The following is a 72089-nucleotide window of genomic DNA, read 5'->3' on the forward strand; positions in this document are numbered from 1 at the left end:
GGGGCAGTTGTGTCACCATTCTGTCTCTGTCTAGAACCGGAGACAATGATGATTGTTTAAGTTGCAGGCCAACCACGACCATCTTCTGGTGATGGATGATGAAACTATCACCAACCACTTGTGCATTGATGTACCACAGCTGTGGTGGGGCAGGCCGCTCCATGGAGCTGCACTGGTGCCAAGAGGGAGAGGGCTGCTAGCCTCTGCTCTCTGGGTGACATTATCTGGCGAACTGCAATCTGCAGGAGTGGGGCAGGGGCACAAACTTGCAGTGCCCCAGGTGCAGAGTTGTCTGTGTTCACCAACCAAGTTGCTCTGGGTGGACGACCGGAGCTGTTACGGCTCACTATAATGACAGCAGTTGGCTGTTTTCCTTTGGCGCGCTACCTGGGGTCCATGAGCTGCACTTGAAGGGGCAGCCAGTTGTGTCGTGGGCCACTAGTGCAGCCAATGTGCTCAGTGGCCACTTAGCCATAGGGTGAGTAGGAGCGCTACTTCTGCAAGGCTGGACAGTTGGATGCCAACACAGCAGATTCCAGGATTCGCAATGGCGCCAGCCCACACATGCACCTTGTGTGGCGCCGTCACTGGGATCAGTGAAAGATCCACTGTTTACCTTCGATACAATGAAGTCGTGACATACTTGCTGGTGTTCCTCTGCACACTTTGGCGTGAGTCACCCCTCTCTCCCAAGCCATACCTCTCAGTCGTGCTGACATACTACAACCCCTGTGCTCGAGATATTATAACAATAGGAAGATACGGCAACTGTGAACAGTTCAGTAACACGAATATTCTCAACATCACCATCTACAGCAAACAAGCACTAATAACAATAGGTCAGGAACACACGCAACTTAACAAGTAGAATATGAAAAGACAGGGAAGGAATATGAGGGCATTGAATGGTAGCCCAGTATTGTAGGGTATCAGTGCAAGGGAGCAGAAATTGAACTGGAATGCACTACATCACTCATTAATACTTTATAAATCAAAATCATAAAAAACTTTTAACTCACAAAATTTAAATCAAGATGTTTTGTTTCACTGAACACTTATTTGTGATGACAAATGATTAATACACTCCTTATCGTTTACTTTGCACTCTGGGTACTTTTCTAATTTCAAATAATCACACATTACACCACTCGTCATACTCTCATCAACAGCAATAAACAACTGAAATAGCTTCAAGGAAACAGTAAGCTTAGTAGCTCTGTCCATCTCTTCCTCCTCCCTCTGTCTCTGCTTATCACCTTCCTTCCGCTATCAGTACATCTCTTATCCCATACTCTCTCTATCCATTTCCTCCTCCCTCACCTCTCTGACAATTTCTCCTTAATGAATGGGTAAATCAGTTGGAATAATTAGTATATGGGGTATGAGTGAGACCCTTCCAGCTGCTGGATCTCTAAGAATAATAGTATATCCCATGACTTTGATCTATGAATGGGTAGGACTATAAAATTGGCTGCAAACACAACTTTGCTCTTTTCTCTTAAAAATGACTACTGAAACGAAAATAAAGCCATACATTTTCACAGCACAGCTTAGCATGATCTTTGGGTTTAATAGAAGGTGTTTATTGTATAATTCTTATTCGATTTTCTCTTTATCAGTCTCATTGACTCAACCACTGTGTTGTTGGTTTGCATTGCTTGTATGCCAACCTCACTGGTGGCCTTTTTTCCAAAGAAATAAACAACGAGCTGAAGTCAGTTGAATGTATACAACACACCAAATTACCATAAACTGACATCAATTCAATTTTTACAACACGTTAAAGATATGATCATATAGCTTTCAATTGTATTTTCTTCGCAAAATTCATATTCAATCCGGAATTTGTTGTTGTTATGAAAACACGTGACAGCAGACCTGTCAAACTGAATGTCACACTATTTTTACGAAAACATGTGACGACAGAACTGTCAAACCGAACGTCACATTTCTTTCATCGAGATTTTCATACAAAAATATCATCGAAATTACCGACTTTTCCGGTAGATTTTCCAAAAATGTTCTTTAATAAAAAACTTTTCCTGAGAACTACGAACAGAACCAAAGAAAAGCAGCCAAATCAGTCGTGCCATTCTCAAGTGATGACCTTTCATACATATGACAACTGATTTTTATTTATATCGATTGTGGAAAACGAAGAGAAAATAAGGAAAATCCTGAAGTTCAGAAAATATAAATCACACAAGTGTGAAACATGAGGTTAATGGAATGAGATTTTCACTCTGCAGCAGAGTGTGCGCTGATATGAAACTTCCTCGCAGATTAAAACTGTGCGCCTGACCGAGACTGAAACTCGGGACCTTTGCCTTTCGCGGGCAAGTGCTCTACCAACTGAGCTACTGAAGCACGACTCAGGGCCGGTCCTCACAGCTTTACTTCTGCCAGTATCTCGTCTTCTACCTTCCAAACTTTACAGAAGCCCTCCTGCGAAGCTTGCAGAACTAGCACTCGTGAAAGAGACATGGCTTAGCCACAGCCTGGGGGAAGGTTCGCAGGAGAGCTTCTGTAAAGTTTGGAAGGTAGGAGACGAGATACTGGCAGAAGTAAAGCTGTGAGGACCGGGCATGAGTCGTGCTTCGGTAGCTCAGTTGGTAGATCACTTGCCCGCGAAAGGCAAAGGTCCTGAGTTCGAGTCTCGGTCAGGCGCACAGTTTTAATCTGCCAGGAAGTTTCATGATGTTAATGACTTACACCCAATTCATACCCCAATATTACAATCAATATCGTTCTGACAACCTTTGATCACTCACATATTGCTATTTATTAGGTAGCACCTTAATATATAGCATCAAGTAAAGAAACATAATACCTGAAGTCAGAGTCCTTTCTTTTATGATGAGTCCATTGTATAAATATTTTATTCACAGTATGAAAGTAGTAAGCTGCTGCAGCTTCATAAACTGATCATATTGAATCTAAGTGATCAATAAGTGCGGTCCCAATGTTTTTTACCTTATAGTTTCATCCCTTTCTCATCTTCTTGAATTCTCGTTTTTCCACAGTATGTATTAACACTGTTACTTTAATACTTTAATAGCCCCCCCCCCCCATGAACCATGGACCTTGCCGTTGGTGGGGAGGACCCCTTTAATCACTGGTCAGTGTAGAATTAGAAGAGAACAACATTCAAATGCCCTAACTGCAAAGGCTATACCTTTGTCATGTGTGAGAAAACAAAAACTGGCTTCTCACATTCCATAGTATCTTGAAACATGCCATCCATCCATTTCTGATAATACCATTAATTCTATCATAACTGCTGTTCACGTGGTGATTAAAACTATGTTTCTATTCATAACAAATGTTAATTCATATGTAAATTTCACACAGTTTTGCACAAGTGCACAAGTTTCACATAGTTTTGCATAAATGCAAAGTTTAAGAAAATTATTTCTTCCCAGACTTAAGAATGCATTATTTTTTTCAAAATATTCCTTAAATCCTCTAACAATTTTTGTATATAAAATTTAAAGGATGGTTACAAGGTACTCATAAACACAGTGTGTGAGTTAACAACTCTTCTTGTTCACTGGATATGGTCAAGCTTAACAAAATACCACCTTTCAAAACTAAAGTCACCAGACATTCAGCAGGAGTTAAAAGATGCAATTATTGATTATTTTTCTTGGATAACATCAGTGGTATGAAATGGAAGATTACTGGACTGTTAAATTTAAAAATTGACTTATTTCAGGCTGTAAAAAAATCGCAAGAATAATTGCCATTGTAGGCTGTCAATTGTGCAAAAATAATCAGTGTTTATTGTGTAAATCGTCTGTTACATCTCAATTAATGTAATATGAAAGCATCGTAGAAATCTCCTAGGTGCTCAGTCCAGAACCGCACGACTGCTACGGTTGCAGGTTCGAATCCTGCCTCGGGCATGGCTGTGTGTGATGTCCTTAGGTTATTTAGGTTTAAGTAGGTCTAAGTTCTAGGGGACTGCTGACCATAAATGTTAAGTCCCATAGTGCTCAGAGCCATTTGAACCATTTTTTTTAAATCTTCTATTTTGCTTGTGTTCCTTATCTCCATTATCCATTTTTTTTCTTCCATTCCATTTAGTTCTATCAGTGTATAGATGTTGCTTTTGTATGTTTCCGTTGTTGCTGTTAATTTGGAGAATTTTAGTTTTTGCACTATCAAGGATTTTTACTATATTTAACTTGGACGGAAGGACAGTGAAGTTAAAACATGATAATGTCTTGCTTGGATTGTGTTTTGCAAACTTTTAATTTTTGATGTATTTGTCTGCTGAATATTTCAGAGGAATACATCAGCTTCAATGGTCAGCAGAATGGAGAAGTGAGGCTTGTGTGCCTCAGCAATACAGATAGCCGTAACAAAGGTGCAACCACAATGGAGGGGTATGTGTTGAGAGGCCAGACAAACATGTCGTTCCTGAAGAGGGGCGGCAGCCTTTTCAGTACTTGCAGGGGCAACAGTCTGGATGATTGACTGATCTGGCCCTGTAACACTAACCAAAACGGCCTTGCTGTGCTGGTACTGCGAACAGCCGAAAGCAAGGGGAAACTGCAGCCGTAACTTTTCCCGAGGGCATGCAGCTTTACTGTATGGTTAAATGATGATGGCGTCCTCTTGGGTAAAATATTCCGGATGTAAAATAGTCCCCCATTCAGATCTCCGGGCGGGGACTACTCAAGAGGATGTCATTATCAGGAGAAAGAAAACTGGCGTTCTACGGATCGGAGCGTGGAATGTCAGATCCCTTAATCCGGCAGGTAGGTTAGAAAATTTAAAAAGGGAAATGGATAGGTTAAAATTAGATATAGTGGGAATTAGTGATGTTCGGTGGCAGGAGGAACAAGACTTTTGGTCAGCCAAATACAGGTTTATAAATACAAAATCAAATAAGGGTAATGCAGGAGTAGGATGAATAATGAATAAAAAAATAGGAGTGGGGGTAAGCTACTACAAACAGCATAGTGAACGCATCACTGTGGCCAAGATAGACACGAAACCCATGCCTACTATGTTAGTACAAGTTGATATGCCGACTAGCTCTACAGATGATGAAGAAATTGAAGAAATGTATGACGAAATAAAATAAATCATTCAGATAGTTAAGGGAGACGAAAATTTAATAGTCATGGGTGACTGGAATTCGGTAGTAGGAAAAGGGAGAGAAGGAAACATAGTAGGTGAATATGGATTGGCGGTAAGAAATGAAAGAGGAAGCCGCCTGGTAGAATTTTGCACAGAGCACAACTTAATCACAGTTAACACTTGGTTCAAGAATCATAAAAGAAGGTTGTATACATGGAAGAAGCCTGTTGACACTGACAGTTTCAGATAGATTATATAATGGTAAGACAGAGATTTAAGAACCAGGTTTTAAATTGTAAGACATTTCCAGGGGCAGATGAGGACCCTGACCACAATCTATTGGTTATGAACTGTAGATTAAAACTGAAGAAACTGCGAAAAGGTGGGAATTTAAGGAAATGGGACCTGGATAAACTGGCTAAACCAGAGGTTGTACAGAGTTTCAGGGAGAGCATAAGGAAACAATTGACAGGAATGGGAGAAAGAAATACAGTAGAAGAAGCATGGGTAGTTTTGAGGGATGAAGTAGTGAAGGCAGCAGAGGATCAAGTAGGTAAAAAGACGAGGGCTAATAGAAATCCTTGGGTAACAGAAGAAATATTGAAGTTAATTGATGAAAGGAGTAAATATAAAAATGCAGTAAATGAAGTAGGCAGAAAGGAATACAAACATCTCAAAAATGAGATCAACAGGAAGTGCAAAATGGCTAAGCAGGGATGGCTAGAGGACAAATGTAAGGATGTAGAGACTTATTTCACGAGGGGTAATATAGATACTGCCTACAGCAAAAATAAAGAGACCTTTGGAGGAAAGAGAACCACTTGCATGAATATCAAGAGCTCAGATGGAAACCCAGTTCTAAGCAAAGAGGGGAAAGCAGAAAGGTGGAAGGAGTATATAGAGGGTCTATACAAGGGCGACGTACTTGAGGACAATATTATGGAAATGGAAGAGGATGTAGATGAAGATGAAATGGGACATACGATACTGCGTGAAGAGTCTGACAGAGCACTGAAAGACCTAAGTCGAAACAAGGCCCTAGGAGTAGACAACATTCCATTAGAACTACTGATGGCCTTGGGAGAGCCAGTCCTGAAAAAACTCTACCATCTGGTGAGCAAGATATATGAGACAGGCGAAATTCCCTCAGACTTCAAGAAGAATATAATAATTCCAATCCCAAAGAAAGCAGGTGTTGACAGATGTGAAAATTACCTATCAGTTTAATAATTCCAGGGTGCAAAATACTAATGCGAATTCTTTACAGACGAATGGAAAAACTAGCAGAATCCGACCTCGGGGAAGATCAGTTTGGATTCCATAGAATTATTGGAACACGTGAGGCAATACTGACCCTACGACTTATCTTAGATGTTAGATTAAGGAAAGGCAAACCTACGTTTCTAGCATTTGTAGACTTAGAGAAAACTTTTGACAATGTTGACTGGAATACTCTCTTTCAAATTGTGAAGGTGGCAGGGGTAAAATACAGGGAGCGAAAGGCTATTTACAAACTGTACAGAAACCAAACGGCAGTTGTAAGAGTCGAGGGATACGAAAGGGAAGCAGTGGTTGGGAAGGGAGTGAGACAGGGTTGTAGCCTCTCCCTGATGTTATTCAATCTGTATATTGAGCAAGCAGTGAAGGAAACAAAAGAAAAATTTGGAGTAGGTATTAAAATCCATGGAGAAGAAATGAAAACTTTGAGGTTCGCCGATGACATTGTAATTCTGTCAGAGACAGCAAAGGACTTCGAAAAGAAGTTGAGCGGAATGGGTAGTGTCTTGAAAGGAGGATATAAGATGAACATCAACAAAAGCAAAACGAGGATAATGGAATGTAGTCGAATTAAATCGGGTGATGCTGAGGGAATTAGATCAGGAAATGAGACACTTAAAGTAGTAAAGGAGTTTTTCTATTTGGCGAGCAAAATAACTGATGATGGTCGAAGTAAGGATATAAAATGTAGACTGGCAATGGCAAGGAAAGCGTTTTTGAAGAAGAGAAATTTGTTAACATCGAGTGTAGATTTAAGTGTCTGGAAGTCAGTTCTGAAAGTATTTATATGGAGTGTAGCCATGTAAGGAAGTGAAACATGGACGATAAATAGTTTGAACAAGAAGAGAATAGAAGCTTTTGAAGTGTGGTGCTACAGAAGAATGCTGAAGATTAGATGGGTAGATCACATAACTAATGAGGAGGTATTGAGTAGGATTGGGGAGAAGAGACGTTTGTTGACTAGAAGAAGGGATCGGTTGGTAGGACATGTTCTGAGGCATCAACGGATCACCAGTTTAGTATTGGAGGGCAGCGTGGAGGGTAAAAATCATAGAGGGAGACCAAGAGATGAATACACTAAGCAGATTCAGAAGGATGTAGGTTGTAGTAGCTACTGGGAGATGAAGAAACTTGCACAGGATAGAGTAGCATGGAGAGCTGCATCAAACCAGTCTCAAGACTGAAGACCACAACAACAACAACTTTAATAGCTGCTGTGACACAAAGAACTTTAAAATTAATGCTAAAACAAACGCTTTAAACCCCACTATCACACACTTATTTGCATGGTGATAAAACCCAAGGTTTCAGATCTGATCCCCAGTCAATCCTAAGACTTTTATCTGTCACTTATCACTTATTTCACATCTGGCAATGTTTTTTAATGTGAAAAATGCCGAGTTACAATGTGGTTCAGAATGCACATTGAACTGTTATGTCCCCTTATAACTGGCTGGGTCAGTCACTTCAAAGGTCAGAGGAAGGCAATGGGTTACTACCTCCAACAGGATCTTGCCTTTTGAAGTACTGTGGTGTCCATAAAAATCTTCATATTGATGCCAGTTGTTCTTCCTTAATGTCCCGTTGTCCACTGTGGTGGAGTGGGTGTACATTTGTGCCCACTCTGCTTGAGGGTGGTGTTTGTTAATCAGTTCATTCTTCAAGAGCGGAGCAGGGTCAGTGTTGCAGCACAGGTCAGTGACTTCAGACCACAGATATGCAGGGTTTTGCCTGGAGGTGCAGCTTAGCCCACCACAAAGTTAGGAGTCAGCAGAACCACCTCGCTTCAGCCCAGGGTTGATATATGACCTGGTGCAACTCATTGTGTTAGAGAAGGAGACAGCTGCACTTCATGCCTACATAGACTGTTGTTCATAGCAGCTTTCTCTGCATTAATTTCCTCACACACAATCCCTTTTCACCTAGCACTGCTGCATTCCTGATATTTTTTCGTTGCAAAAATCAGTTCAATGTTTAATAAACACACTTAGACCTATAAACCTTTTTATCAAACGTGACTATGTCCTTGTTGTCACTATTGCGTCATGAGACTTGCAACTGGTTCTTCTAACTTCCATTTCATTTCACAACAAAAAATATGTTATGACTTCTTTTCTTCGGTGCACATTTGATGTTCTTCAGATGGTCACAAGTCGTTTGTTTTGTCATACTTGTTTATCATGATCTAGCATTTCTCTTTATTTATCACTGTGAGTTCCATCTACTTACGTTTTCTCTCTGGCTCATGTTATGTGTGGCTTTATATTAGTACGTTTTTCTTCCAGCCAGTATTCTCACTGAAATGCTACCTCAAAATCTGCATAGCTTTTTACTGTTATTCCTGTGTACTTGCACCATTGAACTGCATCGTCCATTAGCTTCCTTGATACCCAACTTATATTTCTTCTGTCTGACCTGTAGGGCAGCATCTTTTGCGGATTGCAGAAAAGACGTCACTTAATCAAATGTCCTGACATCTTTTGACTATAATTCCATTATGTATAAAACGCAACTCTGCCTTTAATTCCTTCCTGATGCAGTTCTGTACAGCTTCTTTCATCTTGTTATTGTTCTTGGCAATTTGCTTCCTCTCTGTTTCCATTTGGTTATAGAGTTGAAGCGAGCAACGTGTAGATCTTTGCCGCTTTCAAACCTGTCTCACGTTGGGCCGACTTACTGCTGTGCCCACACACTAAGTCCAATCTGTAGGTACGGGTGAAGGTAATTCAATATACGTGGTTATGCACAACACATATATTCACAGTAATATACATACACCAAAGAGTGACAATAACTACACTGGAAATGTCCGTGTGGGCGATCGTGTTGAACGGTTCGATCACTGATCCCGCACGGTATATACTCCTCACTGATCGAGCGCTCAATACAGGCCACGTGGCCTCGGAAGATTGAGGACGCGTGTCCGGCTGAGCGCGCGAATGTTCTCTCGTCTCGCGGATACCGTTTAAACGTAGCGAACGAGTGGCGGCTGTCCAAATTGCGTTCGCGATGGTGGGGAGAGCGCGTTGTGCTCGGACCATGTGGATCGCAGCTGGCGAGGTCACAGGAAGATGCAGACGTCCATTGAGTAACGACGGTTATAGAGATGGTAAAAAATAACGTAACTGATAGAAATAACCGGTTACTGAGAAGTAACGGTTACTGTGACAACTGCTCATCTAATACTGGCAGTTATTTCAATAACTACCAACATTGCCTCGCGTCATCTGTTGACTGAAGATCCTACTACGCTTTCTAGTCAACTCATCAGAAATCTGGCTATGAAGGAGAGGGATAGACCTTTGGAGGGCGTTCTATAGGTCGTGGAAATAACTGTGTGACTGCGAGCCAACTGTTGAAAGAACTGTGTACCGTTTCGTGGCCTTCGCTACTTTTAGTACAAACAATCAAATAAAGTTAATGTCAGAGCTGTGGCTGATAGGAGCTGCAGTACAGGCATTGACATGTAGAGTCGTTCCCTTGAGCCACCGCCTAATTTGTCAATTTAGTTTGGGCTGGTAGAACAAATTGAGTTACCATAAGGAATTCGAACGACTATGGAAATAACTGTCCGAGGTCGGTATTTTTCGCTGGCAGTTATCGTTATTAGCCCACAGTTCTCGTTATCTGGAAGTTAACAGGGTACCACTACAGGTAACCTGGAAGATGGTAGCTGAGTAACTGTGTTCCTGACTCCAGTTAAAGGTCGTAGACCCCAGTGATATTTCCAGAGAGAATAGTTTCTGGAGTGAAAAAATATTTTCGTACTGCTACGGTAATACCCACTGGCCATCGGGGAAGGGGATGACAAAAAATATGTCGGAAAGTATAACATAAATTATTTGAATATTATATTTATTATTATTATCGGTGCGATTCTAGTTCAAAATGACAGTGAACAGTCCTGTGTGCTTATTCCCAAAGTATTGCAAACGGATGTGCTGCGATTGCTCCACCAAGGACATTGGGGAATTGTTAGCACCAGTTCGTGTAAAAAAAGTTCATGTAAAAAAAGAACCACATTAATCCAAGTGTGCATTGTGTTGTAGAAAGAGGATACCAGTCACCTGTAACAACATCCCCTCGCTTCTTCCCTGCGGTACAAGACTCTACAGGAAGAACTAAAAAATTGTAAGCCAGAAGAACATACAGCAAAATGGGAGGAATTAGCAACAAACAATCACGTAAGAATCTCTGAATTGGAAGTAGGATCACAAAATCAATCTGAAACAGTAACAGCTATGGGGGAGAAAATCGAAACAAATATGGATGCATGTAAGAAAGTAAATGTACAGGTAGAACATCGCATACAAGTGGTGGTAAAATCAAGAAGACTGAAACAGGAATACGTGACAGATACGAGTATGATCGACTCTGATGCAGCCTCACACTGCAGCACAACAATTGCAGACGACACAATGTTTCCGAGCCAACATCTGTACACTACATCTGCAGCCACTCATCGCTAAATACATTTCCCGCTCAGCGCCGCCGAGTACTGCTGTTTCAGCGCGCCACACCCTAACAGCATCTCGTGACGTCACACACCACCGCCTTCGCTCTCGCGCTGACGTCACGCACCACCGAGCTCGCGCTGACGTCAGCACAAGCGTGCGAAGTACAAACATATGCTGGCCACAGACAGATCATTTTCGCCTCTCGCGCCTACCGAGATCCGCTCCTCAGGTGGGGGGGATCTGTGTGACAGCAGCACAGCAACTGCAGACGACACATTCAACGGGCCGAAATTCGTCCGCGTGCGCACCCGCGCAAAAGTACCATTAGGCCAAAGCAACAGGCGTCTAAAGCTAGCGAAATGAGGGATGCTCAACTACCGGACCTACCGATAGATGGCTGTAGCGCGTGCCGGCAAGAGACCGTATCATTGAGTGTCCGCCATATCTGAATTTGGCAAAAAACAAAGTGTCAAAACACGGATGAAAATGTTTTTCGTTCTGCGCCCTCATAAGTATTTTATATTGGATGTTCTAGATGTCTACACATCAACATAAAGAAGTGTTTCTAATCTAGCGAGAAAAAACGGTGACAGTTCTGCTATGAAATTCCTAAATTCGAGTGTGTTTTGAAAGCTTGACAAGCTGATCTATAAATTGTTTACTATTTTATGAGTGCTTTACTTATTTGCCCGTTTTAAAACACTATTTAAGATTCAATGGAGGTCAACAAATTACCTTACTTGCCGAAGATGGTATAATTCGGAAAATCAAGTGTGGACAACAGTGAAGACGTCTCTTGAAAAAAAGTTGACATCGTTTGCTTAGGGGTATCTTTACTGACAACAGAAATTACAACTGAACTATTAAAGTATTACTTACGTATAAACGGAAAAAATCGTTATTTTTTCTTTATCTGAAGTGATGCATTACCGATCTACATATATACTGACACTGTAATTGCAACATGCACTTACGAATTTGGCTCTCTGTTTGATCAGTAATTTAAATGCCATGATTTTATTATCGCCTGTACATGACACGGTGTATTTAAACGGAGTGATATGGTAGAAGCACCAGTTTTTAACAGTGCTTCACTCTTTGATACGAGACAAGAAATACATTTAAATGAGACAAACACAAAGCCCAACGTTAAGGCTTCTCGTAAATGCATGACTTGTATCATTTGGAAGTTAAGTCTAGTAATAATATTATATTGGACTGATCCATGATGATCTAGGCAGTGAAGGGACCTGTTGAAAATAACCTCGATCACAGCTGTTAATTTTAAGGTTGGGGTGTCTTAAAACTCTAATTTTCCAGTCTGACACCCAAACAATTTTAAAATTGAATTCAAAACATGTCAGTGAGCAAAATTAATTACACTTTGAATAACAACCATAGAATTCTATTTCTGTGAATCTTGGTTCCAGTCTTTGACGTGGTGTCAATCACTGGAATGACTAGTTGTCAGTATACGGCCCAAGCAAAAAACAAACCTGAAAGTGAAAGCTACAGAAGCTGGCCAGACAGGCACCCCAATGGCTGCTACAATCTGTGTGAGACAAGGGTGACATTATATTGCAAATTTAGTGTAAAAAGTTCCATATTGTCTGAATTTGTCCTATACTGACAGGACATTCTAGTCCAGTCGATTTTCGTATCTGCAAGAGTACACTAGCCAATAGCAGTGGCACAAAGGTAGTGCCACATTACAAACTATCTGGTAACAACAGAAGTATTGGTGGACAAAGTACAGTAAATAATATGTAATAACCTGAGAAATTCAAAATTGGTTGGAAGAAATAGAACAGTATTTGGATAGAGAGTAACATTTTGAAAATAACAAATGATGCAAGTAGAGTTTTCAGTTTTTATGAAGCTCGCTTACATTTTTTTTTTTCCCCTCTCTCTTTTCGATTATGAAGGGAAAAATGTGATAACATAAAAGTGCAAGAAAGTTGTGTACAATGTTGGAAATGATGAAAAAGAAAATCTCGCTATGCTTCCTCCTCCATGTGAAGAGTATTCCTGTAATAATAGCTAATATCATACCAAGAACATGAGGGTGTCACAGTGGAGATTTGTTTTCTGGTACAGACATCTGATACAACTATTCCACAGCAAAACGTACTTTCAATAGGTGTGGTACCAGTGCACTCCCATAGGATAACAGAATATTATGTCCTCCAGGAATCACATTGGGTACACCACATACAGCATAAACTGTACAGCAACTACAATGCTTTGTGAGCAAGTAATAACTGTCAGTATCTTTAATTTTAACATAACTCTTGACTCTCATAATTATCTGCTTATACGTGTGCTTGTACTACGGGTTATTGGTAAAGCAAATACTAATTGAATAGGTCTTCACACTTTTAATACTTAGCAGAAATTCTGAAAAAAGTAAATTGTTTTATTACTGTATCCCCTCTATGGTGAATTAAGAGGTACTGACTGGTTTCTTTGAACATTTAATAGAAGCCTTCTTTTTTACCTGCTATTGATAAAGAGCCATTCCAAGTTCTGTACAGAACAATCTCTCGCACTTTTCATGAGGGTTGTTATTCTGTACACTAGTATTTCTTCTTCTAAATGGTAAATAATGCATTCAGACAGTGCTGGTATTAAAGGTAATTCATGAAATAAACTATATTTAAACCAGAAAATTAAAGGTTCCACATAGCACATGAAAAGTACCTTGCTACACACATGTATGTACAGATTCCAAAATGTCTGTGAATTTGAGTTACAAACTTTTTTAAATAGAAATATGAAGATCACAATACTTTGGGTCTGCAATAACTCAAACGTAAAATACTTTAGTTCCCTATGGGAAACTTTGCTCTTTACGTGACTCGTGCAACTGCTATCACTCTTAATGGAAACCAAATGGCTTGTGTTAAAGTTAACTAGCAAAAAGTGTAACCATTGTTACATAATTTCTGTGAAGTAAGATTCCTTAATGTTATTTCCTTCCTTTGTCATCATAACTTGATAATTTCAATTCCGTATGGGACATATGAACTAACGAAATGAAATGCTTTTATTACTATGACCAAACAAAATCTTTTTAACATGTAGTACACAGTTCAAATCAGCAAAAAATGTAACCGTATAATTAAGGTAAATGTTGATGAAAATTAGGCATGTAAAATGAATACTGAAATTTCCTAGATTTCCAGGTGTACCTGTAATCACTGTATTACGTACTTTGTAGTGCTAGAAAGATAATTCTATATGATTATTTGCATTCTCCCCCCCCCCCCCCCCCAACACAGGAAAATATAATAGAAAGACATCCTAGCAAAATAAAGACAGGTTTTGCCTGACTCGGGCCCCCTTATTCTAGAATGGTTATAAAGTAATAAGAATGCTTATGATCAACTGGAACATTGTGTTCATTATAGGAAGTATTAAAACAAGAATTAACAGAGTAACAATTTTATTGCTCTTATGTTGCAGAGTATCCACAAACATTACTGTTTGAAACATAGGGCCACTGCATACTCCATTAGATCACACCCATCCTGTGATTAAACTGTTTTCTTGAAGTGAAAAATTCAAGTTAACGTAATTATTGAGGGAAATATTTTCTCACACTGAAAGCCATCTGTCAAATAAGTCTCAGAACATTTTTTTTTTTTCCATTAATTTCACACAAATCACCCGTTTTTAATGCAAGTGCATATTTTGTAACACCAAACATCTTAAAATAAGCTTATATAATAAACAATTATAATTTTTTTACAATATCTACACAGGATGTAAAGACTTAATTTTACTTCAATGTGATTCATATTTTGAAGTTCATCATTACACAACAACAACTCTACGGACAAAATAGTTTTAAAAAATCTGTCAAAATGTCACACCCATCTGCATAGAATGTCTTGTTACATAATTTTTCCAGTTTGAGCACTAGACATGATTAAACAATACGAGTTTATTTAACGTCTGCCTTATACTTGATTTGTTGTTTAAAATTTTCTCAGCAGGCTTTTTTTCCATATGTTTTTAAGCGTATTCAGGAGTATAGGGATGCAATCTTACAAACAAGTTGAGTCTGATGTAAGTCCTCAATCCTAATTTCATAATGGTAATCATGACCAAGAGCAAGAAATGGGTAATCTACAAATTTATTTTTAACACAATGCAAAATCTTGGCCTGTATATATTTCTGTCGCATATCCCCAGCAATCACAAACATCTGAAACAGTTTCTGAGTATTCTACAACAGAGTACACGCAGTCACTTGTTTTAACCAGTTTTCCCCGGTTAACAAAATTTACAAATGCATTTTTACTGGCCATATTGGGAAAAGCATAGAGGGAATCACATTCTAATGCAGATTTAACTACTGGTGACTTCAGTATGTGATGACAGTCTTTGCATGTGATCTGCCTTGAAAGGCGCAATGACACATACCCTGCAATGTAATAGAGTATGTTTTACTTGTGAAATGAGAACTTAATCTTATCGTCAAGAAGTGCACACCACTCCTCTACTTCATTTTCTGCAGCACTTTCATCACTTTCTACTACATGCTTTCTTGCATGAAAATCATAAACAGGTGGCAAACAACACACATTAAAATTTGAGCAATTCCCATTCATTGCAGTGACACTGTTACCCAAGAGCAACTTTCTCATGGCACATTTGAACTGGTATGCATTTGGATTGTTGTTCCAACCACATCTGGACCGAATGCAGGGGGAAAAAAGCTCTATGTGGTCTTGTGACAGTTTATATGTTAGCAAATACTTCAAAGGAGATTCAACACGAAGCATACTTGTCAGAGCTATGAAAATTATCCCAAAAGCAAAAGTATTTCTTGCATGGAGCAGCAATGGAACACCAATGATTTTTAAGCTTTTGATATAATTTTCAGTGTGTCTGAAAATACCAACGTGTTGACTGGGTGCTGTGTGATGTCCTTAGGTTAGTTAGGTTTAAGTAGTTCTAGGGGACTGATGACCATAGATGTTAAGTCCCATAGTGCTCAGAGCCATTTGAATCATTTTTTTAATTCTATTTTAAATACCAAGCCAATAAGATTTGTTGTCAAGTCTCAGGGGGCTCTTATACCCTTTACCTAATGGATTTCTGGAGTTCAGAATATCAAAAATCCTATCAATATTATACAAAAATTCTACTGTTGCTTCACTTCCTTTAATATTTGGATCACCAGCCCTCCTCAAAAAAACACTATACTATCTGCCACACTAGAACTCAGTCTGTGGAGCTAATGAAACATTCATTTTTCTATTTACATAACTTATATGTTGTCCTGATAGTTTGTTGGCAAATGTCATACCTTCTTCTTGTTGTACCTTGTTCAATTGCTCAATGAAATGCCATCTAATAATGCCAGTTGGAGACTCAATAGCAGATACTTCTGCTAGAGCATTTCTGGCAAACTTAATCACATGACATGTCCAAGATACAATAAACATTGTAGCTTTTAAAATCACCCTTGGAAAAATTTAAAGTACAGCCAAGTGTACGTAAAGTGCTTATATTTACCTTGCAGCCATCACATGTAACACACCAAACCCTAATGCCAGAACTATGCAGCCTCTCTAAAGCGGATTTTATCAGTGTGGCCTGATTATTTGCCTGTACACCGTTGATAAAGAAATATGCAATCGGGCATATAAATTTGCCTTTAATAGAGACAAGCATGAAAACCAGAGCCTCAGATGCCTCTATTACTTCTTTTGACTGAGGCACTTCCCCACCAAAGTCTAAAAAACCTGTGTATAGCTTAGTTCCTTGGTCCCAAACTACTTGCTTCCTAATTGCCATACTGTCTACAATTAGACATGAATCACTGAACTGGTCCCTTACAATTGGGTTCGAATCAACGTACTTAAAAATATCTTTTAAGAAGCCAGTTTTACAGTCGACACTTGCCACCCATTTGGAAATCAATGATGTACGGGTCAGAGGCATTAATTTTTGCAGGTATTCATATGCTGCTGGTGAATAAAAGTACACAGTCATCGCAAACATTTTCACATTTGTTGTGTATCTATTACCCTTTGAGAAGAGAGAGTTGTCCACTAAATTGCACACTAATTCCACTTGTGTTCCTTTCTGATGATTGAGGAAGTTATGTAACTTCTCAGGAAGATGCCCCTTCTCCTTCAATGAACTTATGATGTTATCCATGGAAAACACTTTCTTCTCTCTTCTTCGAAGTTTTTCTCAGACACACTTCAGTTTACGTTTTAATTCGTGAACAATGTCTGAGAAAAAATTGCAAGTTTCGGTCGCCTTGTCTTCCATTTCTACTTTCGACTGTATAACACAATCAATTACTTGAGAACCAACTGCACTCTGAAATAAAGAAATAATTTCGTTATATATGATTGAAATAACTCAAGGCTTGATGAAAAAATATTATAAGAAAACTTTGGGGGTGTGAAAACATCCTTATACTAACGTTTTCGACACAATTCGCAGCTTCTGCATTGGATAAATGGGACTTGCTTTCCACGGAAGAATTCTCATTGACAACATTCTCCACGCAATCACTAGCTTCTGCAGAGGGCAAATCAAGCACGGATTCCAGGACAGAACACTAAAAACAAAAATATGGAAGTGTATTACAACATTGCTTAGACCTATGTAGCCCATTTGTGTCCGTACGAAATAAATTCACAAAAGTCAAAAGCACACACATAGCAAGGAAATTAATAAGCTACCTCAAATGGAGAAGCATCGTTGTCACTCAAAATCCTAACATGTCGTCGTGGCTGTTTATTTGGCGGCATCAAATGTGTCGGAAAGCCAAAAACTGATGGCACTGCTTCGGGTCTGAGACGTTTCTTCCACATTCCAGGGCTCACTACGTAATCATCTTGTCGGAAAAGGTTTCCGCAAAGAAAACTGCAAGACGTAGGTTTAAAATCTTTCCGCGTCACGGAAGTAATCCACTTCTTCAGCAGCTCTGGGTGCTTTAGAGGAAACCTGTTCAAAAACATCGAATTAGCAAACGCACTAAGTCTGTATTGTTGTCGTACTGTATCGGTAGTCCTATTACCTGTGAAATGGTAAGTCACTTTCCTTACTCCATCGCTTCGTACAATTGAAAGCAGAACAAGAAATCACCATTTCGATATTCCGTAATTCCTTATACACCGTACAGACCGAGAGAAACTTCTTGGCAAATTCAAATATGGCGGGCAATACAGACGATAGTGATCAGCTGGTAGAGCCATCTATCGGTAGGTCCGGTAGTTGAGCATCCCTCATTTCGCTAGCTTTAGACGCCTGTCCAAAGCACGGCAACGATGAGGTGCCGACGGGCCCGCATGAAACAGACACCAGTGCGAGCTAGCCTCCTAGAGATGGGCCAAACGGTTATTCTGGAGTAACCGTTGTCACGGTTCCAGCTATTTTTTTTTATAACCGTTATTTTTAACGGTTATAAATAACTGTCCAGTTATTTTTCACTACCGAATACCAAATATACCGACGGGGTTACAGTTAAATAACGACGTAGGTGGAATCCATCGTTTAGTTGTGAGTATAACTGCGATTAGTGCGAAATAACAGGAATGTCGTATGAAACGTCTCATAACCTTAGCTAATTAATTGCGGGTACATTTCAGTTCATGTTTGAACGATTGTTAGTGTTTCATATTATATGTATGTAGGTTATCGGTCGCTATTTGAACTGCTGAACTGAAAGGTTATGCCGACGTACAAAATATAGCCCCACAACTGAGTTCTGGATACTGTTCAGTGAACGAGGCCAAGACATGCGAACGAATACAATAAAATCTTGATATCTGGGTCTGCTTCCGTGGCCTGTGCAATTTTTCTGTAGTGCAAGGGAAAAGATTCCATCAATTCAGAGTCCTGTGCATCAATATGGCAACAAGATGCAGCAGATGCATCAAAATCAGTGTGTGGGCTAATTGGAAGGCAAGATAGGGAGTCTGCACTGCCATGATTTGCCGTAGGTCTGTATACAATTTCACACTGATACTGAGAAAGCAACAAAGCCCAACATTGCAATTTTTGAGCAGTGCATATAGGAACCGGCTTTGATGGATGAAACAAGGACTGCAAAGGCTTGTGATCGTCACTAAAAAGAACTTGCGACCATACAAATAGTGATGGAATTTGGTCACCGTACACAATAGCGAGAGTCTCTTTTTCTATTTGAAAATAATTGCACTGAGTTTAACAGCTTCTAGGCAAAAGCAATAGGTCTGTCATGAGCACCAATTCTGTGCGAAAGCACAGCACCAATTCCGTAGGAAGAAGCGTCGACTTGCAAAACTACTGGCTTGGCAGGATCAAAATGCACTAAACATCTGTCACTGACCAAGGCATTTCTGAGATTATGAAATGCGTTTTGACAGTCGTTAGTCCACACATATGGTACACTTCTGCAACGCAAGCGATGCAATGGAGCCGCGATCTGAGCGGCACTCGGTATGAACTGAATGTAGTGTGTTCATCTTGCCTAGTACTGACCGTAGTTCACACACATTGCTAGGAACAGGCAGGTCACGAATTGCAAGAGAATGAGATTGGAAGGGGTGCAGACCCTGACTGTTTATCACATTACCTAAGTACTGTAGTTCTGCCCGAAAAAAAGTCACACTTTTCGAGACGACACTTGAGTCCTGCACCTGACAACACTCGAAAAAGAGTACGCAAATCGGCAATATGTTCATCTGGTGTACGACTTTAAACGACAATATCGTCAAGGAAATTTGAAAAAAAAAATGGCACTTTTGCAGTCAGCTGCTCCAAGTGACGTTGAAAAATGGCGGGTGCACAAGCTCTGCCGAAGGGGAAACGCAAATATTTGAACAGTCCTAAGTGTGTATTTACAACAAACACTTTCCGTGATTCTTCATCCAATGGAATTTGCAAGTAGGCATCACGCAGTTTTATCTTAGAAAAGTAACGTCCTGCACCAAGCCTATCCATGAGTCCCTCAGGGCGAGGTAGCGTATAAGTATCAACTACTGTCTGTGGGTTGACTGTAGACTTGAAGTCAACACAAATGCGAATGAGACCAGAAGGCGTATGCTACAAAACGAGTGGACTTGCCCATTGACAAGCTTGAATGGGAACTATTACACCACTATCTTGAAATTCTTTCAATTCACTGGCTACTTTGTCTCTTAAAGCAACTGGAACAGGGCGGGCCCGGAAAAACTTAGGCTGTGCATTGGTTCAAATGGCTCTGAGCACTATGGGACTTAACATTTGAGGTCATCAGTCCCCTAGAACTTAGAACTGCTTAAACCTAACTAATCTAAGGACATCACACACATCCATGCCCGAGTCAGGATTCGAACGTGCGACCGTAGCGGTCGCGCGGTTCCAGACTGAAGCGCCTAGAAACGCTCGGTCATCTCGGCCGGCTGCTATGCATTGTCTTTCAGTGTAACATGCGCTACAAAATTATTGACTTTTCCCATTCCTTCTGATAGTTCAGGAAATTCTTTAAGTAAACTTGCTACACTGTCATTTGGTTCAAAAGCAGACACTGAAAGGATGCTAAGACCAAACAAACCAAAGGCATCTAAACCGAATATGTTCTCACTGTCTCTTGATTTCAACACAGTAAAATTCACTGTCCTGGTGTGAGATTTGTAAGCAGCAGGCAAACTACGCTGTCCAAGCACTGGAATTTCATGTCCGTTGTAAGCCGTGAAGTGCTTGCTAGATTTAAAGAGGTGTGGTGAGCCTAACTGTTCGAACATGGCACGATTAAGCAAATTTACTGAGGCACCTTTGTCTAACTGAAAGTTCACACGACGGCCAGCAATTCGTAACAAATAGTTCGTTAGATCGCCGGTGCACAGCACTAGGGCGAGGAGGAGGCACAATCGTAATCTTACTTTTGCCAGAACCTATTGTAGGATTTGAAAACGCATTCACTGCAATTGCACGAGCCTGTTTTTTTTTTCTAGGAGTAGCAAAATTGGCGTTTTTGTGCCGTTGCTAACAAACTGCTTGGACATTGCCTTTTTTCCCACATGAATAACACGTTGTGTTACGTGATGGGCAGTCCTGTCTTTTATGGCGAGCAGAACATCTAGGGCGACACTTCACTATGCTCACAGGTCTGTTTACATATGTCTACGCTGCTGTCCGCACGGCTGTGTAAGCGCTCGTTGTTGTGGCTGCTTGGGGCGGTCGCAAATAAGAAGCGACTCGAGCGGAAAAATCGAGGCCTGGTCAAACTTATCGGCCGCTATGACACGCGAATCATATTGCTCTAAGATCTTCAGTGCTTCGGGAAGTGATGGATCAGAGTACTTTAAGATCTGTTCCCGTATTCTACTATCTGGGACATTGAATGTTATTGCATCACGTATCATTAAATCACTGTAAAAGTTGCCTCAGTTAAATTTACAGTTTCTAGTCATGCTTTTTAAATCTGTGTACCACTGGCTGTACGTCTGTTATTGGCTTTTTCTGCAAGCGAAAGAACTGATGTCTAGGTGCAGCTGCCTGGACTTGCTGGTCGTAGTATTGAGTTAATGCAGCCATTACATAGTCATAGACGAGTTTGTCAGGAGACGCGGTTAGGAATAGTTTTTTTATTAACCAAAATACTGGAGACCCCGCAATCGAAAGGAAGTATTATAACTTTATGGTGCCTTGAACAAGATGAACTTGACAGTGTGCTTGGAGTTGAGTCAGGTATTCAATCCATTCCTCCTTTGTGTCCGCAAATTGCCGGAACGGAGGTATACTGGTCGGCGGCACTCGTTGAGCTGGTTGATTGGTCGGATGTGGTTGTGTGACCGACGCAGCTTGTGCAGCCAGTTGTTGTTGTACAGTCGTCAATAAGGCAGCGATTTGTTGGTTCTGAAACTGAAAAACTTTTGTTAAATCCATCACATTGGCCGTCTGCGGCTGAGGCGCGAGAGCACGGGGTAGAGTGTCCGGGGAATTCATAGTTTACACAAATACGTTACATCAAAAATCAAGTAAAGCCTCTGAAAAGACAAATTTGATTAGTTCTGCTGCTTCCCTTGTGGAATACGTGCCAGAACACAGCAACAAATTAGCAAATAAAAACGTTTGAACACGATCATCCCTGGAAGCTAAATTATTCTCGTTTGCCATTGTAGTGTCTTGTACTGCAAGGAAGCAAGGGATGAGGATGTTGTTATTGGTGGCCAATATCCTCTTTCTACAACACAAAAGCACACATGGGTGGATATGGTTCTTTATTTACATGAACTGGAAACTTAAGTTATTTTGAATAGAGTCCATGTGTTGTGGTACATGCTCATCAGTAATAGTCCTCCTGCAGACTGATGTAAAGTACAATATTCACTGCTAGTAAGGTACAATTCTGGCTGAGATAAATTAGTCCCACTACACACACTAATCTGGTCACTATGTACTGTTGTAGCCTATGATGAACTAAACCCACTCTGCGAGTAAACTGACAGACGCCAAAATGGATAAGTGAGTAAGAGGATGAGGCCCTCTGGTCAGCAGCGACGGCCTAAATACATTCTGTCGAGAGGGCGTTGGCGGCATGTTGCTTGTAGGCATGTCTCTGGCCTCTCTCATGATAGGCACGCTTGATCCAGCGCCTACAAATCGATCTTCGTGCCTCATCTTTGCCGACCAGTGTGCTGTCGACAGCTTACACCAGCACACTTCCTTCTCCTGCATTATTAAACTCATTAACACATTGTGTTGGTTTTGGACACCTAGTTCACTGCTAGTCGCATCCTTCTTCTGTTGATTATTATGTGTCCTTGGACAAGACATACTGCTATATATACACTCCTGGAAATGGAAAAAAGAACACATTGACACCGGTGTGTCAGACCCACCATACTTGCTCCGGACACTGCGAGAGGGCTGTACAAGCAATGATCACACGCACGGCACAGCGGACACACCAGGAACCGCGGTGTTGGCCGTCGAATGGCGCTAGCTGCGCAGCATTTGTGCACCGCCGCCGTCAGTGTCAGCCAGTTTGCCGTGGCATACGGAGCTCCATCGCAGTCTTTAACACGACAGCGTGGACGTGAACCGTATGTGCAGTTGACGGACTTTGAGCGAGGGCGTATAGTGGGCATGCGGGAGGCCGGGTGGACGAACCGCCGAATTGCTCAACACGTGGGGCGTGAGGTCTCCACAGTACATCGATGTTGTCGCCAGTGGTCGGCGGAAGGTGCACGTGCCCGTCGACCTGGGACCGGACCGCAGCGACGCACGGATGCACGCCAAGACCGTAGGATCCTACGCAGTGCCGTAGGGGACCGCACCGCCACTTCCCAGCAAATTAGGGATACTGTTGCTCCTGGGGTATCGGCGAGGACCATTCGCAACCGTCTCCATGAAGCTGGGCTACGGTCCCGCACACCGTTAGGTCGTCTTCCGCTCACGCCCCAACATCGTGCAGCCCGCCTCCAGTGGTGTCGCGACAGGCGTGAATGGAGGGACGAATGGAGACGTGTCGTCTTCAGCGATGAGAGTCACTTCTGCCTTGGTGCCAATGATGGTCGTATGCGTGTTTGGCGCCGTGCAGGTGAGCGCCACAATCAGGACTGCATACGACCGAGGCACACAGGGCCAACACCCGGCATCATGGTGTGGGGAGCGATCTCCTACACTGGCCGTACACCACTGGTGATCGTCGAGGGGACACTGAATAGTGCACGGTACATCCAAACCGTCATCGAACCCATCGTTCTACCATTCCTAGACCGGCAAGGGAACTTGCTGTTCCAACAGGACAATGCACGTCCGCATGTATCCCGTGCCACCCAACGTGCTCTAGAGGGTGTAAGTCAACTACCCTGGCCAGTAAGATCTCCGGATCTGTCCTCCATTGAGCATGTTTGGGACTGGATGAAGCGTCGTCTCACGCGGTCTGCACGTCCAGCACGAACGCTGGTCCAACTGAGGCGCCAGGTGGAAATGGCATGGCAAGCCGTTCCACAGGACTACATCCAGCATCTCTACAATCGTCTCCATGGGAGAATAGCAGCCTGCATTGCTTCGAAAGGTGGATATACACTGTACTAGTGCCGACATTGTGCATGCTCTGTTGCCTGTGTCTATGTGCCTGTGGTTCTGTCAGTGTGATCATGTGATGTATCTGACCCCAGGAATGTGTCAATAAAGTTTCCCCTTCCTGGGACAATGAATTCACGGTGTTCTTATTTCAATTTCCAGGAGTGTATAAGGTTTTGCCCCACTCCAATTACAGTACTGTCCAAAAATCCTGAATCCTTAAATTCATCCTCCTGTGCCATTTTGTTGTCATCCTGATTCTTATTTATACCACTAAATAGTTCTCATGTTACAGGCATGACGATAATTTGAAGCAGTAGTAGCTTAACAGTCATCACTCAACTTTACAAAAAATGTAATGTACAGTTAGCTCAAAATACAACTTAAAATTTTTTTGTAGCAATGGTAAGGAAAACTACAGTGTTGCTTCTTGCAACATGTGCATACTTCTTGTTGCATTGAACTTCTATGGCCACATAGCATAGAGTGCTCTGCAGTGTTGAAAACTGCTCCATGGTCTTCTTGTGATGTCTAGGTTGTTCAAAATGAAAATTTATTCCCTTATCCACTTCACCATTTGTTGAATACCTCAGATTGGTTGTTTTCTACTAGCCATTCAACAATGTATTGTCCCACCTATTATAGTCTCCTTTATTGACACATAACACTAGGTTCTTAATTTTAACGTCAGAGTTTCAGTTTGTTCTTCACCATATTGTTTTTCACTGCAGCTATTTCTGATCATTCATTGCCACTCGCAAAGGGTACCTCATGTGTTCAATATTAGCTGCACAATAATATTGTGTCAAATATACTATACGAAAGTGTACAATATTATTCGACAATATTTATGACAGTGATAAATCAGTTGGAACTCTGTCTTTGTAGCAAACTTGTCGACAGCTGATGATGTGGAACGTGTATACAAGGTGACCCAAAAAGAATGACCTGATTTTAACTTGTAATAATACTGAGACAAGTGTCACTAGGTAACTGAAACAGCGCTAGATGTAATCAGCAATACCGATTACAATGGTACAAGCTCTTTAAGATACTGACAATGTGAAGTGAGTAGACTTTAGCAATGCTAATAACCGTTGATATTCAGCGATGAGGCAACTTTCCATATTAGTGGTAAGGTTCACCATCATAAAGTGCGTATATGTAGGCTCGAAAATCCTCATAAAAGAATTGAACACGAACGTGATTCACCAAAAGTGAATGTTTTTTGTGGTCTTTCGCATAGCAAGGTTTATGGACCCTACTTTTTTAAGGAAGAAACCATAACAGGACAATCATGTTTTGCAATGCTAAGGGACTGGTCATTCCCACAACTTGACTCTGACAATTTCCTCTATCAGCAAGATGGAGCACCACCACACTGGCACGACAAAGTGCACAGTTTCCTCAATGCCAACGTGCCTCAATGTTGGATAGGGTATACAGGACTGCGAGACCAGGCTTTACACCCTTGGCCTCCTAGGTCTCCTGACTTAACGCCATGTGATTTCTTCCTGTGGGGATATGTTAAACAATGTGTTTAAGTTCCTCCCTTACCTCGTGTCACTAATGAACTAAAAACAGAATATCAGCTGCTGTAGCTTCAATGACAGAAGACACCTTATGCTCAGTTTGGGATGAATTCGGCTATCGGCTAGATGTCGTCTGTGCAGCCAATGAAGGACATATTGAACATTTATGATGGATTTTTATAAACTTCTGTCTTTTCTGAGTAATTTAGTATGCAATTTGTTGGTGTCAAGCCCTTCTTCTAATAAATAATTCTATTTAAATTCGGGTCATTCTTTTTGGGACACCCTGTCTATTGTGAATAAGTTGCTTCCCTTGCAAAATACAAGCAGAAATTATGAAGAATGGACTAAATAAATCTGAGAAGCTTCCAGTACACATTTCAGTGGACCAGGAACTCATTCACTCAGCACAGATTTGTAAACCACAACAATAACTAATTACAAATGAACTGTGTGTTTTATCATGCCATTGTGGTGTTTTCTGTGTATTTCTCTACTGTAACAATTGTTGCTAACGAAATGAAACAATTATTTATTGGTCACAGATTGAAACTTTAACGATCTTGTGTCCATGGTGTGACAACTGTTGCAAGAAAATACATACTGGTATATGCTCACTCGACAGCTGACCTATTTTTATTTTTCAGTTCTGAAAACTTCTGCACGTAAAAGTGTAAGAACACAGAGAAAGCTGGTAATATGCACACAAACTCGCCACACTCTCGAGACTAGTTGTATGTGTTTTCTCCCTATAGGTGCACACAGGTTAGCTTAGTAGTCAAGGTGCAGCAGGGCCATTATGAAAAGAATGTGACATGCTCTTCAACCTTTCTCACATTATTTTACAGAAATTATTTGGTAAAAAATATTAATTTTTGTGGTCCCTACAGCTTTAAACGTCAGTTTCATGATGAAGCCCATCATTTCATTAATGGTCTTAGCTATAATGATATTTTATATTTATGTGAGACACTGCAGGAAATTTGAAAAGTTCATGAAGAAAAATAAGGATCGCTATGATTTTGCATTTGGTGCATACTACATCACACATTCCTGAATTTGAAATTCAGCTAACATATTGAAATTTCTTTACATTTGGGAGGAGTTCAGTAGCTGTCTTCAAAAAAATTAGGTTACACTTTTTCATGTAGTGCAGCATCGCACATACCAGCAATAGAGACATCCCTTGTATCTCAGAAATGGTTTGACACATATAAACGTGATTTTGGCCCATTATATCATGCAATAGCAGATATTTTTCCATTGGTTAATCTGCAGAATTTTCTTCTCTACAGCAATATATGAGTAATTAGAGATATTCAATATTACTGAAGGGTCATCAATAATTCGCGGAATTAGCATTAGTGTGGCTTTTCAGCATCATAAGTGTAGAAATTACACATTTATTTTTATATTGAGGATGTGGTTTTTCATAACTCATTGATCAGTTTGTCCTCAGTTCCTCACTTAATGAACCACTGACCACTGATTCAGGATGTTTTAGGGTAGAAAGAAAGTACTTTCGTAAGATTCAGTACCAGTTGTTCATTATTAAAATCACACTGGGTTACAGGATTCTGCTGAAACTGCAACAAAATGCAAGTAGATAATTGTTTGTGCAACTAAAAGCTTCATCATTGACGACACGTCTCTGAAGAAAAAAAAGTTGACAAGCCACATGAATATAATTTGCCAGTTCTTTTACAGTTTCAATGGTATCCTGAACCCAGTGTATCTTTAATAATGAAAAACTGAAACCTAACAAAATATTTTTTTCTACATTTCAGTTATCCTTAACATATTAAAATCTATATAAATAACGTACCATCTTTCCATTCCTACCCCTGTAGAGAGTGACGAAGCAAATCTTTAAACTACAAATATCTTTTACTTTATGTCATCAATGTGTCAACAGTTTCAAAGTTATGAAAGCATTTTGTTGCGTCTGTTCTACTCTACAGCATAAATGCAGTGTTGTTCTGTTAGAAATAACAAATTTGATACCTGTCTCTTTGTAGATGATATGAATACAAAAACGTAATAGTACGTTATGAACTGATTGAGAATACTCATGTGAAAAGATAATTAAGGTGAAGTTCACCACTTCACTCTGAATGGGGATATGAATATAAAGACGGTAGACGATTTGCTGTCATTTATTTTCATATTTCTCAGAACTTAGAAGTGCACAACGAAAATACTTTGGTAAGATTCCATTCCAGTCGTTCGCTGTTAAAATATTAAGGGTTTTGGGATTCCATCAAAACTGCAATAGAATTAACGATTTATTTCTTCCTGAATTGATAACCTTTTCTCATTTGATGAAGATCATCAATTATGAGAAACGTCTACACTCCTCTGGTTGATAGGTTTAATTTCATTTCTTTTGCCAAAACACTCCATAATTTGTACAAATTCACCTTACGAAGAAAACATGCAGTAGCTATTGCGATAAAATCCTAAAACAGAGTGTATTATTAAACAAGCAATTGACTGCCACGAGGTCAACAACTTGCAGAAAACCTCATAGCATTGGTTTGCAATACCAGAAAAGATGTAACTGTAATGTTTATTTTCATACTATCAAATTCTCTTTTCACTAGCTATTGATGACTTATAAAATTACAATACTGCACTGAAAAAAAAATCTATAAGTTCTACACTGACACCATAGATAAGAAACTTCCACATGCTAACCATATGGTAAAACACTATGTTATTGCATGGTGTCATTTGCCAAAATACCATTTCGACATCTCAAATGGTTTATGAGGTATGAGGGATGATATAAACATCTCATTCTGGCCTTATCACTGGCCCACACAATCAGTACTTAGTGCACTGCATAAAATCGATTTACTTGAGATTGCAGATAGATAGCCAAAGCCTCCCAAGTCTAAAGGAAAATTCAATATATTAGCTAAATTCCACAAGCAGCAATGTATGATGTAAAATGTTCCAAATGCAGAACTGTAGTGCTCCTATTTTTCTTTGCAAACTTTTCAAATTTCGTTCTTGGAAAAGTCTTTGTGACTCAAGAAGATACCAGCTAGAATACATCCTGATCGCACAGATTTTAAGATATACCTAGGAGCAGATATAGACTCAAACCATAATTTAGTAATAATGAAGAGTAGGCTGAAATTGAAGAGAGTTGACAGTGAGTATCAATATGTAACTAAAGTAGTGAGAAATGATGATAGGCGGTTTGAAATTTTTGAGGCTGTAGATGTTGTGATAACGAATACTTCAGTAGGTATTTCAGCTGAAAAAGGAATGGACAGTTAAAAAAAAGTAGTTATATAAATTGGACACACAGCTGCATATACAAGGAAAAGACTTAGGATTACATAAGAAATACCATACTTCAGTTGATTGGCAAAAGCAGAAAATACAAAAATGTTCAGGAAAATAAAGAAATACAAAATTATAAATGACTTGGGAATCAATAGCATGGAAACTAAAGCAAATATATGTAGAAATATGTGAAGAAATCTAAAAGGAATTGGTTGTAAGAAGGATGGACTCAGTATACAGAAAAATCAAATCAAATGACTTTCAGTAAAATTAAAAGCAAAGGTGTCAACAATAAAAATGCAAAAGAAATTTCACTGTTGAATGCTTTGTTGAATCTCTTGATGATGGATCTGAACTGGCAGTTGATGTTACACAAAAAAAGAAAAAGAAAGAAAGAAATGATTGCAATTTGGAAGGCATAGGGGATGCTGTACTAGAATCTCACAAAGCTATGGAATAGTTTTGATCAGACAAGGCAAAAGGGATAGCTAATATATTTTCAGAATTTCTAAAAATATTTGGGAAAGATGATTATTCAAGTTATTGTGTAGAATCTATGGAACTGCAAACAAACCACAGACTTTTAGAACAAAATCATCACAGAGATAGGATGGGGAAATAGATGTGATTGCTATTGCACAAACAGTTCAGCTGTTAACACATCCAAACTGCTAATAAGGGTAGTATACAGAAGAATAGAACATGAAACTGAGGATTTGTTGGATGATGATCAGTTGGGCTCTAGGAAAGGTAAGGGTATGAGAGAGGCAGTTTTGACAGTATGCATGATAACAGAAGCAGAAGTCAACTTCAAATAGTTTAATATGATATGCTGATCTGTGAAAAGGATTTCACAACATGATATTGTGCATGATGTTTGAAATTCTTAGTAAATGAGATATAATCTTTAGGGCAAGATTAGTAATATACAGAATGTCCAAGAACCAAGAAGCAACAATAAGAACAGAAGACCAAGGAAAATGTGCTTGTATTGAAATTGGTGTAAGCAGGGGCAGTGGCAAGGGGGGAGGCTATGGGGGCTATACCCCTCAAATGGAGTATCATATGACACTGGATAGACTTCAGAAATCAGTGAATATATTACTTCAACAGATTCAATCATTTTTTTATAATTATGTAGCAGTGTAGGTTACAATGTATTTCAAACACATTTTAACAAAAGAATACGAGTGGCAAATTGCTTACTATCTAAATCAATTAATGTCTTTAACTTAAAGTTGGAGTCTTATTATTTATGAATATACACTGGATGTATAGTAATGTACAAGTACCACTTACAATAATCAGGAAAGCTAAATACACCGGGTATGCCTACCAACACTTAAATTGCTGACCCCAGACCAAACCTTGGAAATCACTGGACATTTGAGTCAAATCGTATTATTTCCAGGGCACACACATTCTGTTGACACATTTTTACCCTGAACTCCAAAACAGTTACCACAAACTACTTTAAGCAACACCAAATTTTATCAATTTGTAGGTGGAGGACCCCCCACTCTCCTCCCCTTTTGTTAAGTGATATTCCATTCCCCCAATGACCCCCCCCCCCCCCCACGCCACTAGGTCCCCCCCCCCTTGACCAACTTCTAGAACCGCCCATGGATGTAAGACAGGAATGCAATCTTTCTCCCCTGCTGCTCAACATATACACCGAAAAAGTAATAAATGAAACAAAACAAAGAGTCAATTGGGGTATTAGAGTTCACTGTGGAAATATATCTATAAAGAGATTTGCAAATGACATTGCTATCCTGTATGGAAGATAGGAGGAATTACAGGGCCAGTTGAATGGATTTAATAGTGACAACAAGACTGGAAATGGAGTAAACAAATAAAAAATGAAAGTGATGAGGAGAACTGAAAATGCAATTAGCGTTAAGGTTAATCTCAAAATTTAGGACCATGAAGCAGACAAAGTGTAGGAATTCTGGTACCTTGGAAGTACAAAGCAAAATGGACATAAAAAGCAGACTAGCAAAGGCAAATAGGGGATTCCTGGCAAAGACAAATATACTAATATAAAATGTTCGCCTAAATTTGAGGGAGGAATTTCTAAGAATGTACACCTGGAGCGCAGCACCGTATGGAAGTGATCATGGACTGTTGGAAAAGCAGGAATGAAGAGAACTGGAACATTTGATATTTTGTGCCAAAAACAGCAGAGAAAGGCAGAAATTTGAATGTGACCAACAAATAATTGAGGAAATTGAAAGTAAGTGCTCCATATCCCGGAAGACCTGAAGTCATAGGGGAGTGAAAATATTTCAGTGTGGTTGGTTGTAAATGAGCACAAATACAAGGCACTCTTTCTCAGTCATGGAGTAGTTCTTCTTGGACTTGGAGAGTACTTTGGAGGCGTGAGCAACCAATCACTCTTTCATGATATCCTGGATTTACAATAGAAATGCACCTATACTGTAATCACTAGCATCAGTTTGTAGGTCCATCTCAACATTTTCATTAAGAAATGCCAGGATGGCAAAGATGTCAGCGACTTCTTAATGATATAGAAAGATCTTTCTTGCTCATCTCTCCAAGAAAATTTGGTGCCTCCCTGCAGAAGTTCTTGATGTGGTTATGACTTTTAATTGTAATCTTTTATGGAGCATCTGTAGTAGGAGGACTCCAAAGGAAGCCTCTCACATCATGAAGATGCCTGGAAAATCACTTATGGCTATTATTTTTTCTGGATCGGGATGGACTCCATATTCATTAACTGACTATTATAGAGAAAAAAAATTTTCTTTACTTTCTTGCTTAAGTGATTTTTTATTTTTAGTGCATAAATAATTGTATGACTAGTGAATATGTAGTCAATAATAAGAAAAGAACTTAGGGGTTCAATAAGTACAATCACAAAAAAGCTTCAGTTAAACTTCAGAGGACTAGAGTGAGTGAAGGATGATCTTTGTAGAATTAATATTCGCCTTCGCCTTTTGTCTGATATCCTGTTAAGAGCACATATTAATTCAAGTTCCTTTAAGTGAAAATAACCACTCATTTTTTTGTCCAAATATTGTCTTACGCTACTTCAATTGCATTAATGTCACCCTTTATATTTTATTAACATGTTTTGTAGTGAAATGTGAGTGAGTTTTGCTGTATTAACGGTAATAGCGTGCTCGGACGAAGTTTGCTTAGCCATCTTTACCCCATCTTAATGAGATATCTGCTTGTTATTTAATTTACAAAGTCCGCTTTGCTAGTGCAGACAGTATTGATGCACTTGAGATATTCAAAGCTGATACGCTCATGAAAAAAAGACACCGAGTAAGTTATTCCAGAAATGTATATTTCGTATGAATTTAAAGATTTCCAGTTCCTCGTCAATTTAACTCACTTATAGTGTCAAAGTGTTCTAAGATTTCTATTTTTTGGTCGGCAGCGAGGCACTTCCTTAGATTCAGGCGAAGACCTGTGTCAGGGACACACTTAAGAGCATTTGTCAAACAGCTTGTTTGCTCTTCAAATTTCTTTGTGAGAAGAACAATATTCTCCAGGAAGAAAAGACACATTGTCCATTTAATATGTCAAAGCAGGTTATCCATCAAGCATTCTAGGGTGCGCAGATAATCAACTGGCATAACTTTGAAATCATTGAGGCCATCAGGTGATATGAAAGCAATCTTTTCCGTATCAGTCTCGTCAGACTCGACTTTTCAGTAGCCAGTGTGTATAACTGTAACAAGGAAATAAGTATCCAGCGTCACAGAAAATGACGCCCCAGGATCGACTAGTACCTGGAAGGGTTGATTGTTGATGTAGAAATCGAAGAGATTACCTAACAAAATGGTTCAAATGGCTCTGAGCACTATGGGACTTAACATCTGTGGTCATCAGCCCCTAGAACTTAGAACTACTTAAACCTAACTAACCTAAGGACATCACACACATCCATGCCCGAGGCAGGATTCGAACCTGCGACCGTAGAAGTCGCGTGGTTCCGGACTGAGCGCCTAGAACCGCTAGACCACCGCGGTCGGCTGATTACCTAACATCTTGGCAACTATCGACCATGGAAAATTTTTATCTGTAGCTGCCTTACTTTCATAGATCGACTTGTTTTGCTTTCTTGATGTAAGCACCTGGAACTCTATGTGGCGGCAAGGAAAGTCTGCAGTGTATTAGAAAGCCACGTCGATCATGATGAGCACATTAATCAAGTATGCTTTGGTCATCTGCTGTTGCCTGGCGCTCATAGAAATGCACCGTTATTTGACATCTTGCGGTACAATAGTTGTCGAAGACTCTTTTTCTTTCTGTGTGTATGCATTCATGGACTTCCCACCCCCCTCCACACACACGCACACACACACGTCATTGGTTGCTCCTCAACAGTGTTACTGTTTTTGCTCACATCAGCTATGGCCTGTCAGCTGAAACAATGAAACTCTGAAACAAAACAATACGATATTTGCAACAATTACTTTTGTCAGTTTCAAAGAAGGATACCAATAAAACAACAATTTGTTTCCGCTATTGTGCAAAGTCAAGAGGGATGTGGGGCCTTCTTGGACTTCCTGCAGGTAACACTACAAAGCCATAATGTTGTTCATATAGTTAATGGAATCTCATATTATGATGCTCTACTGCTGATATTCATTACCATGGTACTCGGCTATTGGCATTTAATATCATGGTACATGACTTTTAAACCATAAGGGCTTTAAATGTAGAAACAGGGGAATCCAATAACTATTCACAAAACACACACTGGAAAATAGTGCATAATATATTTGGTAGTAACAAGAAATATAAAATACTCTATAACAAACTGATAAGACAGTTCGAAAACTATTCAGCCAAAATATGAACCCATCTCAGCAGATTAAATATTCCTAAACCTGGGCTGTAAAATGCATCAAAATACAAGGTAAAGCAAAGAAAAGACTTAGAATCAAGAAACACTTTCGGTAATAGGGTTAAACCACATCAAACATTATGTTGTAAAACTAAACCGAAGTTATCACAATACCAGGAAGTGATTTATCTGTAGTCCTAAATACAGAAGTCAGTCTACTTTTGTACATCATCATTTGACTGATCTGTAGTTACAGTTTCTATAGCTCAATGGGAAGTTCTGGACATTATCTGCTTAAGTATCAACAAAATTTAATCACAGTCGATTTATTTTGATCCACCAGTTCATATTGTCAAATATTTTTGTACCTGACTTTTCAGTAAAAGGAATAATTCCCAGAAGGACTCCAGAGATAAAGTTAGAGTAATTAAAGCATCTACAGAGGTATTAAAGCTGTCATTTTTCCTGTGCTCCAGACATGATTTGAATGAAAGGGAACCCTAGCATGTGGTAGTATGCTAAGTATCATCCACCACACAATTCACAGTAGTTTACCAATAACAAGAAACGATATAAAATACAACTCTATGGTGCATTATACCACACTGCTTCACACTCAAAGTGCTACTACTTTGTGAAAAATATAGAACTGATACAATCTGCTTTCAGTCGAAAAGATAACATGCATAGATGTTCTGTATCTGCTATTCGGGTAGTAATTCCACTTTGTATAAATATATTACACAATCAAAAGCCTTAAGTAAGTCAAGATACGTTTCTTATGCTAATAATGTCTGAGTAATTGACTCTAATGCGTTAACCGACAAGGCAATTATAGCTTGTCGAGTTGACAATGGTTTTTCAAATCCAAACATTTAATAACTGAAAATGTTTATCTCTACTAACTGTGCTATTGTGCATTAGCTTCTCGAAAACGTTGGAAAATGCTGACAGCAATGACATGGGTTAATAATTCTTCACTACTATCTTATCTTCATTTTGCTTGACAGCAGGAAATGCTTAAGTCCTTATGGGAAACCATGACTGCAAAGAAATTCGTTTCATAAGTAACATAGTGCAATACAAAATTCAAGTTAACAGTATTTCATTATTTCACTAGTGATTTCGTTTAAGGAATAAGATTTGTTTTTCAGAGAGATGATAGTATTTGCAATGTCTTTTGAAGATGTAGTAAGTAGTTGACCTTTATAATACTCGTTTTCGAACACTTTACTTAACAGACTCTCTGCTAAAGAACAATTTAAATCTAAATTATCTGTTTGTGACAGAAAAAATTGTGAGTATCTGTAATCTGGGGGAGCTATCTTCAGAAAACTCACACCCTAGATATTATGAAGTGTGTTAGTAAAACCTAATTTGAGGAACACTTGGTTACATCTATAAATAATTTAACAACGAAAAAATAGTTTATTCTTCATGTTTCCATTCACCAACGAACTACAGAATCACTTTTTACATGGAAGCACGACTCTTCGCTCATGTTGCCTCTAAACATTCATCTTGAATTCTTCGTCCAATTAAGATCTGATTGATGTCCTGGTCTGGCACTTACTAATGTCACAGCCATTTGAATTACTGAGTAAATCCAGGGAGGTAGCAGTGAGATGCTGGACTCACTTATGGGAGGAAGTTCAGATCCTGGTATGGCCACCAAGACAAATGTTTTCTGTTATTTTCTTAACCCACTTAATGCAAATCCTGAGATGGTTCCTCTGCAAAGGATATGGTTGATTTCGTTTCCCAACCTTCCCCAATGCAAGGTTGGGCTCTTTCTCTAAAACCTTATTGTTCCTTCCATTTTAGCTGTGGGCGCGAGCTGAGCTTAGTGAGGACAACCACATACTGTAGAAAAAGTAGTGCCAGAGCAGCCATTGTTTGCCCTTGAAGGTGTAGCTTCCTGTTAGTGCTTTGGAGTCGACAATCACCAAAAGGGGAGGCGTCTGTGAAATAAACAGTAAAGTAAAACACATTGAACATTATTTTTGCTATACAACAACGTTATCTTGCCGTCTCCTGGGCATTAGACTGTGTACTAGCTACAGACATCACCGGGTATATTGGCCTTTGTCAATGCAGAAAATCGCTAAAGGGCTTTAGATAAACGTTTCCAATTAACATTAACATTAACTACAAACTGAAGGTATTGTTAACAATGAAAATGGCAGAGCTACAGAAGATATGTTTCCTTTAACATCTTTCTGGAATTGTATTTCGACGGGATATTATTCACTTCAGTGCTTATCAAAGACGTCTTTACTCCAAAATGGTATAACATTTCGACCATTAAACATGTTACAATTCCACTGGACAAGAACAGTTATGTGAATGCCATTTTTCTTAGATTAGATCATAATATATTTTACTTTGAAGCCCTCCTATGATGTACAGAATCTCCATTTCAGTGTATAACACTTGAATCATACGGTATAAAGGCGTTTCTGACTGAAGCTCCATATATTAATTTTTATTTCAGTTTTGCATTGATGTAATGTGATATGGTTATGACATAAATTATGTACGCTGATTTTTATTGCATTTTTTTAAAGTTTGTGATTAAGGACAAGTTAGTTCTACGTAAACCAGGTCTGTATCTCAGATTATGAAGCACGTAATTTTTTGTAGTTACTGAAAACAAAAGTGATAAAGGCCATCGTCAGAGAAAGCTTACAGAAAACTACGTCGTTAGTAGACGTGCAGCATTTTAATAATGCTTCGCTCTTTTTGATCAATGGTGTGACACAACGAATAAAAAGAATTATTAAAAAACTTGGGTAGCTCTTAATCAATACCAGATAATTAAATCTATTTCAACTCGCAATTGTGCTAAAATGCCACTCTGCACATATTAAAGTAATAGTAATCGTAAGAAACTAATCTTAGTTCCTCAAAATAAGAACATATTGTTTACCTCTTATAGTAGTGAAATTGGCATTATTCAGTCCGGAGTTCATTTTTCGTAGACATTGTCAAACCCAAAGCCATCACAATGCAGAAACATTATATTATTCTCGCTGTGCAGCCGATGATATCTACAGAATATCTTTTCCAGTATGAAGAGAAAACTTTTATTGGTCACTGATTCAATTGAATCATGTCCGAGACTGAGACACAGAAATTTGTTATCGAACTGTGTATAACAAAACAAATGCTGAAAATAGAGATAACTTCAACTCTGTTTAAGAAAGACTCTGGAAATATATTGTAAAGTGACTTTATATTCTAATGTGATGGTCACAAACTTCTATGTATAGCAGATATACAACTGAAATTGTTTGAAGCGCAAGATTAAGTTAATATTGTTATTCCTTCAGTTTTATTCGAAATAATGGAATGCTGAAAAATATGAGATTCTTAAACATACAGATCTTGTAATTTGCACAAAAGAACGGTTTTCTGACTAAAAAAATTTTCAGTGAATCGAATGTTTAATCGAATTCTCGATAAAATAGCGGTTGGTGTGGAATCGGTCTGTGAATGTGAATGAAGTCTGCTGAAGTCTGTTCTACTACAGCAAAATTTGCGTTGATGTCAGAAATAGAGCAACTACTTACAAAATAAACACTGTCACAAATTGTGTAACCGAAAAATGAAAATGTAGTCATTTGGATTAGTGTTATATTAAGGGCAAACGCAATATATGATATAAAGACGTTTCAGATTTGTTACCAGAAACCAGCAGATATGATGACATATGATAGGGAAAGAGTCAATGCTCTAGAATACATAATACATGGAACTGAAACAACTTAAATTGCAGAATTTCAAACTGAAAATCATCAGATCACGAGATTTGTAATGTGTGATTCATTCACATTTTGCTGTAACGAAATGTCAATACAGCCCTCCAATGATAGTAATAATAACTCAACTGTGGTACAGAAAAGTTCCTATCAACAAAAAAATGAGCGATCAGACACTTTGTTTCTGCGTAGCACTAGTAATATGTAGATGAGTTTCCTTTATCACATATTGTTTCTGTCAGTTCTGAAGGCTTTCACACACAGCATAGAAGCCTCGTTAATAGATATAATAAATCATTCTTATATAGGTTCCTTGTGCAAGGGATTCACAAAGCAGGATCATGTGATGGTAGTGGGTGGAGTGGGAAACAGTATTGATAGGGATCAGGACTACAGCACTGAGTGTGACCTGGTGAAAATAGCCTCAGCAACGACCCATACCAATGTTGGGCTGGTGCCTGCTTTAGTGCGGCATGATCAGCCCTAGTTGAACCGCTCTGTCAGGAGGGTAAATATGGAGTTGGATCAGTTGTGTAGGGTGGCCACTCTGTCAGACATTGGATTGGTTCCTGTCAAGGCTATTGATAGGGGGAATTTCATAAGACATGGCCTTCATCTCAATAGGAAAGGGAAGGGTAAACTGGCAGGGTTGTTAGCGAAATCCATAAGAGGGGGCACTAGTACTCATGGATGTACCTCTTTTTTAGGCTAGTATCAGTGTCCAATGAGAAGTTCAGGCAGGCAGGTGCTTAAGAGATCCAAAACTCACAAAATTCTCACAACAGGAAAGTAAATAATAATGTTACCATATTTAACCAAAGTATTGGTGGATTAAAGAAAAAAGTAGATTCTCAGAAAAGTAAAATAAAAATAATGTTACCATTTTTCACCAAAATATTCCGGGATTGAAGAGTAAAGCAGATGAGTTCCTGGTTTGTTTAGGTGACATTGAATCTAATAATGTAATAGATATACTATGCCTGTCTGAGCATCACATTGTGTCTGATATGGAAAACTAGCGGCACATATGAGTAGAGAGAATAAGGTGGGAGGAGGAGTTGCCACATATGTCAAAAGTTATCACTGTGTAGAAAGAGTAGATACAAAAAAGTTTTGTCTAGAGCAACATACAGAAGCATGTGTCTGTCAACTTAAACTGAAGGATGGCTATTTATAACTGTAACAGTATATAGGCCCCTTCAGGAAACTTTCATTTATTCCTGGAAAACTTGGATGCCTTGTTGTGCTATCTGTCAAATAGGGGAAAGCAAACTATTATTTGTGGGGAATTCAATGTTGACTCATTGAAAGAGTGTAATAGGAAGAATGACCTGGAAGTCTTGCTCGGTTCTTTCAATTTGACATCTGTCATTAATTTTCCAACTCGGGTAGTAAAGGACAGCAGCACATTGATAGATAACACTTTTATAGACCAAGATAGGTTTAAAAACATAAATTCTTGTCCTGTTGAGAATGGTCTTTCTGATAATGTTGCTCAGCTAGTTACAGTATATGACATAGCTCCATTCAATAATTCAAAACTACCCTCCAAAGTTGTGCGTTCAATTAATGACTCAACAATTAGAAATTTCAGAGAAAATCTTCAGCAGTTAGACTGGGATGAGGTGTACAAGGAACCCGATGCTAATTTAAAATATAACTTATTTCATGATACACTTGTAAGAGAATTTGAAAACTGTTTCCCCAAGAAAGTAGCTAAATCTAATTATAAGAAACTATGAAAAAAACTTTCGCGTACTAAAGGAATAAAAATATCTTGTAACCACAAAAAGGAACTGTATCTAACAACAAGAAAGAGTAATGACCCAGAAACACCCAAATATTATAAAAACTACTGTGCTACGTTAAGAAAGGTTATTAAAAAGTCCAGAAGCATGTGCATCATGTCTGAGATTAAAACCTCTGATAACAAAATCAAAACAATTTGGAATATTACTACAAGGGAGACAGGACAACCAAGAGTACAGGATGACGGCATCACCATCAAAGCGAATGGAAACTTGATAAACAACAAGCCGGAAGTGGAAAACATTTTGAATAATCATTTTTTAAATGTTGTAGAGAAAATAGGATCTAAATGTTCATTAGAAGAAGCAAGGCAGTTAATGGAAGAGGCCTTACCCACACCATTTGATACAATTGAAATTCCACCCACCTCTCCATCTGAAATTAGGAAGATAATAAACTCTCTCAAGAATAAAAGCTCACATGGGATTGCTAGCATTTCCAGCAGGATAATAAAAGCTTGTTCCCAAGAAATAAGTGGGATTCTTAGCCACATATGTAATAGCTTTCTGAAGCAGGGTATTTTCCCAGATAAACTGAAGTATGCCATTGTTATACCACTGCATAAAAAGGGGATATGTCTGATGTCAACAACTACCGCCCAATCTCTCTTCTGACTGCCTTATGCAAACTTCTTGAAAAAGTAATGTATTGTAGAGTAGCTTCACACCTTTGTAAAAATCAAGTTTTAACAAAATGTCAGTTTGGTTTCCAGAAGGGTTTTTCAACGGAAAATGCTATATATACTCTCACTAATGAAATATTAAATGCTCTGAGTCACCTGAAGTCACCCGTTGGGATTTTTTGTGATCTATCAAAGACTTTTGATTGTGTAAATCATGGAATACTTCTAGATAAGCTCAAATACTGTGGTATGAATGGGACAGTGCTCAAATGGTTTAAATCATACCTAACTGGAAGAGTGCAGAAAGTTGAAATAAACAGCTCACATAATATGCAAAAAACTGGTGATTTTTCAAACTGGGGAACAATCAAGAATGGGGTGCCGCAAGGTTCGGTCTTGGGTCCTCTGCTGTTCTTAATATATAGTAATGACTTGCCATTCTATATTCACGAAGATGCAAAGCTGGTACTTTTTGCTGATGATACAAGTATAGTTATCACACTCGACAGACAAGAATTAACTGGTGAAATTGTAAACGATGTTTTTCAGAAAATCGTTAAGTGGTTCTCTGCAAATGGGCTTGCATTAAACTTTGACAAAACACAGTATATACAGTTCCACACAGTAAATGGAATGACCCCATTAATAAATATAGACTTCGATCAGAAATCGGTAGCTAAGGTAGAATATTCAAAATTTCTAGGTGTATGCGTTGATGAGGGGTTGAACTGGAAAAAACACACTGAAGATCTGCTGAAACTTTTGAGCTTGCCACACCTATTTTCATTCTCTGCTTTCGTATGCCATCATATTCTGGGGTAACTCATCATTGAGGAAAAGAGTGTTCATTGCACAAAAGCGTGTAATCAGAATAATTGCTGGAGCTCATCCAAGATCATCCTGCAGACACTTATTTAAAGAGCTAGAAATCTTCACTGTAGACTCACAATATACATATTCACTTATGTAATTTGTTATTAACAATCCGAACAAATTCAAAAGTAATAGCAGTGTACATGACTACAACACTAGGAGAAAGGATGATCTTCACTACTCAAGGTTAAATCTAACTTTGGCTCAGAAGGTGGTAAATTATGCTGCCACAAAAGTCTTTGGTCACTTACCTAATAGCATCAAAAGTCTGACAGATAGCCATATAACATTTAAAAGGAAATTAAAAGAATTTCTTAATGGCAACTTCTTCTACTCATTAGATGAATTTTTGGATATAGTAAGTGGGTAATTTCCCAACGTCCCCCCCCCCCCCCCCCAAAAAAAAAAAAAAAATAAATAAATATTGAGTGTCATGTAATATATTGTCTAATTTAATATCTTGTATAGACACCTTTTATTAACCTGACGCGTTCCACATCATTACGAAGTGTCGTATTCATGATCTATGGAACAAGTACTAATCTAATCTAATCTAATCTAATCTCTAATCTAGTTCAGCTATTTTTCCAGAGTACCTAAAGCATGCAGTAATTCTACCCTTGTTAAGAGTGGTAATTCAGAAAGTAATTAAAACAGCAGGCCTTTTTAAGTACTGTCTTTATTCTAAAAAAATGATCAAATCAGTCAAGCTGGAGGTGTAAATACAATCTTTTTAAAACGAAGCACAGTTTGGTTTCCAAAGCCAGTGAAGTACAATATCAGCCATTACAGTGTTCACTTGAATCTCTTGACATGGATGAGTATTTATTTATTTTGCGGCTTATGATGTACATCAGTGGAGTAAGTCCAAGTACATATTTGCATTTTCAGTTTTCCAATAAAATACATTACTTTTACTGATTCTAACTATAGTGTTGCTAAGATAACTAACAAATTTTAGCCACAACATTTCTGAAAATTAACATCATAGTTACAAAATTTTAGATACTGTAAACTGAAGAGATTTTATGAGGCATACATAAGCTATGTACCTAAATTACAGAACATTTAATTACAATAATTCTATGCTATGGGTCCATCATTTTATATATACAGTATAATACAGTCACATAGCACATACATATGTTACAGGATAGGTCTTTTCTTAGATTTGTCCGTGGCTTTTGGCACTGTTCATCATGAAATACTACTAACTAAGCTAGAAGCACTAGACAGAAGAATAACAGTGAACAAGTGGTTCCAGTCTTATGTGAGAAATAGAGTGCAAAAGATAGAGATAGTTCACACATCTCACAATGATAAATTTTTAGTAAAACAATTGTTAGACAAGAAACATACAAATATAATTATTCCTCAGGATAGCATATTGGGTCCAATTCAGTTCTTAACATATATCAGTAGTCTTCCAGAGAGAATAAGACATGAGGAAAAAGTTCTCTTTGCAGCTGACAGCAACATTATAGTCACTGATAAAATACAAGAACTCCTATTTGAGGAAACAAATGAAACCCCTAAGGATGTTCATGACTGGGAAGTATCTAATAAATTAACATTGAAGATTCAAAAAACACAGTTTGCACTTCAGCAAAAAGAGTGGAAACAGCTCTGTCACATTAAGCATAGTTGATAAATCTATAGATTGTGTAACAGACACAAAAATACTGGCAAAGAGAATGTCTTCACCATGTTATGTTCATAAGGTTTTAGCAGCAGTTTGTAACAGCCAAAGTCTTGAGCTGACATACTATGCATATGCGCACTCAGTTCTTAACTATGGGAATCTTTTCTGGGTTTGAGGGTGTTATAATCTTTAATCACTAATAAATTGCGTGGCTATACAAACGTAGAAACAATAGCTGGTTACATGCTACCAATTCCATATCGGTCATTCGACTGCCGTGCCGTGACATGCGGCCGGTGCTGTTCGTAGCTAGGTGGCGCTCCCGCGCTCAGCCGAGTTGCGGAGCGCCTCTATCGCCGTTTGCGCGTACTGACGTGGCGGCACTCTTAAATGTCGTGGCACTGTCACAACAGAGGGCATAAAATATGGACACAGTTTTTTAACTGCAGAGTATGGCCATAGGAAAATAGCTAATTGTGGTAGTTGGACTCATTGTTGCGAGCTGTTTGAGACAACTCCACATCCTTACTATACCAGTTGAGTATAACTGCCAATATGCCATGCATATTATGGAAAACATTACTAGGTATTTCACTAACAGTTCTATGGATAAGTATGGAACAAAAGTCAGTATGGATTTTTATCAAGGAAAAACCAAAAAAAAATCCAAGCCAGCATTTTCTATCAGGGAATAAAATTGTATAATATACACTCACGAGCCAACGAAATCGGAACACCTACCCAATATTGTATAGGACCTCTGCAAGTATACAGAACTGCCACAACACAACATGGCATGAACTCGAATAATGTCTGAAGTAGTGCTGGAGGGAATTGACACCATGAATCCTGCAGAGCTGTCCATAAATCCATAAGAGTACGAGGGAGTTGAGAACTCTTCTGAACAGCACGTTGCAAGGCATCTCAGATAAGCTCAACAATTTACATGTCTGGGGAGTTTGGTGGCCAGCAGAAGCGTTTAACTCAGAAGCGTGTTCCTGGAGCAACTCTGTAACAACTCTGGATATGTGGGGTGTCGCATTGTCCTGCTGGAATTGTCCAAATCTGTCGGAATGCACAGTGGACATGAATGGATGCAGGGGATCACACAGGATGCTTACGTACATGTCACCAGTCAGAGTCATATCTAGGCATATCAGGTGTCCCATATCACTCAGACTGCACATGCCCCACACCATTACAGAGCCTCCACCAGCTTGAATAGTCCCCCGCTGTCATGCAGGGTCCATGGATTCATGAGGTTGTCACCATACCCATACACGTCCATCTGCTCGATACAACTTGAAACGAGATTCGACTGACGAGGCAACATATTTCCAGTCATTGACAGTCCTATGTTGGCACTGACGGACCCAGGAAAGGCATAATGCTTTGTGTTGTGCAGTCATCAAGGGTACATGAATGGGCCTTCAGCTCCGAAAGCTCATATCAAGATATTTCGTTGAATGGTTTATGTTGATGGCCCAGCATTGAAATCTGCAGCAATTTGCAGAAGAGTTGCATTTCTGTCACATTGAATGATTCTCTTCAGTCGCCGTTGGTCCCGTTCTTGCAGGATCTTTTTCCGGTCACAGTGATGTCGGAGATTTGATGTTTTATCGGATTCCTGATATACATAATACACTCGTGAAATGGTCGTATGGGTTAATCCCCACTTCACCACTGCTTTGGAGATGCTGTGTCCCATTGCTCATGTGCTGACTATAGAACCACATTGAAACTCACTTAAATCTTTATAAACTGCTGTTGTAGCAGCAGTATCCGATCTGACAACTACGCCAGACCCTTGTTGTCTTATAAAGGCGTTGCCAACCGCAGCAATGTATTCTACCAGTTTGCATACCTCTGTATTTGAAGACGCCTACCTATACCAGTTTCTTTGGTGCATCAGTGTGTTTCCAAAGGAAATGAGATGTTGTCTTATCTGCCTGCTAGTCGTTTCCTCTGCACACCAGGCAGGACGTGCAGACAGCTGCCTTGCCTGGAGGACATGGGTAATTGGCTGTCATAAACACCATGACACTTCCTTGTACAGCCCGGGCTGTTTACCATAGAGTTAAGCGTTGCCTCTATAGAGTTTGGGGGCGCCAACAATAATAAATAAGGACACTACTTCCAAATTTAAAGCAACTTCCGCGAAAATCAAAAACACTAGACACCAATGGTAAAATTATGGCCCTCTTGGAGGGTATAGTGACTATCTTCAAATTGATAGCTCGTTGCTGTATGTCAGCTTGAGACATCATTGCAGCACTTTACAATGCTAACAGCATCAAGGGCGAAAAGATGTAAATATAACGTTTTATTGTCATGATATTGTATTGACATCTTACTGGTCAGTGAAACACACCTGTGGGATGGTGAACACTTCTGTCTACGTAACATGGTCACTCAGATGAGGAGATGGCACCACAGTCTTCATTCGCAACTCTCTCTCCCACCATCACGATAATCTTTCTCAGCTAATCAGTATTGAAGCCACTGTGGCGACCACCTCGACCAATGTGGGCTCAATAAAGTTCATTGCAGTCTACCATTGGACACCATATTCATCAGCAGCAATGATTCAATATCAGACATCCTCTCTGGCACTCTCACAAGACGAAATCCAAAGTGTACATTCTACTGGATCTGGCTGATGAACTGAGTTTTGGAATTCACACCCCTTTCCAGAAATGTTTCAGTGCACTTTGATATGACCACTGCCAATGGTTTAACCTTGGACAGTCACCCTGTCGTGGTCCAATTCCAAGAGTCAGCATCCCAATAATCGCCAAAGTCACTTAAGTGATGGACTGGGATGAATACTTCAGAAACCTCACTAATACAGTTAATTGCATCTTGCACCTTCGAATAGTAGAAGACATCACCACTGCAATCGACTATCTGACATGGAAACTGCAATCAGCTAGAGAAAAAGCAATTATTAAAACTATATTCCCCACCCACCTGAGGAAGGATCTGCTACCTCTCCTCCAGGAACTACAACACAAGAAAAATCGATACAGGGGACGATGGAAAATGCGTCAAAGCCCGAACGACAGACGATGAATGCTTCACCTCAAGTGAGAACTGAGAACTCGACTCGCTGAACAGAAGAGGAAACAATGGGAAGACAAGATGGATGTTTACCACGTATGCAATAACTAGGAGTGGCTACTAGTCAAAGCTGTTAGGTCACACAGGCAACCTAAACGAGCACTGACTTTGGTATACTGTCCACAGTACGATCCTTTGCAATTGGCAAAAATGTTTGTGGACATATTTGAGAGGCAGAATACACTGGCAGAGCATGACCTGGATATAGATGAGTGGCTCGTAGAAAGTGACATGGCACCGTAGGATTTCCAGCAATGACTGGTCATCAATCGGCTACCGCTCGCCATGCCAACGGAATTTAGAAAGATTATCAAAAACCTGAAACGTTATCGGCACCTGGTGTTTACAAAATAATGAATGACCATCTCAAGATCATAACTTCAGAAGCCACTAGTGCTTCTTGTGCTCATTACCAGAGAATACCTTCAACATCATTTCTTCCCATCACAATGGAATAAGGTGAACCACAGTTGGCCAAGAACAACCAATGTACAGAAAACTACAGGCCAATTAGTCTTTTATCTACCATGAGCAAGACACTCAAAACAGTACTTCACAAAAGAATCTTAGAACCATTACTGTTGATGGAACCATAAAGCAGGTGCAGTTAGGTTTCCAAAAGAAGCTTTCAGCTGAGATGCGGGTGCTCCATGTGGTTGAACACATCACCTTCCACTTCAACACCTCGAGATTGGCTGCTGCTGTCTTCCTTAATTGGGAGAAGGCATAGATAAGATCTGGCATACTAAACTCATCCAGAAGGTACCTAATTAGACTACAATACCAGATTATTACATCCATCACATCAGTGTCTTCCTCCAAGATCGAACGATCTACATTACTATCAAAGAGAAACATTTGAGTCTTAAGATCTTATCCAGCAGCCTCCCACAAACATCAGTTTTGTGCCAATGCTGTTTAATATTTACATCAGTGACCTTCACTTGCAGAGAGGAATGCGCCTCATATAATGTGTGGATGACCCCCCCCATTTTTCACAACCAACAGGCAACACTTTTTCCTTAACGAGAACTTGCACCTACGAGCAAAGCTACAACTCTAGGAGACAACAGTCATCCTGGACCTCTTCTATGGCAGCATCACGTAGAGAATCGGCTCGGCCTCATAACTTAAGGCATTGCAGATTATTCAGAACAGGCTTCTCCGCTGGATTCTAATAGTAATAGACGGCAAATCATCGAGTAAAACTGAAGTGATATCAGGTGTTCCCCAGGGAAGCGTCCTGGGACCTCTGCTGTTCCTGATCTATATAAATGACCTGGGTGACAATCTAAGCAGTTCTCTTAGGTTGTTCGCAGATGATGCTGTAATTTACCATCTAATAAGGTCATCCGAAGACCAGTATCAGTTGCAAAGCGATTTAGAAAAGATCGCTGTATAGTGTGGCAGGTGGCAGTTGACGCTAAATAACGAAAAGTGTGAGGTGATCCACATGAGTTCCAAAAGAAATCCGTTGGAATTCGATTACTCGATAAATAGTACAATTCTCAAGGCTGTCAATTCAACTATGTACCTGGGTGTAAAAATTATGAACAACTTCAGTTGGAAAGATCACATCGATAATATTGTGGGGAAGGCGAGCCAAAGGTTGCGTTTCATTGGCAAGACACTTAGAAGATGCAACAAGTCCACTAAAGAGAAAGCTTACACTACACTTGTTCGTTCTCTGTTAGAATATTGCTGCGCGGTGTGGGATCCTTACCAGGTGAGATTGACGGAGGACATCGAAAGGGTGCAAAAAAGGGCAGCTCATTTTGTATTATCACGTAATAGTGGAGAGAGTGTGGCAGATATGATACGCGAGTTGGGATGGAAGTCATTAAAGCAAAGACGCTTTTCGTCGCACCGAGAGCTATTTACGAAATTTCAGTCACCAACTTTCTCTTCCGAATGCGAAAATATTTTGTTGAGCCCAACCTACATAGGTAGGAATGATCATCAAAATAAAATAAGAGAAATCAGAGCTCAAACAGAAAGGTTTAGGTGTTCGTATTTCCCGCGCGCTGTTCGGGAGTGGAATGGGAAGGAGATAGTACGATTGTGGTTCGATGAACCCTCTACTAAGCACTTAAATGTGAATTGCAGAGTAATCATGTAGATGTAGATGTAGATTCTCAGCCCCCCTTCCTCCCTGGCAGACCCCGGGAAAATATATGAGGCATGCATGGAAGCCATGAATACAGTGAAAGAAGATGCCTGGAAAGAAGCAACAAACTCTTTCTTAAAATCAATCACTTACACACCAGGGACATCTAGGGACTTCCCACACACAGACAAATCACATGTTTATATTTGCCAACAAACCTTAAACGTAAACGTCAGACTTTAATAGGGAAGATCAAGTGACATGACACACATGAAGATTAGCTAAGGGCTCCAGTTCCCAGGCACATGTTTTCCTATTGCTAACTGTATTGTTGATCATTCCAATTTCCTGGACAGTCAGTACTGGAGATGGGTGGCCTCACCCCCTCCCCCTGTATGTCTCTGAGATAACAGACCATCTCTTTTTAAGGGGGGAGGGATGTTGTATCTGTCTGGTAGTCATTTTTTCCATCTACCAGAGAGTCTGTGTGGGCATCCGATCCACCAGGAAGACGTGTGAAAATGGCTATCATAAACATGGTGATATTTATGGAGATATTTTCTTGTATGGTCTGTGCTGTTTGTCACGGAGCTACACATGCCTTTGCAGTATCTGGGGGTGCAGACCTCACTGACAGGTGTGTACCTGTCACAGCAGAGAGTGCTATCAACAGGACACTATTTTTCTGTGCCAGGTCACTTGCCTTCACAATACCATGTGGACATCCATCCACACTGACTTTTTAGGTCACTGGCAGATTATGCAAAATCAGTTACACCCCACACCTCAAGTCAGCAGTACCAGCAGTTCCGTCTGGCTGCATCAGCAGTCCAGTCCCAGTGTTATATGCTGACAGTACCACCATTTCCATCTCAGTGCTCCAAGTCTGCAGATCCAGCCCAGTTTGTACTGGTTTGCACCAGCAGCATGTCAACTGCCACAAATTGGCAGTATCGTCTCAGTAACATCCCAGGTTTTTATGCCGTCACCTACTACAACTCTGAGATTTGTCATGTAGCCATCGCAGACAATGTCACAGGAGAGATATTTCTGTTGTACATATTTTTCTGCAAAAATATATTCATCTAAGGACATTATAATTGAGTTCCATTTTGTTAATAAAGTTATTCTTTTAAAGTGTCTTCAATCACTCCTCAGAACAAGGACATTTCATGTAGATTACTAAAATACATCTGTTCGAAAAGTCAGTTAAAATATTCTTCATAAGTAATGCATACTGCACAATTAAAGATTACTCACAGGGCTCAGACTAGTGAGTACTAATGAAAGGTGATTACTACAATATGCTGTCACATTTCAATATATGATCACAGTTTACTGATTTCACAAGGAAATCATGTGTCGAGATGTAAAATTCACAATAGTGATGGCATGTCATTCTCCTGGGTTCAGAATCTCATTCATCATGGGGACATACTGACTCAGTTTTTCAAGTAGACTGAGAAGCATAGCTATGTGTGGGTACAGAATCTGTTTCTGTACTGATTGGAATTGGTGCAATGGGCACAGCAACATCTGCACAGTCCAGGAGTCTCCAGCAGGTGTCCTCAGCATGTTTGGCAATGAAGAACAGAACTGTGTTTTATATTATGAGTTACCTGAAAGACTGTGTGTAAATTAAGTATCATTGCACAAAGGGGACCAACCAAATGGGGCACTGTAGCTGTTAAGTCACTGGCATCATATCTCATATCTCATTGGTCTATCAGGGTACTCGATGCCTTCTGTCATTAGAAAAGGTGTACTTGTCAGCTCACATTACATGCCTCCAATTAGTTACTGTTTAGGGTCTGTGTTGTTGAACCCACTGAAGAAATGCAGCTTTATGTGGCACAGTGAGCATTGGCCTTTTGTGAGGTACTGGAGTCCCAGTAACCATTGCATGCAGTTTCCTGCACAATGTTCTGTCAGCAGTGGTTGACAATGACCTGCCATCATTGACAGCAACAAGCCTGTTGGGCCTGAAGCCCATCATCACTGACAAAGTGTTATAGTTGTCACCAACCCATGCTGATTAAGAACTTTTTATGAACACTGTTCTTACACCATGTTACATGGCTGCAAGTGGTACCCCATTCCTTGTAGACACACTCAACAGTCCATGCTGATATGCCAACAAATTGGCTAACTCCATTCATGGTGTGGCTATGGGCACTTCAAAACATGACAGCTTCTTTCTGACATTCAAACTATCATAATGTGCTGATTCTATACAAACAGCTGGCACATACAAACCATTTCATGACCGTAACTTGCATTTCATGACCACCTGGTATCAGTTCCATAACATTTACAGCAACCCAATGTGAGCAGTGTAGTGTGTTTGTGCTGACTAATGATCAGTCAGTGTCTGTATCAGAATTTTATTAAACTGTGACTCAAGATGAATTCACTGAAAAGATATTCATTGGAAGTTAAGTCTTCTTCATTCCCTTGCCTTTGTCCTGCATTGGTAAAGAGTCGACATTGTTATTAACGGATTTCGCATGGTCAGTTTAAGGTGGTGGCGAGATGTTCTTCCTGTCACCACCCCATAATCCCAATTGTCTGCATGTAGTGTTATTTGTGTTAAAGCAAGCAGAAGTTTTCAAAATGATTGTGATTAGTGTAAGTGGAGCAGGACTTGAGTACCAGCCTGGTATTCACCTAGTGGAATTTGGGAAACTGTCTAAAAACCAATCAAATTGTTCAAATGGCTCTAAGCGCTATGGGACTTAACATCTGAGGTCATCAGTCCCCTAGACTTAGAACTACTTAAACGTAACTAACCTAAGAACATCACACACAACCATGCCTGAGGCAGGATTCGAACTTGCGACTGTAGCAGCAGCACGGTTCTGGACTGAAGAGCCTAGAACCGTTCAGTCACAGCAGCCAGCCAAAAATCAATCCATCTTGGCCAGCACACCAACCCTTCTTGTTAATCCAGTGGCTGGATTTGATCTGGTGCCAGCATTCCTCCCCTCTGGAAGTGGCACTTTAACAACATGGCCATCTGAGTGGGTGTTCATTAGAAGTTGTGAATTTTTACTTAAAGTGTGTGAGGACCTCACGATTGATAATGCAAGTGTGAGATAATAAGGCTCTTTGATAGAGGCTGATCCCCCTGTGGAGAGGATATCTTTGATGTTTTCAGTCATCAGTTGTTTGCCTGAAGAGTCATAGAATAATTTTTGGGAGATTTTTAGTCTATTGTAAGGTCTTATATTTTTATGCTGTAGTAGTAATATGAACCTGTTAAAAGAAAAAGAGAAGTAGTTTATGTTACCAAAGAGTGTTAACAAATTTAATGTGGAACAGACATTCTGTTTTTCTTTGTTACGTATCTACGAACTCCAATGTGTTCATGGTCATCGAGTCTTCTGATATTGGGTTACGTGTAAGATTATAATCCAAAACAAAAGGAACAATATTAAATTCAAACTAAGGGAACACAATGAGTTGTTTAGCTGGTGAAGGATTACACTAAAGAAAACTGAAGACAAAAATGGTATGCTAATCTTGATTGTAGAAAGAGATTGTCTAAGGAGAGATAAGAAAGTAAATATAGTAATGCATGAGGGGAAGACCAAGCAACACTGTTTACAGTTCATGTAACAAAAATATCATATTCATGTAAATTTTATTTTATTGTACAGGCACAAATTTGCCAATGAGCAACTAGAAGCTGCTGATCCAGATACTGCACCATCATTAGTATCAAGGAGAGTGTGCAACTACACACATCAAAAAAAGTTTTGCATCACCTCGGTTCCAAAAGTTCCAGAACCTGTACAGAAAATTGGAACAGAGATCAACATAATCATCATTTCCACTCTTTTTATTGCTCTTGAAAGCCACACATTGTGTGTTTTACCATCCCACATTGAGACCTTCAGAGGTGGTGGTCCAGACTGCTGTACACACCGGTACCTCTAATACTGAGTAGCACGTCCTCTTGCATTGATGAATGCCTGTATTCATCATGGCATACTGTCCACAAGTTCATCAAGGCACTGTTGGTCCAGATTATCCCACTCCTCAACAGGAATTCAGTGTAGATCTCTCAGATTAGCTGGTGGGTCACATTGTCCATAAACAGCCATTTTCAATCAATCCCAGACATGTTTGATAGGGTTCATGTCTGGAGAACATGCTGGCCCCTCTAGTTGAGCAATGTCATTATCCTGAAGGAAGTCATTCACAAGATTTGCATGATGGGGAACACAAATTGGCGTCTGTGAAGATGAATGCCTCGTCAATATGCAGCCGATATGGTTGCACTATCGGTCGGGGTATGGCATTCATATATCATAAAGCCATTACAGCACTTTCCATGACCACCAGCAGTGTACATCAGCCCCACATAATGCCACCCCAAAACAGCAGCAAACCTCCACTTTGCTGCACTCACTGGACAGTGGGTCTAAGATGTTCAGCCTGACCAGATTGCCTCCAAATATTTCTCCGATGATTTTCTGGTTGAAGGCATATGCAACACTCGTCAGTGAAGATAACATGATGCCAATCCTGAGCAGTCCATTAGGAATGTTGTTGGGCCCATCTGTACCAAGCTGCATGGTGTCGTGGTTGCAAAGATGGACCTCGCCATGGACGTAGGGAGTGAAGTTGCACGTCACGCAGCCTGTTGCACACAGTTTGAGTCATAACACGACGTCCTATGGCTGCACAAAAAACATTACTCAACATAGAGGTATTGCTATCAGGGTTCCTCCAAGTCACAGTCTGCAGGAAGTGGTCATCCACTGCAGTAGTAGCCCTTGAGCGAGGCATGTCATCGACAGTTCCTGTCTCTCCGTATCTCCTCCATGTCTGAACAACATCACTTTGGTTCCCTCTAAGACACCTGGGCAGTTCCATTGTTGAGAGCCCTTCCTGGCACAAAGTAACAATGCGGACATAATTGAACATTTGAAATTACAAATTATTTGCACAATTAAAATTTCTGTTATTAATTACACAGTCCTGTACTGTTTATTATGTTTATTTCTGGATTCATTTATGAAATAATAATCGAAATTAATAATGTAATGAAAATGAGTAAGAAATCATTTGTTAAGAAAAATTGTAAATCCTTTGGAATATTGATATTTCTGCAGAGTGTGGGAGTTGTAAGCTTGCATCCGATGTGATATGTGATAGGACATATTTGCATATAGTAGGTGTGAACAATGTAATTTTGGCTTTGTTAATGTGAAAAATCAAAGTACTGTATGTTACACTAATATGTATCATGGAAATAACTGACCGGTGATCTCAGAAATTTCTCTATCCACATCTTTTGATAATCCTCTGCCCATGCTAGCTATCTGTGGTTACAAATGGCTTGGGAAAATTACTTTTAATGGATAACTAAGTGAATTAAATTCATCATCTCTTCAACAAAAATGTGTGCAGCCCTGAGCCTACTACTATTGAACTCATAATTGTATAAGCAATCCCAATCGGTGATTGGAGCAGCAGTGTTAATTTTATTTCACTCTCTCTCCTGGTAAAGGGGCTGGCTGGAAGCTATGGAGACTTTGACATGTACTCTAAACATCTTCTGAAAGTCTGTTACACAGCCATTATGTCCCCACCTCTTTATATAACAATTTAAGGTTACTATTATTATGATAAGCTTCTCTTAGATTTATTCTGGTCTCTGTAGGACAATAACATAGTTGCTATATACCTTCCTTAGATTATCAGGAGTCAATAATTACCACTATTTTTACAAGGCAGTAATAGATGTAAAAAAATATTGAGTGTCATGTAATATTTTGCCTAATGTAACATCTTGTATAGACACCTTTTATTAACCTGTCACGTTCCACATCATTACAAAGTGTCGTATTTATGATCTATGGAACAATTACTAATCTAATCTAATCTAACCTTCACCTGCAGGAGCTGTTCTCCAACAACCGGGATGATGAAGTCTGCTCAGAGGGTGTAGGCAATGACACACACACAGTCACATTGACTAGGGGTACCCAAAACAGAATTAAGCATGAATTTGCACACAATTCAAGTTCCAATGGGATACAATAACGCAGTACTCAGGATAAATACAGATTACCAGAGTCATTAATAGCTTGGAATGATGACATAATCACGTAGCACAAGGACAAAAATCAGTGTGTGAAATCAGAAATGTATACATCTTGTTATACAGTCTATACACAATTTATGATTACAAACATAAATGTCTTTCACACTATTTGCTGGTTGCTCATTTGCTAATTGTTCAAACTAACCTGTGTACATAGAAACCTAGAAGATTCATTTACAATTGATAAAAAAATACATATTGAGTGTTGAGATATGAAAATTCATTGAAATGTATGACTACTAACCTAACAGTGCTTAACTTTATCAGACTCTGATATTTATTTACAACATGGTTTATAGGAAATACTCCTGAACTTTTTAAGATTTCACATTTCTGTGTTAAATGTAATAAACCATCAGACAAACATCAACATTCCACAGCACTATATCCAAGTCAAACAAGATTTAAAGTTACATAATGTACAGGGAAGTTAATTCCTCTACTTGAGAAAACATACATTTATGTGGAATAACATTGCCCATAGCAATGACTTCTTTTATAAACAAATAGTTCCTTGAAATTTATATAAATACAATAATTTTGCATATAAAATAATTTCTTGGCTAACAATTTACAAATTTCAGTCATAAGACTGATGTAGTTGACAGTTTCTTGAGTACATTACCCAGCACCTATGATCTTTTGAAAGTTGACTGGACCAACAAGGGTGCAGCCATGCAGTAGTGTGGGAATGGATTCACCCACATCTTTCAGTTTCCTCCCTATATTTCTCATCACACACTCCAGTGGATAGGTAACTTCCTGTCTGGCCTTCACATCAAATATTGTTTTATGTACTAAGTATGCTGTTTGATACCTCCCTCACATCACATAGTATATGTTTTGACTATCTGTATCGAAAAAAATAAGTATTCAGGGCTTACACCAGAACAGATTAATAAGGGTTCACACATATGGTACATTAATAAGCAGCGCTAAATGCAATGAAAAAAGATGAACTAGTAAGGTAATATACGCATATATACTAAAGATCTCTCAAAGTAACATTCACTTGGAAATTAGAACATTAAAAGAAATTATGTACACAGACAAGACAAGTTGGACTGCACTGATGCAGCATCTATAAATGTCTACAAAATGAGGTGAGGACCATAGTCCACAGTGTACTGACGTAAGAATTCTGTGTTTAACATACACATATGTTTGGCCTGCACATATGAAATATCAAGATACTATTCCTAATATTTACAGTACACATGAATAAAATGAGTCTTCACTCAATTTATCACAACATACATGACCTTACTCAAAAGAGTTCCTCACAATTAAATCACTTTCTGCAGAAAGCGGCATGTCACATTTCAATACTGTAAAAGGGTCTACCCATTTAGTCACATGGCATATATGTTTCAAAATCTAAAGCAAAAATCTATTACATAACTGAGTTATGTAGTTGTATGAACCTGCAAATATAGTGTGGCATAGACCTAGACACAGTCAATAGATAAGACAGAACTTTAGAAATCACATCATCTTACATACTACATTCCTGAAAAAGGAGAAAGAAAAATAATTAAACCATGGAAAATGCAGGATGGAATGTAACAATATTACAAAAAAGAAAGCCACTCACCATATAGCGGAGATGCTGAGTCGCAGGTAGGCACAACAAAAAGACTGTCACAGATAAATCTTGTTGCAAATTAAGGCCTTCATCAACAATAGACGACAGACACACGCACTTGTGTGAGTGGCATCTTTCCATTAAAAAAAAAAAAAAAAAAAAAAAAAAAAAGTAGATACTTATGGGTCATGTCTATATGCTTGCAGTTCAGTGATATTGCATAATCCCAACAACTCCTTAGAGTTAGGACACACAAGTCTGTAAGCATTAGGATGTGTATTTTCAAGAATTTCGAATGGTCCCATACAAATATTAAAGAATTTCTTTATCTCACATGTCACCACTTTAGATTTCTCTTTGGCTTTCACAAACACTCTTGCAGTGATAGAATTTTATGTGGTGGTAACTCAACATTCTCAGAAATAAAATTGGCTGGCCTGCAATTAAATATGACTTCAAATCATGGAAAACCCATTGAAGTGTGTTGTATGCTGTTCATAATATCCTCAAAATCAGTGACATAATGTATCCAACTGGTATGATTCTTACTACAATGTGTTCTAAATAGTCTTCCAATTTCTCTCATATATCTTTCTGCAGGATTACGTGACAGATGGTGCACAGAAGGTAGAATATGCGTTATTTTTGAATGATCAAATAAAGTCTTTTCAAGCTTGTGATGTAAACTGAGAACCACTGTCAGATAAAATTGTTTTAGGAATACCCACCTGATGAAAATATGTGTTTTCAAACTTAGAAATAATTTGCTTACTGAGGGCATTCTTAAGAGTAAACAGACTTATGAACTTCAAAAATACATCAACCACCACAAAAACATAACAAAATCCATCCTTAGACTTAGACATGCACAGAAATGAGGTCTAGGTTACTATTAGGCAGTACATTTTGCATTTGAACTCTACTTGTTTGGTTGCTTACCTTCACTCTTTGACATCTTTCACATCTGGCATTCTTCCTCTTGGCTCTCCTTCCTGTTTTATAAAAATAGATGTTTCCCTGAATCTTCTGTGTACGTTTGATTGATCCACAAGGACCAAAACTCTCATGTGTAAAAGTAATTAAAGTATAAATATATTGTTCTGGACAACATAGTTTCCAATCATCTGAGTCAGTCTTATGTCTCCTGAATAAAATACCATTGTGTCTCTTAAAATATGGTTCAGTCTTTTCTCCTCCTTTCTTACCCAGCATGCTCTTAACCAATTTTCAATTTTGATACCCTTAACGTATCTGATTTCATAACTGAACTGTTGTAAAAACAAGGCCTGATGGGTAATTCTGTTATGGTACAGCTTTCACTCCTGGATATAACATAATGCTTTGTGATTAGTATAGATAATGACTTTGTGCACTAGTATATAATTTTTAAACTTGTTGAATGTCCAATGGACAGCCAAAAGTTCTTTCTCAGTTACTGTGTATGTCTTTTCATGCTTCTGCAATACTCTTCTAGCAAATGCAAGTGATATATGTTCAATAACACTTTCAGCTTCAACCTCCTGGAAAAAATGAGCACCCAAACCAACATCACTACTGTCTGTCATAGCACAAAAAGGAAGAGTAAATCCAGTCTGAACAACAGCTGGCTTTGACACAACTCTCCTTTGATCCCATCAAAAGCACAGGACATTCCAGATTCCAATCCCAAACAGTATTCTTCTTCAAAAGTTCACACAAGTATGAAGCATTCAAAGCTTGGGTGCTACAAAATTTTCTATAGAATCCAGTTAAACCAAAAAATAATTTAAGCTGTTTTTTGTTGCAAAGAGCAGGAAAATTGGCAGTAGCATCAAATTTTTCTTTATCAGGTGCAATTCCTTTCTTGGATATAACATGTCCTAAAAATTTTACTTCTTCCACACCAAATTTACACTTACCTATTTTCATACGCGTACCTCCTGATTCCAGTTTTGAAAACACATCTCTTAACAGATGCAAATGTTGTTCCCAAGTCTTTTCAGTAACCAAAAAAATCATTGACATACACAATTAATTTTGAACTCACTTCACTTTCAGAGACAGAATCCAGAGCTCTCATGAATTCAGGTACACATACATTTAGCCAAAATGGCACCATACAGTACTGAAAACACTTACCTCCATACAACAATGTAGTATACTTTCTAGAATTAATTTCAATTGGAATCTGGTGAAATCCAGGAGTCAAGTCCAAACTACTCATGAATTTTACATAATCAAATTTGTGTAACAGCTGTCCATGTTCTCAGGATGGTCATTCTGTCTGATAAGAAACTTATTAGTATGTCTAGAGTAAAAAACAATGATAACTCCACCACTTCTTGTATTCGCCACAACCAAAGGATTATTGTAAGCACTCCTACTTCTCTGAGTTACTCCCCATGTTTCCATTTTCTGAATTTCTTTCTCTACATCTTTCCTTTTTGAAAATGGTATGCTATATGGCTTGAGAGAGAAAGGTTGTTGATTTCTAAGGTAAAGTATCCACTGATAGCCTTTCACTTTCCCTGGTCTTTCACTGAACACATTTTAAACTCCAATAACGAATTCCTAAGTTGTTCATTTTGTTGGTCATTAAGAGTTTTAGCTTTCTTCTCCTTAGAATCTACTACACTTCCAAAATCCTGATCCTCAGTCTCATAAAAAATTATATCATCATAAAACATCTGGTACTCATGTTGGTTCACAACGTTTTGCAAATAGTTTCAACTTTTCCGTCAGTTTAAAATATAGAAATTAGGTTTCACATAAGTATTACTTTTAGATTCCCAAATAAACAATTCTTTAGCATTCCACCCAAAACAAGCATCAACTTTCACCCTCCAGTCCATACTGAGAATTATATTTTCTCCCAGACTAGGGATCACTAAGCATCCATGTTCAAAGGTCATGTCTTCTATACTAAAGGTACCTGTGATTTTACCAATTTGCCAATCTGCTCCTCTTATCTTTACACCTACAATGGGCATTTCCACAAAATTCTTACTATACTTGACCTTATGTCTAAATTGTTCAGGTATACCACAAATTTGGCTACCTGTATCAATCAAATAGTTGCCTTCCCACTGATAAATCTTAATTTTAATGTGAGGACACAAAAAATCTGAATCATCCTCTCTGTTGTCAGACACTTCATGCAAAAGATCACTTTCAATTTCATCAAATGCTCCGTCCTCACTGTCTTCACAAGGTTTTATCAACTAAACAGGTGTCATAATATTACTTTGATTACTCATGTTGTCGGGTAAAGGTTGAACACAGTGAATAGATTCCATGGCACAACTAACATCACTTGTTACAGAAGGAACACAAAGTTTTTGATCTAAAACGGTTACATTAGTTTGCATATTGTTTTCTAAATTTAAAATTTTTTTGTACAATTTGGCAACATTTTGTTGGGTTGTAGCTCCCAACTCACACAGTTTTTCCGCTACAGCCTTCTGTTCAACTCTGACATCATCAACATTCTTTAATTGTTTCACTGACTCAGCTGCAAACTCATTTTCTAAAACAATAAATTTATTTTCTAAAACATCAACTTTTTCATTCACACTTTTTAACCCCTCCGACAACCCATTTTTTAACTCTGAAACTTGATTACTAATTTGACTTATTTGATCTGATATTCTGTCCATTTTACTATTGTTTTCAGTTTTCAAGTCATTTAATTGTTCTTGTAGCGAAGTAAATTTGCTTTCATTATCTGTTCTGATTTCAGTTAACTGATCATTAACTGCACTAAATTTGCTATTGTTATCTGTCTTAATTTCTTCTAGTTTTGCCAAAATTAACTGCAAAACATCAGTCTACAATTTCACTTGGCTCAAACACGTGATGACTGGATCGTGCAGCTTTCATTTCTACCTCACTTTTGATTTCGATCCTATTCATTTTGTTAACAAGCACACGATCCTCAAACAAATTAACTCCACAAATAGTGTGTACTTATCTTTCCTTTTTGATGTCCCTTGTTGTAGTTCCAAAGTCCTCCTCACTTTCATTAGATCAAATCCATCACTATTGGTAGTGCATTGTTGCTGTTGGTATAAAGATCCTTTGCTGGGCAGCCCACAATTTTTCTTCATGTGATCGAAAATTTATTCATACATAAATTTCAAAACTCAATGAAATAAAATAATTTCTGCAACAAAGAAAACTTCATTATGAGTCAATTAATCCCGGACAATGTACACACTTGTAATCTCCCTCCTCCTTCCTTCTTCCATCTATTGTTCACATTAAGCAATGTGCAGTCCAAATAATTAATGAGCAAAGTCTTCTGTGAAGATTTGAGGGGAGCGAAGATTATAATGAACTTTCAAGTTTACTTAGCTTGTCATGTTGAGATGAATGCTGTTCTTCTTGTCTAGGGGTCTGATTCTTGAAGCTGCAAATCTAACATCAGGTCCTCCCAGCTGATCTGAAATAAATAAATTTGAAGATTGTTGTTGCAGAATTTTTTTATGTAAATATATTTTCCACTGATTTTCTCACATTTTAGTACAAGATGTAAACTTTGCTTCCACCATTTGCCGATAGATGACGACAACGGTAAGTAGTGATCAAAAGAAACAGATCACAGACATCAGGCAGTTAGAGTGGACCTGGTCAACATAACCTCATTCAAATATTAGTCGACTTGTGTCTGCAGCATAAAGTTGTTCTTGATTGAAATTGTCAGTTCACGAGCCTAATTCTTGTCATTTGCGGGAGGTGTTACTGCTTTGTTTCAATATGAAGAAAGCAGCGGATGAGTCTCATTGAATGCTCTCAAGTTCATATGGTAAGGATGCTATTAATGAAAGAACATGTTGTGAGCGGTTTCAATGCTTCAAGAACGGTGATTTTAATGTCGTAGACCAGCAAGAGAGAATGTTTTCGAAGATGCAGAATAGGAGACATTTCTGAGTGAAGACTCACGTCAAACTGAAGAAGAATTTGCACAGTTAGTAGGAGTGACATGGCAAGCCATTTCAAAATGTCTCAAGGCTATGGGCATGATTCAGAAAGAAGGAACTTGGGTCCCATGTGAGCTGAAACCAAAAGATATTGAACAATGTTTGTGTGTTTGTGAACAGTTGCTTCAGAGGCAAAAATGGAAGGGATATCTGCATTGCTTTGTGACCCAGGACGAAAAATGGGTTCATTATGATAACCCTAAATGCAAAAAATCTTGGGGATATCTTGGCCATGCTTCCATGTCAACAGCCAAACCAAATATTCATGTTTCCAAGATCATGCTCTGCATTTGGTGGGACCAGCTCGGCGTCGTGTACTATGAGGTGTTAAAACCAAGTGAAACAATCACAGGTGCTCATTATTGAATGCAATTAATGTGTTTGAGCAGAGCATTAAAAGACAAATGGCCACAATACGGCAAGAGGCACAATAAAGTGATTTTGCAGCACAACAACGCTCGACCCCACGTTGCAAAAGAGGTCAAAACGTACTTGGAAATGTTAAAATGGGAAGTCCTACCCCACCCGCCATATTCTCCAGACATTTCTCCCTCTTACTATCACCTGTTTAGATCAATGGTGCATGGCCTGGCTGACCAGCACTTCCAGTCTCACGAAGGAGTCACAAATTGGATCGATTCGTGGATCGCTTCAAAAGATGAATAATTTTTTCGATGTGCGATTTGTACTGCCTGAAAGATGGGATAAAGTAGTGGCCAGTGATGGAAAATAATTTGAATGATACATGTGTAACCAATTTGTTTCATTAAAGCCTCAAATTTTGGGTAAAAAATGGCGGAAGCAAAGTTGTACACCTTGTTTATCATACAGTACCGTATTTTGATTTTTCACATTAACAAAGCCAAAATTACATTGTTCACACCTATTATACACAAATATATCTGATCACATCAGAAGAAAGCTTACAACTCCCACACTCTGCAGAAATAACAATATTCCAAAGGATTTACAATTTTTATTGACAAATGAATTCTTACTCATTTTCATTACATTATTAATTTCGATTTTTATTTCATAAATGAATTCAGAAATAAACATAGTAAACAGTATAGGATTGTGTAATTAACAACAGAAATTTTAAGTGTGCAAATAATTTATAATTTCAAATGTTTCTAAAAAGAAATTTAACTGTACATTCAGAATTAGGACTTATTGATTATAGCATTGGAACTAAAGTATTTTATAAAGTAGTTCCTTTTCATAAATTTTCACTTGAAATATAACATACTATGTATGAAATTATATGAAAGTTTTCAGAAACACAACTGAGATAATTCTGATCTGTCCAAAATTTGAAAAATAATGCTGATATTGACAACCACTGTCGAGGAAAAGTAATGCTGAAGGAGGATGTCCCATTTAATCTTCCTACCTGTTTAAGGGATCTGGCATTCCATGCTTCAATCCACAGAATGCCAGTTTTGTTTCTCCTGGTAACAATATCCTCCTGAGTAATCCCCACCTAGAGATCCGAATAGGAGACTATTTCACCTGTCGATTATTTTACCCTAGAGGATGCCATTATCATTTAACCATACAGTAGAGCTGCTTGCCCTCAGGAAAAATGATGGCTGTAGTTTCCCTTGCTTTCAACTATTCGCAGTACCAGCATAGCAAGGCCATTTTGGTTTATGTTAGAAGACCAGATTGGTCAATCATCAAGACTGTTCCCCTTGTGACTACTGAAAAGGCTGCTGCCTCCCTTCAGGAACCATACATTTGTCTTAACTTATCAAAAGATGTGGATGATTTAAGTGTAAAATTGTGTGCTGATTTAATGACAAAGACTGAGCAGAAATTGTAGACAATTTGCAACTCACATTCTAATGCATTTCAAGCTCACCATGACAAAACCTCAACCCACATAGAAGCTCAGGCTATAGATTCTATGCACTAAGGAGAGGCTGATTACAGGGTTCATTCAGAGAATGATGAGGCCTTAACTAATCTTAAGCTAAATTGAGTATGGCGGATGAGCAGATAGTAACTCTCACCATTCAGCTTGATGGCCAGGTAACCATCCCACAATCACTGAACAAACATGCCAGGGAGACAAACAATGGAATTTCCAGCCCTACTGAGCTGTTGTGTGCTGTCAGAACAGTATAGGAATCTAGAGTGGGTATAGATAACAAGTTGGTTAGGATTAGGTGAAAACCTAACAAGCACGTTAAGTTCTAAAATTTCAAATGTCACCGCTGACTGGTGAAGTATTGCCACTGTTACTGAAGCCACTTGCAGTTTCCATTGCTCAGGAAGGCTCTCCATTGGTGGGAGTGGCTTGTCTCAAGTAGTGGGTCCTCACTCACTCACTGTAGGAGCAACTGCTTTGTGGTCCAAGTCTCTGTGGCCTGTGCTGCCTGTGGTATCTTTGAACCTGGCCTCCCCTTATGTTGTAGTCTCAGAGGCATAGCAAAAACAGAGTCTTTTGCACCAACAGGAGAGGTAAAGCAAAGGAAAGACTAAACATAGAAAGACTCAAAGGCATCAGATTTGGAAAACAGATTTATGGAAAAATGGGAAAAGAATGGATAACAGAAAACATGTTAAAAAACCAAAAAAACAAAAAAAAAAAAAAAAAAAAAAACAAAAAAAAAAAACGGAAGAGCGGAGAAAGTGGAAAAATGTAGAAACTGAAGAAGGGAAAAAGAGGTACAGGAAACTGAATAATGAATTAAGAAGAGAAACTGAAGAAGCAAGAGAAAAATGGGTGAAACAAAAATGTGACAAACTAGAAAAAAAGGAGAAAGAGGGAAAGTATGAAATGTTGTATAGTCTGGCTAGTGAGATAGTTTTTGAATGTAAAAGAAAGAGGAATAACATGGAAATAGAAAGAATGGATGGTACTCTAGCAGAAGAACCACAGGAGGTTTTGAACAGATGGCAAGAATATATTGAATGTCTGTATAAGGGGGATGAAATACAAAACGAAATTAAGGTTGAAGAGGAGCAATATGTGCCGGGAGATGGAAAGGAATTCATCATCTTGGAAGCAGAAGTAGAAAAGGTGCTGAAGGAGATGAAGAATAGGAAGGCATGTGGAATTGATGATTTGCCAGCAGAGCTGTTGAAGAGACTGGGGAACAAGTCAAGAAAAGAAGTAATCTACCTCTGTAATGAGATATATGACAAAGGAGAATGGTCTGAGGACTTCCCTGCAACAGTTATGACACCAATAGAGAAAAAGAGGAACACTAGAAAACATGAAGAGCCTAGGACCATCAGTCAAATTTCTCATGCAGCTAAAGTGTTGCTGAGTGTTGAATAGCAGGCTATATGGCAAGCTGCATAGAGGTATTGCAGAGGATCAGTTCAGATTTAGAAGAGAAAAAGAAACAAGAGATGCTATTAGCCTGTTAAGAACTACAGGGGAAAGGTATATGGAAAAAGGTAGAGAAATCTTTGCTGTTTTTATAAATTTAGAAAAGGCTTTTGACAGAGTTCAGTGGAACAAGCTGATGGATATTTTGAAGAGGACAGGAGTAGATTGGAAAGTGAGACAACTGATGCAGAATGTATATTTACACCAGAAAGTAAGGACAAGGATTGGAAATGAAATGTCACAAGGAAGCAACATTGGACAAGGTTGTTGCCTTTCCCCACAGTTGTTTACCGAACGAGGTGGCACAGACGGTTCAATCCCGTGTCTGGCCATCCTGATTTATATTTTCTGTGATTTTCCTAAATCACTTCAGGCACATACTGGGATGGTTCTTTTGAAAGGTCACAGCTGACTTCCTTCTCCATCCTTCCCTAATCTGATGAGACCGATGACCTTGCAGTTTGGTCTCCCCCCCCCCCCCCCCCCCAAATCAACCACAACCCCACTGTTGTTTAATGCATACCTTGAAGAGATTATAGTGAAAGGCTTAGATGGGAAAAGAGGAATATGTATAGGTGGAAAGAGAATAGAATGTATCAGATTTGCTGATGACATGGTATTAGTGGCAGAAAGTGAGCGTACAGTGAATAACATGCTGAGGGATCTGAATGAAGCTTGTGTGGAATAAGGGATGCAAATAAACACAGCAAAAACAAAGAGTATGGTCATCTGTACAAGACACAGACTGTCCAATATTAAAATACGACCAGCTACCATTAGCCAAGTAAGTGCATTTAAATATCTTGGAAGCACAATAACTGAAGACTTGAGATGTCACCAGGAGGTGAAAACTCGAATTGCCATAGTGAAGGAGGCATTCAACAGAAAGAGGAGACTATTGTGTGGCAAACTGGATAAAGGTCTAAGGTAAAGGATTGGCAAATGCTTTGTCTGGAGTGTGACACTATATCCCAGCTAGTACTCAAGCTTATTTCAAGGTGGGTATTGAGTTTAGGTTCAGTTGAAAATTCAAGATTGAAAAATCAACCTGTTACCCAGCTTATTTCAGGGTGGATATTGAGTTTAGGTTCAGTTGAAAATTCAAGATTGAAAAATCAACCTGTTACACAGTTTACATCAAGCTGTAAAAATTTAGCTTGAATTAAAATAATTTTCCCAAGCTTGAAATAAACTGTAATTTCCCTGGAAGGCTGTACAGCAGATGCGCATGCAGCATAGCTTCCATAGATGTCCACAGGAAGCGCCACAAGCATTTATAAGCCTTGCACTGACTCTGCTAGGTTTACGGCCATTTTACCTTTGTGACACGCATTAATGATTGTTGACTGTTGTGAAGTTTGTTTTATACTGGAAAATAGTTCGGTAATTGTGTGGCGTCTCGTGCCTTACTGCTACACCGGGTCTGAAGAGGATATATAGTGTATTACAGGTATGTTGGTGCATTTTTCTCTAGTGGTACATTAATATTACAAATGTTAAATACTATTACATAACATAAAGAAATATCATATTCTTTTACATAGAAAAATTGAGCCTGGATGAAAGTGAAATGGATTACCAGCTAAGAATACATATTACAAGTTGTTCAGCAAAAAGAGATCATTTTAAACTAGCTCTCTAGTACGTGGCACCAATAAATTGAAACTTAATGTTATTTTTAAAATCTCGCCTTCTTATATATATCGCCCTATTACATTTGTTTACTTGTAAGTACTCGCGTGTGTCACACCATGAATGAATAATCGTGAAGTGTGAAAAGTTTCTTTGTGAATACAAATAGTAATGACATGGTGAACGGAAAAAAGTACATCAAGAACCAGTCACTACATAGGTGTCAGTCTTTTATATTTTCATAGCTTTGACTGCTCTTCAATTGTGGTAATATGAAATTTCTTCCGTTAGTATGACACTCTTGCACAAAGTAAACATGCTCAAAAAATTCAAGTCAAAGAAGTCTTAAAGTTGGGGCAACAGTAAAATCAGAGTTGCAGTCTGTTATTACGAGAGATTTTGTTGAAGCTGTTAATTCTTTCTGTGGTGATGGACACAAAATTTCTTGTGACTCATGCTTGGCAAAAGTTAAGCATATTCATAATAAGCGTAACACTACTTTTCATATTTAGGTTGATCAGTTTCAACTTTTTACATTTGTTATGTGATTCTTGAGTTTCTCCCAGCGTATTTGATAATCAAAATATCCACGGGTGTACTGCCGGTCTACAGTGTCCACTGGACACTGTAGACCGGCAGTACACCCGTGAATATTTTGATTTTTACATTTGTTATGTTTAGGTGTGGCTAATATTTTCTTTTACCTGTTACAGGATCATTATACCAGCAGAAGTCAGCGAAATTTGATCCTGCTCTGGTCTGTGTGCTGGGGCCGGAGGGGCGTCAGAATAATTAAATTTTGAAATAAAACAATTTTAAACACTTTGAAAATAAAATTTTTTAAACATAAATGTCTTGATAATTTTTTCACACCATTTCCATTCTGATATTTATTTAATTAATTAGGTTCAATAAATTCAGATTAATAATTATATAGCTTAAAACAAGCTGTAAATACCAGGCTGTATTCCACATGTGTAGATACAGCTGGAGCCAAACTTGATAAGTCAAGCTTGAAATATAGCTTGAACTCTGCCAACTTTGATGTTTGTTTCAAGCTTGAATCCAACTAACAGGCCTGAATATTCCAGCTTTGATCAAGCTTATATACTTGAACTTTACATCTGGAAACAAGTTTGAAACCGGCTTACTGTGCTATCTGGGATGGGGCAGAAACATGGATACTGAGACGAGAGGATGAAAAAAGGTTAGAAGCATTTGAGATGTGGGTGTGGAGGAGAATGGAGAGGATAAGTTGGATGGAAAGAGTGAGTAATGAAAGAGTATTAGAAAGGGATGGTGAGAGAAGATGTCTGCTGAAGATTATAAGAGAAAGGAAAAAGAACTGGTATGGACATTCATTCAGAAGGGAGTGCTTGCTAGCAGATGCTTTGGATGTACCGGTTTCTGGGAGACGACTGAGAGGAAGATGGAGATACAAGATGATAGATGACATAAAAGGAAGAGGAAATTATGCAGACCTGAAGAGGATGGCAGAAGACCTGACAGCCTGGAGAACTACCATATGAAAACCTGCCTTTTGGCAGAACACTGATGATGATGATGATGATGATGATGGCACACCGACAGAGCAGGTTGCAACTGTTCCGTTCAACATGAATAGTCAATATTCCATCAGTGTCATGAACAATTTTCTACTTTGTCCCCCAGTCTTGTCTGTTCTTCCCTCTCACTGGGAAAGATTCATCAATGAAAATTGACTGCCTGGCCATTACAAGGTAAGTGTTATGGTGACGCAAGTTGGGAATCCCAGGGGAGGGAAACAAAAGTGGTATGATTGGACACACACCTTGCCGTATAAACCAGAAGAGACTGAGTAGCCAGTGGCAAAGGATTTAGAAGACTAAGCAGCGGCAGATGAAAGATTTCTTAGAGAAACAGAGAAGCTGATCAGGAATTCTGCCACATGAAACACTGTAAAGGGGTAGAGTATATTCCACAGTTTGAAGAATGGTGAACATCCTTGTGATTCCCTGGCCAAGCTAAGACTAAACAAGTCCATAATCATGCCAGTAAGAAGCAGGTTGAGATTACACTCTTCCCCTACTACTTACTTGGAAACAAAACTAACAATACTAAGTGGCAGAGGTCTTAGGCGATCACTCATATATAGCTGTAGACTTCAATAATTGCATTGAGATGGGACACAAACCATTGGAAATTTCAAGCTGTTCAGTAGTTAAGTTCTTCCCATTGTGTATACTGAAATACTAGCCTTTCCCCATGTCTTTGCCTGTGTATGGATTCAACACATATATTGAACATACCTCCTCCAACCTCTCTTTGTGTCCACCTCTTCCTCCCTCTGTCTGTCACCTAATTCTACCACATTTCTCTGTCTATATCCTCCTCCTCACTCTCCCTGTCTCTTCATCTCTTCCTCCCACTCTCCCTGTCCATTTCCTCCACCTCCTCCCTATGACCATACCTTCTTTCCCCTCCCTCTGAGCATATCTTCCTTCCACTCTCTTTCTCCATTTCTACCTACCTCTCTTTCTTTTCCACTTGCCTACTACCCTTCCACACATTCCAGCTGCCTTATGTATCTCCCCTCTCTGTCTATCCATTTCCTCCTCCCCCTCACTTTCTCCATCCCCTCCCCTATCCACCTCTGTCTGTTACCAGCAGTGCTCATCAGCACATGTAGCCCCTGCAATACAGTTCAGTAAAGCAGGCCAATACTACTCCTACAACATTCCTGTCACACAGAGAAGCCTACATGTTGGGGCCTGGAGAACCGGTTGTTGCGCCTGATTTGTAAGCTGCCCTGCAAAGCAGGTTGATTTGACAAGCTGATACTGTTTCTGTACAACATACTTGTCATCCATATTCTTCCCATATCTCTGCTCCCATTGGAGCTAGGAAGTTACAAACCCCATAGTGCTGATACTTGTGAGGCCTGGTGTTTCTTTGCCAAGTTTGGTTGAAAGCAGTCCAGGGGTTTGGGAGGAGATCCCAGACATACACACCTACATTCTGCTGTCTTTAAATAACAGATGTGCATAATTACAAGTTGTTGCAAGGTAACTAATAAGACCAGCTGATCCTGCACCATAGCATGATTACCGGTATAAGCTGTCAACTTAAGTTTTCTCATCATTGTAGTATGAATATTGTGTTTATTTAAGATGTAAGTCAGTAAACTGTTGTGCAGTCACTAGTTCACTGGTGGTTCCATTAGGTGAAGCAAGAGAGAAGAATTAAGAGAATACCTCTTAAACAATGAGGGGTCAAAAGAGATGAGTAGGACATGTGTCAGAGAAAAAGAGACTGTACCGGAAGAATCGATGTGTGTTTCTGAATGGATGTGGCTACTGGCAGGATGGAAATAACAAGAGAGAGCTGCTCCTCACGTGGCAGAACACACCCAACAGGTGGCTGCTGTATGTGACCTGGTGTAACCAGTGCACTGATGAACACCCCCCCCCCCCCCCCCAGCTTAATTTCTTGCCAACAGTAGATGGGATCAAGATGAGATCTATGATTCTATCATCCTCTGTCAAGTACACTAACTCTGCTTGATTCAGTTAACCAGTGGACTGCAAACACACAATTAAACACAGTTTTCTGACTCACACTGAGAGAACAACTGAGTAAGGAAGAGTTGTGCACCGAATAACATCAGTTACATATGAGGGTAATCCCAAGTTTATTTCTACAATGGTTTACATCAGTCTACAGCTTGAACATTTAGCTATTTTTTTGACGTAATCACCATTTCTGTCAATGCATTTTTGTAGATGCTGTGGCAGTTTTTGTATGCCCATGTCATACCAGCTCGCCGCCATGCTGTTCAGAAAGTTATGAACCTCTTCTTTCATCTAATCATCAGAGCTGAATCGCTGGGACCACAATTAATGCTGACAGGTACTGTGAGACTCTGGAAAAACTCAAACGGGCAATTCAGAACTGGTGAAGAGGAATGTTGAGCAAGGGCATACACATTCTCCATGACAACGCTCGCTCACACATTGCTCGGCAAACTGGTGCTCTCCTGCAACAGTTTCAGTGGAACATAATCACCCACCCACCCTATAGTCCTGACTTGGTGCCCAGTGACTATCACCTGTTCCCTAGGTTAAAAGAACGTTTGACCGGAAAGCGATTCAGCTCCGTCAACGAAGTGAAAGAAGAGGTTCATAACTTTCTGAACAGCATGTCGGCGAGCTGGTATGACACGAGCATACAAAAACTACCTCAGCATCTACAAAAATGCATCGACAGAAATGGTGATTATGTTGAAAAATAGCTAAATGTTCAAGCTGTAAACTGATGTAAACCATTGTAGAAATAAACAGGTCTGTGTACTTATAAAAAAATAGGAGACCTTACTTTTGGGATTACCCTCATCCTTGGAACAGAGCAGAGAAGGCCAGTGAAACAACAAACTGAAGGAGGATGAACTACAGTCACTGGTAAGGGCATGAAAGTGAACCAGAATGAGTGAAGAAAAGGGTAGAAAGAAGAGGCTTAAGAGATGGTAATGGGGAAACCAGAAGCCATCATGGTTTGCAGAAAGATATGACCAGATGTTAAGAGGAGAAACAAGATTAAACAACAGTTATTAAAGTGTAGTGATGATGATTTATGGTGGAGAGCACTAAGCAGCTAGGTCATCAGTGTAAAATGTAGTAATGATTAAATCAGAGATCTACAACAGCCCTGTAGATGGTGTCCATTCCTCTCTTCCACTTCAGTCAGCAAACCTCAGACTTATGGGAGAGAATAATTTGGGGAGAAAGGAAAGGCAAACAATTATTCTCCAAAAGGCATTCTGTCTGCTAGCTACCACTTAAATAGCATAGTTTTAAAAAGTAACATTCATTTGTAAACATGAGGAAGACAGAATGGAGCAACAGTAGAAAGAAAACTGAATGTTGGTTTTCAAGAAGAAAAAAAAAAAACCTGAAAAGTAGTATAAATACTGAAAGTATTAAATTTAAAGTGGTAGTCTCAGGAAGCTAAAATTATCTGTATATATGACACCAAATGGAAAGAGAGCAAGAAGTTTGAGTTTTTCTGAACAGCACCACTGAGGAAGAAAGGTAGCCATGAAATTTGGAATGCCAAGGAGAGTTTGTTAATTGTACTACAATTATTGTTATGTCAATTGTTTTGAATGTATGTAAATTAAAAACCTGAGTCGCAGATAGGCACAACCAAACAACTCTCACAATTCAAGCTTTCAGCCATTAAGTCTTTCGTCAACACCACACACACACACACACACTCACACACACACACACACACACACACACAACTGCAGTCTCAGGTTTCAGTTGCCTGAGACTGCAGGTGTGTGTGTGAGATGCATTTGTGTGTGTGTGTGTTTGTGTGTTTGTGTGTCTAGTGTTGACGAAGGTCTTAATGACCAAAAGCTCTAATTGTGAGAGTCTTCTGGTTGTGTCTATTTGCGACTCAGCATCTCTGCTATATGGGGAGTAGTAACTTTCATTCTCATAATTGTTACATTCCATCCTGAATTTTCCATTGTTTGATAAATTAAAAACCTGGAGCTTGAGCGAATCTGCTTACAACTGAGCTGCCACAGCCTGTTTGCCGCTAGCAGTCTGCATTGAGGAGACTCAACTATAGTGATAGAGGTGGTGGACTGCTAACAACAGTTTAGAGTGGCAACAGCTGAGTATGAGGCAGATAGAGCCTGGTAGTCTCTAGACTGGTATCAGAGGTACTGGAGCATTGTTGCAGTGTACAAGGGTCTGAACAAGACTGAAAGGCAAGGCCCGCCGTAGCCAGCTGACTGTTGATGCAGCTACTGCCTGACATCCTTCCCAGCCCCCCCCCCCCCCCCCCCCCCCCCACACACACACACATACACATGCCCCCACTCCCCCACTTACGTAACCCTATGTCTCCCCTCCCCCCTTGCTCTAGCTGACACTACAGGCTCCAATGTCTACCACTGATAAATGGAGTGAAAGGGAAACAGTGTTTACATCAGTGGTATAGGTGACTAATAAATCGTTTCCTGTTGCTAAAAAATTACAGAGATTTGTCTCCATTTTTTTTATTTTTAATTGTTATGTTACAAATCAATTTGTACTATGAAGCACATAAGGGTTGCACATGAACATACATTCTGTCTTATCGATGTTCAGTGGGAATAACACTTGGCCTTTTCTTGATGTTTTTTATTAAATATTTTGTCATATTATTTTCATGATTGAGTGAATTGCTTGTATTTTTTTATTTTTTACTGAAAGAAATGCCAAGCAGTCAGCATTCCAAAGACATATTTGTCGTTTTTCCTTTTTATGTAAGAACCCTTTGCACTGAGGCAATATCAGAGTGAAATTCTGTTTTAATATCATTAAAATGTTTCTGTATAATTGTTGTTTCTTGACTGTGTATATTAAGTGTAGATATGTTCATTAGTTGTTTCCAAATTTGGTTGATGAGTACGAGGAAATTTTATTTCCCCCCAGGATAGCTGTCCATCTCCTCGGAATCTTTAGAGGGGGCAGGATGTAGCACAGAGATCTTCCCAACATGTTTGATGCATGTGTCAAAGTCTCCATAGCTGTCCAGCCCTGTTCTTTTACAAAGACAGAGAGTAAAATAAAGTTAAAACTGCAGCTCCAATCATAGATTCGGATTGATTATATAACTGTGAGTTCAGTGGTAGTAAGTTTGGGGTTGCAAACACTATTCTTAAAAAGACAATGAATTTAATTCACTTAACTATACCTTGAAAGTAATATTCTCAAGACTTTTGTAACAACAGATAGCTTTCCTCAGCAGAGGAGTATCAAATGAAGGGGATGGAGAAATTTCTGGTATCACCAATCAATTATTTTATAAATTCCTCAAAGTGGCATACAACTGCCCAAGTTCCAGCACTTGTGTGTTTAAAAAATCCAAGAGAAGGTACAGTCACTAGTCTTCCCAGCATCCAGATGCCTGATGCCACCCCAGTAACACCAAGCTGTGCTTGGGCAGGCCTGACAGCCTGTCAGTTGAGAGCCCAAGTGACTGTC

Source organism: Schistocerca serialis, chromosome 4 (assembly GCF_023864345.2).
Source record: "Schistocerca serialis cubense isolate TAMUIC-IGC-003099 chromosome 4, iqSchSeri2.2, whole genome shotgun sequence".
NCBI classification, from domain to species: Eukaryota; Metazoa; Arthropoda; class Insecta; order Orthoptera; family Acrididae; genus Schistocerca; species Schistocerca serialis.